The 70,746-nt window shown below is 52.5% G+C and overlaps 1 protein-coding gene and 1 non-coding gene across 3 annotated transcripts; one reads left to right on the forward strand and one right to left on the reverse strand.

The window, feature by feature from the left end:
* Window positions 1–29,049: 29,049 nt before the first annotated feature.
* SMAD7 (SMAD family member 7) lies at window positions 29,050–59,324 on the reverse strand. 2 transcript variants are annotated; one of them, XM_065932676.1, is made up of 4 exons: window positions 57,093–59,324; window positions 55,693–55,746; window positions 49,994–50,065; window positions 29,050–31,245 (listed from the first exon to the last, which is right to left on the reverse strand). In XM_065932676.1, the coding sequence occupies exons 1-4, from the start codon at window positions 57,706–57,708 to the stop codon at window positions 30,707–30,709; spliced, it is 1,281 nt and encodes a 426-aa protein (XP_065788748.1). In that variant the 5' UTR covers window positions 57,709–59,324; the 3' UTR covers window positions 29,050–30,706. The 2 variants fall into 2 exon arrangements, with proteins under 2 accessions (XP_065788748.1, XP_065788747.1); XM_065932675.1 differs by having other exon boundaries at window positions 49,994–50,068; window positions 57,093–59,322.
* An 8,253-nt stretch (window positions 59,325–67,577) lies between these two features.
* On the forward strand, window positions 67,578–67,650 carry TRNAG-UCC (transfer RNA glycine (anticodon UCC)). Its single transcript has one exon. It is a non-coding gene; the product is annotated as a tRNA-Gly (tRNA).
* The last annotated feature ends 3,096 nt before the right edge of the window (window positions 67,651–70,746 follow it).

The raw sequence follows: 70,746 nt of genomic DNA on the forward strand, positions 1-70,746 counted from the left end.
CATTGAAACATATATATTACCATATGTGAAACAGATGACCAGTCCAAGCTCGAGGCAGGGTGCTCAAAGCCAGTGCACTGGGACAACCCAGATGGATGGGATGGGGAGGGAGGTGGGGGGGTGGTTTGGAACAGGGGAACACATGTACACCTGTGGCTGATTCATGTCAATGGGCAAAAACCCACCACGATATTGTAAAGTAATTAGCCTCCAATTAAAATAAATAATTTTTAAAAAAAGAAGTGATAGTGTGAGTAAAAACGGTGTCCGCCCACTGCCGGTCCTTAGCTGGATGTGCAAGAGAGAAAAGCAGTCCCCGGTGGGAGGACTTGAGGAAAAGCAGAGTCTGTGGGGAGCTGGGGACATTGGAGGCAGAGGCTGAGGCTACAGGCGCACCTGCGGTCACACATCTGGAGGGGCAGAGTCCAGGGAGGGGCAGGAAGCTGCGATAGGTCAGGGGTGTGGGGAAGAGGTGAGAGTCCAGAACCGTCGTAGAAAGCTGGACTCCCTTCAGGATGGAGAGAAAGAGGGATGAGAGGGAATCAGATGGAATGAGCCCTCGTCAATCAGAATGAGTCTACGAAGTCCAACTGAGTTCAAGGTACAGGGCAGGGAAGGGACTCATGTGAGTGGTCTACCAGGGTGGGTGAGGAGGCTCAGTCATCACTGCTGGCTCTTTGGCATCTCCACCTGCAAACACGCACTGGGTGTTCCAATGAACACCCAGCACCAAGGAGGGGAACTGCAGCCCTCAGGGTCACCCAGCGCAGGGAGGAACTGGGGTCTGCGGAGACCTGGGAAGGTTCACCCCAGGGCAAGGAACCCAGGACTCTGGTCCACCCCCCCCCCCCACCACGGAGGAGACAGGGCACGTGGACCCTCCCCTCCTCTCTGCAGGAGGCGCTGCTGGCCTTGAGGAGGCTGAGGTCCTGATTCACAGGCCCTAGACTACGTCCCCCCCTTCCCAAGCATTCCATTGTGTTTTAATGCAGTGCCGGACTTGTTAAAGGAATAAATTTAGCTTTTATGGGGAGAAGCAGCCAGGTTTGGTCAGTGGAGTTGAGGTGAGGTCAGGGGTTCCTCGGCAACCCCCAGCCTCTCAGGATGAGCCTGGGAAGATGCTTCCCGCTCCTTCCTCACTGGCCCCCTCTCCTTCTCCCCTGAGAGCGGAGGGCAGAGGAAGGTGAGGGAGCAGGGACCAGTGAAGAGGGCCCTTCTTCGAGGTCCCACCAGTGCAACTGCAGGAGGGTAACCCACAGCTCCATCTGTAAAATGGGTGTAACGTGCTGCTGCCTGACAGGGTGTCTCCAGATGGGACTGGAGAGAAAACCTCAAGGGTCAGGTGCCCTGGCTTAGCTGTGTGTCAAGAGTCCTCAAATGCCCCCTCCTGAAATGGGGTGACGCATGAAAGAAAACGGGGGAGATGATGGGAAAGTGTGAAAGAGCCCTTCAAGCATCTGGGTGGAAGCACCTTGGACCACGGTCTAAGGAAGGCTCAGCAAGGCTGTCAGAAGTCCTGGAGCCACTGTGAGTTGCTCGCCTCCTGCCTCAGTGTCCCTCCCACCCCCACCACCTCCATCCCAGGGTGGGTGCAGCCTGAGAGCCACAGCAGGAGGATTCCAGTGTACAGGCCCTGGGGCCTGGGTTACTTCTGCTCCTACGGTTGGAGAGCTAGAGTCAGAGGTCCAAATCAACCCTGACTGCCCTCCCCACTCCCGTGGGGCCACAGGCAAACAGATCAGTCTCTCCATGCCTTGGTGTCCCTGGAATAAAACATGCATTTCCAGGGGAGTTAGTGAGGAGTCCATTATGACTAATGAAGCAGCTAGTCGGGGCCTAGCACGTTAGCACCTGGATGCCCCTCATCCAGAGACTGATTTGGAGGTTCTCAACTCGGGCAAGAGACCAGCACGCTGGGCCCACCTCTGCTAACAGGGGACTCACAGACCTCTCTCTCATCCTCTCCCATTGCTTCTTCTCCTTCTGTCCAACCCCTCCTCACTACTTCCTTTCAGAGCATCCCTAAGATCAGCAGCCACCGCCTGCGAGAAGTCTTCCTGGCTTTCACTCACACAGCCATCTCCCTCCTCCTTGGAATTTCATTGTCTCTTAGAATCCCACCAGCCAGGAAGGCACCTAAGTGGTTTAAATGTCTCATCCCCGCTTGGTATTGGGCTCCCAAGAGGCACGTCTTGCCTTCTGCCTCCCACAGCAGAGGCTGCGCACACAGGAGTCCCTGGATTCACAGGCAATTCCCCAGAATGCCAAACCAGCCCTTGGCACAGCCCGCCGCAGTGGAGGCAGGGAGAGACTATTTATATGTCCTGATTCTATTAATTAAGCTTATCGCCTGTCTGCTCTGCCTCCTGAGCCTGCGTCAGTGTTCCAGTCGGCTCTGCGAACGAGCATTAACACAGAGCAGGTGAGCAAGACTAGGCGGCCATCTGAGGCCTGGGCACCTCACCCGGCAGGCTGCATCGCCAGGAGGGTCAGCCTCGGGGACTCAGCCTGGCGAGCCCCAGGGGCAAGAGATCCGGGGCGGGGGGGTGGGCACCACCTCTCTAAAATGTCTGCTCCCACCTGAAGGAGAGGGAAACCTCGGGACCAGAGGGGCTGAGAACCCCAGCCCTACCTTCGCCATCCTGTGGGAACAGGGCCAGAGTCCAGGCATGAAGTTCTTGGTGGGGGTGAGACCCTCCCCCTCCCTCTGTGAGGGGCACCCAGCCTGGGCTCGTCCTCAACACATAAGCCCTGAGCAGGAAGAGAAGGACAGCACAGCTTTCCCCAGACTCCACGTGGGAAACAGATCCAGAGAAGGGAAATGTTTTGCCGAAAGTCACAAACAAACCTACACCCCAAATTCTGAATCCCAGTGCCCTTCTTCTGCCCCGGGGCCTCCTGGCAGGTGCCCTACATGAGAAGCAGGCGCCCCCTTCACCCCTGCGTGCATGCATGCTAAGTCGCTTCAGTCGTGTCTGACTCTTTGTGACCCCATGGACCATAGCCTGCCAGGCTCCTCTGTCCAGGCATGATACTGGAGTGGGTTGCCCTTTCCTTCTCCAGGGGATCTTCCCAACTCAGGGACTGAACCAGCATCTCTTATGCCTCCCGCATTGGCAGGCGCGGTCTTGACTGCTTTGGGACTGCCTGTGGGCTGTTTCCTCGCCCGTAAAGCACTGTTGGTGGCACCCGGGAGTGTGGTCAGGCTAGCACAGAGGAGGTACCTCTGGAGACGGACATCAGTCAGAGGTGATTTGTGCTCCCCAAGGCTTTCCAGCCCCAGATACCTGACCCCGGGCTGCCGGGAGGGAGGTACAACTATCATTCTGTCAACCCTGACACCAACCGCAGGGCTGGGAACACGGCGGAACAGATGGGGGCTCATTTGAGCTCACCGAGCTTGGTTCAGAGTCGATGAGCAGATGTAGCACAAGATCTGCCCTGTTCTAAGGAAAAGCAGGTGCACACACCACCCCCTGGCCTGCCAGTTCACCCTCCGGGACACTGGGAATCCCTGGTCTTGGGTGAGAGTGCAGGGCTCAGCCTTGCCCCACCCGACGGCCCATCGGCGAGGCTTGGCCATCAGTGTGGCCCCAGCCCTGCCGCAGTCACATGCGCCTCTAGGGAAACAGGGAAACAGAGCTCTGCTCCTGAGGGTGGCCTGGACCTGGAGGAAAGCTAATAGAGTCATCCCTCTGCCTCTCTCCGGCCGCTTAACCTTGAGCAAGTCACTTCCACTCTCGGTACCATGGGCCTAGTCCCTGCTCCTGTAAGGAGAAGCTGGGGTTTGCTTTGGGAGGCCTGGTGGGGGTTGGGAGGAGTTTCCTCTTCCTATAAAAGGAGGTGGGGAGGGGGCCGCTCTCCGAGGCCTTGAGGGTGCCGGCATCCCAGGCCTCCATCCAAGCCCTCAGTTCCCCGGGGCACCAGAGACGAGTCGCAGCGGCTCAGAGGACGAGAGAAGGGATGGGAGGAAAGCCAGGATCCTCCCCAGTCTGAGAACGATTCGGCTCGCCCTCTCCCCCCTCCCCCGCTCCCCTCTCCCGCGCCGGGGGGCTGGGCCTCCCGAGGGAGGGCCCCCCATCTGACCCCGGACCCCTCGGGCTGGCGCGGACGAGTCGCCGAGTCGGTTCCCAGGCGAGCCGGCGGGCCATCCGTCACCGCGGCCTCTGCTGCCGCGCGTCGTCCATCGGTAAAGGGTAGACGGAGCGGGCGGATCCCCACCTACCTGCCCGCCGCGCATCCGCACTCCGCACCACCCCCGACTCGGAGTCCTCCCGCCCCGGATCCCAGACCCGAGATCCCAGACCCGAGATCCTAGACCCGAGCTCGGCCCGCATTCCGCCGGCCCCACGCGGAGCCGCGGGACGCCGCTGCCTCTTCACCAGACCACCAGGTCCCTGAGAGCCCACACCCGCCCAGCCTGGGAAAGGTGAGCCTCAAACTGCCGCAGTAGTTTCACTTCTGGATCCTTGTGGCTCTCCCCCAGCCCCCAAAAAACATGTCCCCAAAGACGGCTTTGTTCGTTGCTAAGCATCTTCCCAGTCTGGCCGGCTCCTCCTGCCCTGCTCTGAACTGCTTCTGCAGCATCTACAGAGGTCTAATTAAGCCCAATTAAGGCTGGTTTCGGGTTTCCCTGGTAGCTCAGCTGGTAAAGAATCTGCCGGCAATGCGGGAGGCCAGGGTTCGATCCCTGGGTTGGGAAGATCCCCTGGAGGAGGGCATGGCAACCCACTCCAGTATTCTTGCCTGGAGAATCCCATGGACAGAGCTGCAGTCCATGGGGTCTCAGAGTCCGTCTGGACTAAGCACAGCACAAGGCTGCTTTCAGCGCAGACCCTCCCTCTCCTGCCCGTCTTCCGTCTTCCGTGCCCCGTGTCCCGCCCTGCCATCAGCTCTTGCTCCCAGATGCCCTGGCTCCTCTCAGTTTCCCTATTGTCTGCCCACTCACTGCCTGTTGATTGAAGGAATGAATGGGGACATTTACATCCGAACAGTCTTGGCACACGGCCTAGGCTCTCATACAAAGGTCCTACCTTAAGCCTTAAGTCAGTGTAATGAAACCCCAGGGAACAGGGTGGGCCAGGCCTGGCAGGTGATGGAGGTACTGTGGAACGTGGAGTGGGGCTCAGTGGCCTCTGGAGGAGGGGGTATCACAGTGTCCACGCACTTGTTTCCGGACCTAAGACCACCTTGGAGTTGAGGGTGGGACTTGTGCTGCTGAAGTTCTGACCTGCCTGGCATATCCCCTACGAAACACTCCAGGCCAGTACAGCTAGTCTCACAGGGGACACTAAACATAGGATCCATTTCAGTACTTCATATTATGTTATTTTATTTTCTCCCACCAGACCTTTGTAAGACAGGCCTTTTTATCCCCATTTTACAGATGAAGAAACAGGCTCAGAAAATGTATTCTACCCACGAATACTCAGTCAGAAGGTGGTTGAGTCAGGATTTGAACCCAGGTCCCATCTTCCCCCAGTGCCCCTCCTCTTTGCTCTGTACCTCCCTGCCCTTTACATCAAGTATAGTGCTTCTGGGCTTCCCAGGTGGGAACTAGTGGTAAAGAACCCGCCTGCCAATGCAGGAGATGTGGGTTGGACCCCTGGGTAGGGAAGATCTGCTGGAGAAGGGCATGGCAACGCACTCCAGTATTCTTGCCTGGAGAATCCCATGGACAGAGGAGCCTGGCGGGCTGCAGTCCATAGGGTCGTAAAGAGTCAGACACGACTGAAATGACTTAGCAGTCATGCACACACATAGTTCTTCTACCCTTGGTTCCTTCCCATGGAGGGCACTGTGAGGTGGCCGTGTGTGGACTCAGCGTCTGTGATCACCCTCTGGATGAGCTCTGAAAGGGCTAGCCTGTGGACATTGTCTCCACCACGTCAGGCCCTGGGCCTGGAATCCTCCCAGTCTAAAGCCTAGAAGACGCCTGGCTGGAAGTTAGGAACCCTGTGTTGTTATCTCATCTTCACCATCTGGCTCTGTGACCTTCCATCTCTGCTGTCTGTTGAAATAACGCCCACAAGTGTGTGGGTACAGTCGCACACACACACACCCCAGCAGGTCTCTCCTTTTAGGTGATTTAGGGTTGTCATTTCTTTTGCACACACTGGGATCCACTCGGTGGCAAAGAAGTGGTCTTTGGCACCAAAGAACCCCTCCTGAACCCAGAAATCTCAGCCCCATGTGCCTGCAGGTGGAGTGCCCCCAGAGAGTGCCAATGCCTGAGAGAAAGCTTGTATCTCTCAAGCCAATCCCGAATACCCCGTCCTGAACTTGAACCTTCACCTCCTTCCTTTCTTCATGGACAGTTTCCTGAGCTTCTACTACACCCAAGGTCACAGGCAGGCAGGGGTATAGCCGGAGTTCTGCCTCCGGAAGCTTGTGGGGAGGGTGTGAGCCACATCAGAGGAGTTTGGGGGGCAGAGGTGGGTAGCCAGATCACCCCTTTAAAGAGGTTTTAAAGCTCAGCTCTGCAGGATCTGGGAAGACCACCTAACTCCCCCAGGCTACAGTTTCCCCCTCTGTGAAACTCACACGAATATAAGGTTTACTCCTTTTTCGATTTAAATGATTTCAAAAGATGAAATGGGATAATGAACATAAAAATATTTCGCACCAGACCTGGTGCCTAGTAAGTAAGTGGTTAATACAAGTCGATCATTAGTAGGTGGTCACAGCTTAGGAGCAGGTCTTTGCCCAGCCCTGCCTCAGGGCCAGCAGAGGCTGGGACAGGGCTGGAAGGACCCTGGAGACTGTGAGGTGCCCTGAGTCAGGCCCACCCTGTGGGGTATGGAGGGAAAGGCAGAGCCTGGGCATCGGGCCTGGCAGCCCACATGCCCTGAAGCACATGTGGATGTTCGCGTCCCCCCGCTGGACTCCCAGGCTGGGACCCCAGAGTTCCCAGGGGTCATCTTGGGGGTGCTTCTTCCCTCGGGGTCACTCCTGGACCTCAGCTCGCCAGACTTGAGAGTAAGAGGCAGACGCGCGTGTGCACGCGCACACACACACACACACACACACACACACACGCAGCCCGCATCCTGTGGGGAGCTGGGCCCTGCGCTTGGCAGGTGTGCGCGTCCTCGTCCACGGCATGAGGCAGATGCCGGCATGGTCGTGGTGGAGGGTAAGAACACATTTCCAGACGGCGCTGCCAGTCCTCGCCATGTTCCGGCTTGTTGACACGGTGATGGCATAATTACAGTTTCAATCGTAGATTAATAATAAGTCATTTTTGCAAACAAGGAGGCAGGTCTGCACTGGAAAGAACCCCATAGGGCCTGTCGCCTGTGCTATCTGAGGCTGCTGGCCGCTGTTTGATGTTTTCTGCCGAGTTGAGACTTTTCTAAGGACGATCATAATAACAACAAGGTAATAATATCCCTGCCTGCCCGTTGGCCTCTGGATGGAAGGCCAAGATAATGGAATTTGCTTTGGAGGAGGCGTCTGCTTGTGTGTGGGTATGTGCATGTGTGTGTGTGTGTGTGTGTGTGTGTGTGTTGAGTCAAGATCTGGTGAATGCTCGTGGGCGGGTGCTGGTTTGTCTGTGTTGATGAGTCCGTGTCAGCACGTGTGTATGTATTTGGGAGTGCGTGTGTCCATGTGACCTCAGCAGTGCCCAGAGGGACCGGCCCACACACAGACAGTCTGAGGCCTCTCTCCCCCTCTCTTGTCCACCTCCAGCAGTGCTGTGCTGGGGAACTGGGAGGGACAGAGGAGGTTCTGGACCCCCAAGGTGCCCCCTGGAGAGAGCTCGGGTCTGGCAGGGCCCAGACCAGCCTGGCACCCGCTGGTGATCCCAGGTAGGGCTGAAAACCTGCCGGATGGCTCTGTTCCGAGAGGGGTTGGCGAGGAGCTAAGGATAACAACAAGGACAATAACAACCACTTACGTGTGTTCCGAGCTTTCTTCTTTTCTTTTCTTTTATCTTTGTGATCTCATTTGATCCTCACAATCACCCCGAAGGGAGGGAGGGCAAACCTCATGACTCCCACTGGCCCCAGTGGAAACGGGCTCAAGAAGAAGGCAGGCCCGCACGGGTGACATGGCTGCAGACGGTCCTGGACCCCGGGTTGGAATCCTGGCCCTCTGCGTGGACCTCACATGGGCCTCTGCCCGGCCTTCCACACTCTCCGGGACAAGCCGGAGCCAAGGGGCAGGCCAGGCGTTCAGAAAAGCCTGGTTCACATTTCCCAAGTTCTCTTTGGAGCCCAAGGGATGCGGCGCCCCAGGGGGTGACTCTGTTGGCGGGGTCTTGGGCCAGCCTCAGGTCAGCCTCCGGGAGCCTGGCTCTGCACCTGCTTTGTTTCCGACCAGTCCGGCAGCCACATCTGAACTTGGCCCCTCAGAGGACAGCGACCTGGAGCTTGTTCCCCAGGGCCAGACCAGGCCCAGGTGGTTTTCACAACCCTGTGGGTGTGGCCCCGCCCAGGTGGCTGCCCGCCGGCTGCCCTGGGCAGGACCGCAGCGCCCCAGAGGAGGTGAGAGGCCGAGACGGAGGCACTCACGCAGCCTTGGCTTTCGGCTGCCCAGCCCTGCCCAATCCCCAAGGGGCTCCTGCCTCTTTCTTGGGGCCCCTGAGTCTCCGTGTACCTCTGAAGGTCAGGCCCAGTGTTTTTGCTCCACTAGCAAATGTCTGACTGCCATGGGGTTCAAAGAGATTGGAGGCAATGTCCAATTATGCTCAAGTGGAGGGACGGCCTAGGGAGGCAGGCGGACGGTCCCATTGCTCAGCTGGGGAGATGGGCGGAGCTTCACAAGGGCCAGCGCCCAGGCTGGGCAACCTGATGGGGCCTGTGTTCAGAGCCTTCCCCTGGGGCAGGGGCAGGAGTGCGGACCCAAGCCCTGCCTGAAGGGCCCACCCCGGGGCCCCTGCCTGGGAAGACCTGTGGGGCTGGGACACAAACAAGGCCCCTGTCCCCCAGGAGCAGACTTGGGGTTCCCTAGACCTCTGGCAGAAGGAGAAGGGGATGACCCAGAGGACAAGATAGTTGGATGGCATCACCGACTCAATGGACATGAGTTTGAGTAAACTCTGGGAGCTGGCGATGGACAGGGAGGCCTGGCGTGCTGCAGTCCATGGGGTCACGAAGAATCGGACGTGACTGAGCGACTAAACTGAACTGAGACCTATGCTCAGAACCCTTCAAGGACTCCAGAATAAAAAGCGACTGTATCTCTACCCCGGTTCTCATCACTCCTCACAGGCTGACCTCATCCGCCCCTCGGACTGCACCACATTTCCAGAAAGTCACCTTCTCAGGGCCCCCTCTTGATCAGCTCCCAACCCCACCAGCACCACCCTGTTCATGGTCAGTGGCGTTCTTCCTCCTCGTCTCCTTCCATGGGAAGCTTGGCCAGCTTTCAAGCCACTGCTCCAATTCCTGCTTCCTGCTGATGTATCCAGCCCCCTGTCTGGCTCGTTGGGGCCTCAGTGAGCATTTCCCGAATGAACAGATGAGTGGGTGGCCCGAGAAGCGGGGCCTGCCCAGCGGGCCCTCGCCTTAGCCCATGGCTCTCTCCTCTGAACCCTTGGAGGGAAATGGAAAATATCTGGGCTTTTCTCTGAGAGGACTCGGGCCCCAGAAGCCAGGCGGGGCTGAGTCTCCTTTGTCCTGTGTCCCTGGAGGCCCCAGCACACCCCCAGGCACCCATGGGGAGCTCCAGACCCACGTTCTGGTGAACGTGGACCTGATACGGGGAGGAGGTGGTCAAGCCAATGGTGTTCTTTTTAAACTAATACATAGTCTGCAGGCTTCCCTCATGGTCCAGTGGCTAAGATGCCTCGCTCCCCTTGCAGGGGGCCTGGGTCTGATCCCTGGTCAGGGGACTATACCCCACATGCCTCAACCAAAGATCTCACATGCCACAACAATGATCAAAGATCCTGTGTGCTGCAACTAAGACCCAGGTTAGCCAAATACATGAATAAATAAAAATAAAATCTTTTTTTTCAAATAAATAAAACACGCAATCTCTCCCCCTCTTTACCCCGAGCCCTACTCTCCAGTCACTCGGGGTATTAGATATGTTCCTCTGTGCTTGGCTTCTGTTTTTTGTTTTACATTTTGTTTTTCCCCTCTGTTCCCTGCTTGTAATAATAATAGATAAGAATTATTGAGTGATTCCTCTGGGTCAGGCACTGTTGTAAGTACACTGCGTGTATTAACTCATTTGAGTCCTATATAAGACAGTAGTTATCAGTAGGGGCTCGGTTTTGCCCCCAAGGGACATTTGGCGATGACTAGAGACCTTTTGGATTGTCATGACGGCGGCGTGGGGGGCGAGGGGGACAGCAGATGCTACTGGGATCCAGCGAGTAGTGGGGTTACAGCACACACAAGACAGTCCCTCACAGCGCAGAGTCATCCTGTCCCCAGATATCGACAGGGTCGAGGCTGAGAACCCTTGCTCTAGGCCTTAGGGTCTGAGATGTCTATGATTATCATCTTATTGTCTCACTGAGAAAGCTGAGGCTTAGAGAGCTTAAGTAACTTTGCCAAGGTCACGGAGCTAGCCAGCAGGTTGTTTTAACCCAGGCAGTCTGGGGGCTCACTCTGGGGCACCTCCTGTCAGCCCTGTAGTCAGGATTCCCTTCCTCGTGGAGAGCCCTGTGTCCTCCGCTGATATCACCTGTCCGTCAGAGGGAGAAGGAGACCCGTCAGGGCCCAGCTGAGGGACCCAGAGTGATTAGCCACCGTCCACGCCCCCTGAGAACCCCGGACGTCCTGTGTCAGGCCTGCCGTGGCCCACGCCGACCTCACTTCTCTGAACTGTGGGTCACAGCCCCGTGTGTGAGGCCTGGCCGGCTTACGTGCAGATCTGTGTGGAGGGCAGAAAGGCGCTGGGAGCGGGGCCCACGCCCCCTCCTGCTCTCCCACCCTCCAGGCCCAAGGCCCTCGCCCACACTTGGGCCTCCCCTAGTCGTCTGCGATCGACCTCCGACACGAGGGTGTCGGTGTGGAGGTTCCGGCCCAGACTTAAGACGGGGATGACTGCAGAAGAGCCGTGACGCCAGGGCCGTCAGGCCACCTCCAGGCGCCATGGGTCCTGGCTGCAGAGGAAGCGGCCGTTGGAATGAGGAACCTGCCAGGGCCTTGCAGACGGCAGGGCAGGAGGAAGAGGCCCTGTGTGGAGGGAGGGAGAGGAGGCAGGCCCCTGCTTGGCCAGGCCTCCAATCCTCCCCCACTTGTGAGACAGCTGGCCAGGGTGAGGGGCCCCGGCGGGAGCCACACGCGGGAAGGAGCCAGCTGGTGCGGTGAGAAATCTCCCCGCTTGCCGGCCCGTTGCTTCTGGGGCAGGGGAGACGGTGAGGAAGGAGGCAACCTTCCTTCTCTCCACCCCACCTGAAGGGCAGGAGCTTCCATGATCCAAGCGTTCCCAAGAGATCCTGCCGCGTCCCCTGCCTGCTAGGGAGGCATGGTGAGGGAAGGAGGGGCAGGTGCCCGGAGGAGACACAGGCCGAAACCAAAGACAGATCCTTCAGGGGATGTGAGAATGAGGGGAAGCCGCAAGACGAACGATGAAAACCCACGGAGGAGGAAGCCCCGTCCGGGGGTGGGAGTGAGCTGCTTCCTGAGAAACCCCTGAGAGACAGTGCGTACAGGCCTCCACTGCGCCCTCCCTCCGGCCGCTCCCAGGCCTCCCAAGGATTCCCAATTCCCGAGAGCAGCACCCTTGGCCTCCTTGGGGTCTTGCTTTGGCCTCACAGCTGCCCAGAGGGAGCTGGTCTGCTCCCACTGTCCACGGTCACATCCTCCAGCTCCTTCCAGATACATCAACTCTTCTCAGAGTTCAATAGCTCCCCTCCTGCCTCTGCAGGAGCCGTCTGTTGACATACTTAGAGAAAAGGGAAGATACAGGAAAGCCATAATAAGGATCCGTTATTATACTTTATTATCTCGTTCATCCTCATAATATGCTCGTTGCTACATCCCCAGCATCTCTCACGGTGCTGAGCACAATAAGCATTTGTTTGAAAATCAATGAGCCGTCCAGAAGGGAAATGAAGAAAACAATTCCATTTACAAAAGCATCAAAAAGAATGAAATACTCAGAAGTAAATTTAACCAAAGAAGTACAACAACTTATACCCTGAAAATTAAAAAACTGTAAAAGAAATGAAAGAAGATCTAGATAATTGGAAACACGTTTATGGATCAGGAGACTCCACAATGTTAAGATGGCACTACTCAGCAAAGTGATCTACACAGATGCAGTGCGGTTCCAGTTGACATCTTTGTAGACACTGGAAAGCTGATTGTAAAATTCAGATGGAATTGCAAGAGACCCAGAACAGCCAAGATAATCCTGAAAAAGAAGAACAAAATAGCAGGACTCACATTTCCTGATTTATAAACTTAACTACAAGACAATGTGGTACTGGCACAAGGATAAACATATTAATCAATGGAACAGAATTGAGAATCCATAAATAAACTCAGACATCTATAGTCAACTGATTTTCAACAAGGCTGTCAAGACCATCCAATGGGAGGAAAACAGTTTTTTCAACTGGATTTCCACATGGCAAAGAGTAAAGCTGGATCTTTCCTTCATGCCATATATAAAAACTAACACAAAATAAGTCAAAGACCTAATATAAGAGTTAAAACTATGAAACGCTTAGGAGAAAAACAGGAGTGAGCCTTCATGACCTTGGATCTGGCAAAGGATTCTTATGTATGATACCAGAGGTATGAGTAACAAAAGAAAAAATAATTATGTTGGACTTCAAGAGAATAAAAAACCTTTTGTGCCTCATAGGACACCACCAAGAAAGTGAAAAGACAACTGACAGCATTAGAGAAAATGTTTGCAAAACATACAGCTGATAAGAGACTTGCATCCAGAATATATAAATAACCCTTACAACTCAACAAAAGGACAAATAATCTGATTTCAAAACAGCAAAGGAAATGAATGGACATTTCTCCAAGACACACAAATGGCTAATAAGCCCATGAAAAGATATTTAACATCATTAGTCATCAGAGAAATGTAGACCAAAACCACAATGAGATACCACTTCATACCCACTAGGATGTCTAGACTCAAAAGGTCTGATAATAACAACAATTGGCAAGAATGTGGAGAAATCAGAACCCTTGTACATTGCTGGTGGGAATGTTAAATGGTGCAGCCACTTTGTAAATTAGTCTGACAACTCTTCAAAATACAAAACATAGAGTTACTATATGTCTGGGCAATTCCACTACTCTGTGTATGCACAGGCATAGCTTGTCTTGTTACACTCTGCCTCACTGGGCTTCACAGATACTTCATTTCTTACAAGTCAAAGTTTTTTGGCAACCCTGCATCAAGCAAGTCTATTAGCACTGTTTTTCCAATCTTTGCTCATTTTGTGTCTTCCCTGTGTCACATTTTGGTAATTCCCAAAACATTTCGAACTTTTTCAACATTTTTGTATTTGTTATGGTGATCTGTGATCAATGATCAGAGATTACGACTCACTGAAGACTCAGGTGACGGTTTAGCCTTTTTTTTTTTAGCAATAAAGTGTTTTTTGATTAAGGTCTGCACTTTGTTTTTAGACATCAGGCTATTAAACAATTAATAGACACATCATAACATAAAATATTTTTAATAACAATTGTGATTTTTTTTTTTGCCCTAGGTCTTCATTGCTGTGAGTGGGTATTCTCTAGTTGCAACAAGCAGAGGCTTCTCACTGGGGTGGGTACTCTTGTTGCAGAGAACAGGCTCCAGGCACGTGGGTTTCAGTAGCTATGGCTCGTAGGCTGTAGAGGGTGGGCTCAGAAGTTGTGGTACCAAGGCTTAGCTGCTCTGCAGTTTGTGCAGTCTTCCTGGACAAAGGATCGAACCTCTGTCCCCTGCATTGGCAGGCGGATTCTTATTTACTGTGCCACCAGGGAAATCAAAACATAAATTTGGCATGCCCTGGGAAACAAAAAAATTGTGTGATTTGTTTTATTTCAATATTCATTTGAATGATCTAGAACTGAGCCCTCAATATCTTCGAGACAAGCCTATACCCAAGAGTAATGAATATATATGGTCACACAGAATCTACATGCATGTTTATAGCAGCATTATTCACAAGCAGGAAAAGGTGTGGTATATGAACTACTATTAAGAAAAAAACATTTTCAGAAAATTGAAACTAAATATAGACCATGGATTAGAAAATTGTTCAATATTAAAGATTTCAGACTTTGATAACTGAAAAAAAAAATTGATGGACAACTCTGTAAAGTAGGCACGATCATTATTTCACTTCACAGATTCAGAAGGTGAGGCCTGAAAACATCAAGTTACTTGCCAAGGATCTCACAGCAGTTTAACAGCCACAGCCTTTACCTCCTCCCTGTTTCTCCTGGAACCCTGGTCTTTCCCTTTACAGCACTTGTCACAATTTCTAATGTTATATTTTTTGTTTTACAAGACAGTAAACTCCTTGAGGACAGAGCTAGGTTTCTTTCGATCATCACTTCTCCATCTGTTTAAACAAACACTTATGGAGCCTATTTACCTAAGCCATAGAGTCAGTGAAAATATTTACTATGGGCCTTGGCTCATTGTGGGTGTTCAATAGGTATTTGTAGTTTGAATGGAAGAATGGATGGATGAATGAATAGATCGATGGATAGATGGATGGATGGATGGTTGGGTGGGTAGTTGAGTGTGTGGATGGGCAAATGGATGGGTGGATAGATGGATGGTGTGATGGATGAATGTCTAGATGGGTGGACAGGTTGGTTCTGGACAAAGGAGCTGACTGGTCCTGCTCAGGACCACTGGTACCTGGCCTCATCCTCCTCACCTAGCAATCCTTCTCCTCCTACCCCCACCCTCTATCTTCAGACCCATCACATCCAGAGACCTACACCCACCATATAACCTCTTCTGTTTTCCTCCATCAAGGTTATGCAAAGTTTCCCCATTTCTCATGGCCTTGTCAGGCTCTCCTTCCTCCGGGAAGTCTTCCTAGCCTGACCCTTCCCTACACTTGAATGTACAATATTTGATGGGCTATTCATCCCTGATCATTCCCTGTAGATGTCCCTGTCCTGAGATGCAGACCTGGGACTCAAGAAGGGTAAACGTCTTGGCTTATTCCTCCTCTGCTGTCCCAGGGCCTGGTCAATGGCAGGCCCTGGGTTAAGCCTCCGCATTGGCCATACAGGTAGGAGTCAGCGTCTCCCTTGGCAGAGAAGGAGGATCCAGACACTGGAGGGAGAAGGGCCCTCAGCAGCACCAGCTCCAGAGGGACAGCCAGCCCCAACCCTGGGGGGAAGGGGGGTACTCAAAGCCTGACCCCTGGACCAGGCTGGGGCTGGGCTTGCTGCGGGACACAAGCGGGCTGGCCAGAGCAGGGGCCAGGCGTGGGCGCCTCCCTCCCCGCCCAAGCCAGAGCCAACCAGCCCCCGGGCAGGCTGGAGGCCTTGTTTGCCTTGGCCCTGGGCCAGGGCCGCCCCGCCAGTGAGTAATGCGTGAGGACCGCCTGGCTCCAGTTCAAGGGAAACGGGGCTGGAGACGGGGCCTCCTCAGCCTTCGCAAGGCTAGGTTCTGGGGGCGGCTTCCCAGAAAGCGCCTGCGGAGGCTGCCTTGGGGCCTGCTGCCGAGGCTGCCACTCACCCCTTCCTCCTCCCTCTCCGCCTCCACAAAGACCCAGGAGAGGCCGAGCTTGAGTTCCCAGGAAGAGATCCTTGAGTGTCACCACAGACCCCGCTGCCACACACCCACACCCCTAACAGAGCCAGCCTGTCCCTGGTGATGTCAGCTCACACTTCTTGAGTGCCTACTATGTGTATGGCTGGGGTTTGCTATCAGGGAGCTCACAGGAGTTCAGGGGGTGAGGCAGGGGGAGGGGTGGGGGTGAGGAGGCCCCAGAGGCTCCCGGTGCTCATTCTGGAGGCACTAGTCCTCGAGGGGACCTCTCAGTTATCTGTCCCCCTCCCAGGCTTCCCGGTGAGGACACGGACACTGAGGCTCAGAGAACAGGAGTGCCTGACCCAAGCCTCACAGGGCGTTACCTGCAGCCAGATAAGAACCCAGGCCTCCGGACAGGGGGAGGCCAGCCCCCGGCTGTTCTGAAGGGTGGCCTGGGCTCTAACGCTGCGCGGCTCTCATGATGAAGGGATACTGCCTAGGACATTTCCATTCTGAGCCTGGGTCCTCCTGGGGTGTCCCTAACGGCTTCTGTAACCTTACTACCCTGCCCGTGCTGAGCGGCCTCTGCTCGCTTGGGGATCTGAGTGACTACCCAGGCCGGGAGCATGCCATGGCCATCATCACTGTCAGGAGGGGCAGAGATTCCCAGGTCTCCTGTCCCAGTGGGATGGCTTGGGAGCCAGCCATGCATTATGCCCTTCCTGGCCTCTATCTGCGGTCAGTCTTTGCAGCTGCAACCTACAAAAAATTGTTCTAGCTGTGTGGACTCATGCTTAGTCGTGTCCGACTCTTTGAGACCCCGTGGACTGTCGCCCACCCACCAGGCTCCTCTGTACATGGGATTTTCCGGGCAAGAATACTGAAGTGGGTTGCCATTTCCTACTCCAGGGGATCTTCCTATCCCAGGGATTGAACCCGCTGTCTCTTGGGGCTCCTGAATTGGCAGGCGAATTCTTTACCACTGTGCCACCTGGGAAGCCAGTCTAGCTGAGTTAAGCACGAAAGAGAAGTTCTAACAGGACCCTGGGTAGGTCGGAGAATCAACAGTGGGCTGGAGAACTCCATCGTGGGGAAGGCTGCCAAACCCACACCCCAGAGCTGCTTCTTGAGAACCCATGGGCCCCCTGGAACCCTAGATGACTCTCTTCTCCCCACTGACGTCTGCACTGGACACCAGACACTGGACCGTGCTATTGGCCCCCCAGAGGCGGCTGTGCCCCAGAAACAGGGTGTGGCCACTGTCCATCCCTAGAATTGTTCTCCTTCCCCCATCCCGACTCCAAGACCAGAGCAGAGGTGTCTGATTGGTCGATCCCAGGTCACGTGCCTATACTTGGCCGCTAGGGAAGCTGAGGAAGCAAGTGTCTTACTCTTTAATCGCTCGACAGCCTCAGGGGAAGAGAATTTCCCAAGCCAGGTAAAGAGCCCAGGGGACCTACGGGCAAATCAATAACAGATGCCCTCTCGCTCACCTTCCCCCATCTCCTCCAGGTCGCTGCTCACCCCACTCCCTACCCAGACTGTCAAAAGCGCATGCAGCACAGAGGCGTGTTGCTGAAGGACTGACAGCCCAGTGTATAATTGTATTGTGTACGGAAAATTCTCAGCAGAGGGCACGCCGCACAGTTGGTGTGGAGCACAGCTTCTCCCCAGGGAGTGTGCAGATGCAGGAGCTGAGGGAAGGTGACCTGGGACTCAGCTAGTTGATGTCAGCATCTGGCCCAAGGCAGATAGGAACGGGGGTTATAAGAAAGCATCATATAAACTGCTGCAAAATCTACTTCATGCCAACAGGACAGACCAGGAGGCTTCTTGGAGGAGTAGATACTTGAGCCAGACATTGAAATAAGAGAGTTCATCAGCTAGAGGAAGGGGGAAAGGCATTCAGGCCAAGAGTCTGTATGACAGCGTAGAGACGTGAAAATGCATGGCTTTTACACACAAAACCACTCAGATCTGGGTTTACAGAGTGCCTTCTGCCATGCCCAGGAGGACTGGTCAGCAGGGGGACAAGCGTGGGTACAGGGACAATGGCTCAGAGGCCAGGAGTGCCTAAGCTGAGGGAGTGGCAGAGAAAGGAGAACTATTTGAGATCCAGAAACTCCCAGGGAATTCCCTGGAGGTCCAGTAGTTAGGATTCTGCACTTTCACTGATGAGGGGTGGGTTCAATCCCTGGTCAGGGAACAAAGGCCCCAAAAGCCATATGGTAGGGCCAAAAGCAAACAAACAAAACCCAGAAACTAGCAGTCCAGGGCAAGAGAGAAACAGATGGGGAGGAACAGAGGGGAAGGCGAAGGTGACCCTGCTTTCTGGCAGGTGAATCTGAGGACTAAACTCCACATTCAGGGCCCCTTTGTAGGATCCGCTTGAGACAAAGGAGAGAAGGCTGAGGTTGTCACGGAGCCCTTCGCTGGCCTTCTGCCATATAGTCCTCAGGCAGGAGGAGAAGGAGAAGAAGAGGAAAGAGAGGGGGGAGGAGGGAGGGAGAAAGGGAAGGAAGGAAAGAATGAAAACATGATACAGTTTTCAAATATAACTGGCATCAAAATGAGGGACTCAATCAAGGGAGGTGCCCTCATGGGATCCGGGGAACAGGAGACTCAAGCCAACACGGAGGTGGAGGGTGATTCGGGGTGACTGCTATGCATCCATCAGGTCCATAAGGCAACCTGTCCAGACAGAGCAGAAGGATGGAGACTTGAGGGGAAAAAACATTGTGCTGGCAAATTCTGATACGTTTGGCCTTGAGGAAAATTCTAGAAGGGCTCGAAGTACACTGAGAAGTGCCTGAAGAGCGTGGAAAGCAACGGCAAAAACCACAGTGACCCCCAAGCCAATGAAAAGAATCTCGGCAAAGCTTAACTCCAAGAATACCAGAGGTGTGTAAGGAAAGAAATGCAACCAGAGCACCCTCCGTCCATCAGCAGTGAACAAGACTGGCATAGCTCCAGTAGTCTAAGTATTGACTATTGATGAGAAGACAAGTAGTATGAAGATTCAAGACAGTGGTGTCTACCTAGAAAGTTAGTATAAAGTTAACAAATAATATTCAAAATTAATGCATCAAGACATATCAATATTATTTAGAAATGTGGTGATATAATCATAGCGGTAATGTAATTTACCCCTGAAAAGTAGCACTGAAGATGTTGAAAAGGGCTTTAGCATTTTTCTTAACATACTTTTGTAGCTTTTGAACATTTGATAATGAATATAAAGTATTTTTACATGTTAAACAAATAAAATACTTTTATATACTAAAACAAAAAAGAGAGATGGTGATAAACACCGAAAGAAACAGCTGGAAGAGTTGAAAGGGTTATTTCTGGGAAACTCAGGGGAAGAAAGAAAGGATGAGGGACTGCTACATTTCATTATAAAACTTTCAATTATCTTTGACTTTAAAAATTTTGTGCATAAACTTGAAAAAAGTTTTTAATTCCTTAAAAAATAAATGACTGCAAAGAATAACAAACCAAAGAAAAACAAGCCAAAAATACAAATAAGAAGTTCACAGAAGAAATGCAAAATATATGGAAAAAAATTGACAGCATCACACCCCCTCACCCTCTAATGACGAAAAAGAAATCAGAAGTAGATGTGCATTCATGGACCTGGAACACGATCTCATTAGATTGTCAAATGTATGAAGGATGGTACAGTTTACAAAACAATAGAGTCTCATTTTATAACAATTTAACTTTTCTTTGAGTACCTACTTCTGTGGTGGGCACATGTGAATGGATTCTTTAAAAAGTCTGAAAGGGGTGTGCTCAGTTGTCAACAGGTTCAATGTAATCGTGGAGTCAAAGATAATTTTTAAAGTTCTTTTCCCTTTTTGTTAATTTAGTCTAAATTTTAGTGAACCTAACTTGCTAAGTTTTGCTGAACATCAAAACAGATGACATTTTATTTACACATTGACCTATTTGGAGCACCTTAAAATAGGACATAGAACAATGAACATTGGTTTGAAGAAGCACGCTATTACTAACCTGCTGAGACAGTGCAGAGAACATACCACACCAGTTTGTATCCTTCAGGGTCCAACAGAGCCTGGCACCCAGCAAGCCCTCAAATGAACGACTAGAGAACCAAAATTAAGCAGAGGTTGGTGGAATATTGTAGTCAGGAGCCTAACCACATATGGGAGCCTCTCACATGTAAATGAGGTACATATAACTCTACTCTGAAAGGATGAAAAGGGGGACTTTCTTGGTGGTCCAGGGGTTAAGACGCCATGCTTCCACTGCAGAGAGCATGAGTTTGACCCCGGTTGGGGAACTAAGGCTTCACATGCCACATGGCCTGGGGAAAAAAAAAAAAGGATTGAAAGGAGAGATGTATATAAAGCACTCCCACAGCACCTGGCACTTTGTAAGTGCTCAAGAAACATCAGCTACTATTTGTAATGATAATTGTACTAGAAGTAGTTACCTTGTTGTGACCATACCTTGGACCCCAGAAATTCCAGCGCTCAGGACGCTGCCACGCCACAAGGCTCTTTGTCAGACCTCAAAACAGTCACAAGGACAGTCACCCCTTTTCCTCCTCCCACAGCTATCCCTCCTCCGCTTCCTCCTCCCCCTGCTACCCACTGACCATCCGGGCAAGCCTGGGGGGCGGTGCAGCCTGAGTGCTCCCCCACGCCCTGGGTCCCAGCAGGGCTTCCAGGACCTGAAGGTCGACTTTCCCCCTCTGGGCTGATTTCGGGGGAAGGGATTGAATGCCACTGAGCCTCTCTTTAGAAAATAGACTCTAACTGAAGTATGACACATGGCAAATACACAAATCTTCAGTGTAAGTGGGCAGCTCAGAATTCTGACAGATGGAACGTCCCATGTAAATAGCCAGCAGAGCAAGATTAACCCCAGAAGTTTAGCCCCCAGAAGTTCCTCTCATGCCCCTTCCTGACATCTAAAACCATAGACTCACTTGGCCTGACGTGGAGCTTTATACAAATGGAATCATACCGTATGGGTTTTGTGTGTCTGGCTTCTTTAGCTGAGCACCACACCTGTGAGATTTGCTCTTGTGTGCAGTTATGTTTCTCTCCTTTCCACCACTATATGACATCCACTGTATAAATAAATCGCATTTTAAAAAATTCACTTTATTTTTGATGGACTTTTGATGGACAGCTATTTACATAGTGCTGCTGGGAATATTCTTGCCCCGGCCTTTTGGCGAATGTATGCATGCATTTCTGATGCGGGTATGATTAGCTTTAGTAGACAGTGGCAAGCAGTTTTCCAAAAATGGTTAAACCAATTGTCTGTTATCCCCACCATCCTCAGAAGAGAGTTCCAGTTGCTCCATACCTTCACTCTGGTGTCAAGTGGTATTCACCTTTTAAATGAATACTAGCATCCTCTAAGTTGAGCTCCAATACTAGTCAAGCAAGAAATATCTGATGCACCATTAAGTGACAAAAGCAGTTTGCAGGCCAATATGCAAAACTTGACTCCGTTCATGAAAATCGTCTATATGCATATGTAGAAGCAGAGGCCAACTTCAGAATGAGATGAATCAAAGCCTCCTGTAATAGTCATCATTTCTAGGGAGTGACATTTAAAGGCATAATTTTAAATGATAAGACTGAATATCATTTTTACTTTTGATTTTGCATTTTTCAGTATTTTTAAAATTTAGGGAAAAATCTGTTTTAGAAAATAAAATAAAATTTTCCATCCCCCATGCTCCATGGCCACAACAGACCATTCCATTACCTCAGGTTGGCAGCCTGACTGTTTTTCTTGTTATTCCCAGCATTCTCTCCTGCTCTGGAATTACCCTGAGCAGGGCCTCTGGGACAAGTCTCCTGGGCACTGTAATTTCCCAGGCTGCAGTGTGTCATTAGAAGATCTGGTGCTGATGACATGGGGCCTTGACGCAGCAAAGATTCCAGACCCTGATGGGATGGGACAGCCTGACTACATAGCAAGTCTCCTGGGAGAGATACCCCTGGACTCCAGTTGCAGAACCTTGGCCTCAGGATGTGTCTTAACCTCAAGGAAAGAAATCAGAAAAACAGCTCTTTCAAAGCTGCAGCCTCCCATGGGGGCTCAGGACTCAGAACAAGAACTGTGGAGTTAAGCAGACAGGGATTCCTGCCTTATTCCTCCCTGGGTCTCCATCTCCTCACCTGTAGAACGGTTTAATGACAACCCTTACCTTAGAGACAACACCAAGTGATCTGCTCAGCTGCCTGGCACAAAAAAACTCTATATACAGGCTGCCGTTATTATTATGATTATGGTGGCAGCTATTACCATTACCCCAAGAGGCAGGGTTTTTATTTATTTATTTATGACTGCACTGGGTCTTCATTGCTGCTCATGGGCTTTCTCTAGTTGTGGTCCCTGGACTTCTCATTATGGTGGCTTTTCTTGTTGCAGAGCACGGGCTCTAGGGCATAAGGGCTTCAGTAGTTGGGGTGCCTGGGTTTAGTTGCCCCATGGCATGTGGAATCTTCCCAGACTGGAGACAGAATGGGTGTATCCTGCATTGGCAGGCAGATTCTTAACCACTGGACCACCAGGGAAGTCCCCAAGAGGCAAAAGTTTGCATATACCTTTTGGGGAAAAAATATAAGAATGTACTCTTTCTTTCCACAAATATTATGAAGCAAGTACAGTACAAGCCTACTTTTCTTGGGGGAAAACTGAATTCATCTGAAACTTGAATGTATTTCATTTGGAAAGTTGACTAATCATTCCACATTGATTCATCCAAGGAACATTTGTGAAGTGCCTACTATGTCCAGGGCACTGTATTGGACATTGGGGATGTGGCAGGACAGAGCTTACAGTCTGCTAAGGGAGTCAGACAATAACCAAACTAGCAGATAGATAACAAAATGTTAAATATGTAAATGAAAAGTGAAATTGAAAGCGTTAGTCACTCAGTCATGTCCAATTCTTTGGGATCCCGTGGACTGTAGCTCGCCAGGCTCCTCTGTCCATGGGATTCTCCAGGCAAGAATACTGGAGTGGGTAGTCATTTCCTTCCCCAGGGGATCTTCCTGACCCCGGGATCAAACCTGTGTCTCCTGCATTGCAGGCAGATCTTTTACCATCTGGGCTACCAAGGAAGTCCCAGACGTGTAATTCACACAGCACAAATAATGCAGACCAGGGCTGAAGAACTGTGTGCTGGGAATGCTCTCTGACGCATTCAGCTGAGCTCTGGAAATTTCTCTCTCCTTGGCTGAGTGAGGGAGCCCAGGAGGCTCTGGCCTTGGCAGGATTTACACTGACACTGGCCTGAGCTAGAACTGTTTCTTGCTCCTGTAGAGATGAGTGGTTTGAGGAGGAGGGTGGGCAGGGGCTTCCAGTGGGTTTTAGGAGGTTAAGCGTGAGCAAGGGGGAATTTCCATGCAGCTTAGGACAGCCTGGGGAGACTGCGCCCTTGGAGGGCAACCAGCAGCCCCTCCAGGGACACGAGTGGGGAAAGCCCCTCCGTTCACATCAGTCATAGCAGGTAATTGCCAAGCACCTAATGTGAGCCCAGAGCTGGGCTTGGGGCGAAAGAAAATGTGATTCAAGCAAGAATGTAAGCTGCTGCCTGACCTCAAGGAACTCCAGCGCTGTTAGAGACACAGGATGAATCTCCATGAAAAGAGGAAAGCAAGACAGGTTGGGTGCAGTGTCTGTGTGGGTGGAATGGGCCATGGGTTCCTTTGGATGGCAAGCCACTCCATCTCCAGTCAGTGACACAAAAAAGTACCTTCACACAGCCTGCTGCAGGCCCAGCAGCTTCCAGGGCAGAGATTCAGGGGTCCAGTGATTTCATCTCATGCCTCCCTCTTCCAGGTGACAGAGAGAGAGAGAGAGAGAGAGAGAGACGCTGGATCACCACTCACTAGTTCTTCAGGGCTTTAGCCCAGAGCGGGCAGAGGTACCTCCCCGTGAGGCCCATTGGCCAGAACTAGTCTCATGACCGCAGACAAACTGCAAGGGAGGCTGGGAAATGGGGGCCACAGGGGTACGGAGAAAATGTCTGAGAATGAAATGTCTCTGCCACAGCCATTTATTGATACCAGGACCCCGAAGGCTGATGGAGGGAAAGGAATTTTAAAGGGGTGTTGCAAAGAGCAGGCAAGTGGCATGCTCTGGGGGGGGGGGAAAAGCCCCGGGAGAGACTTCAGGAGATCTGCAGGTATGCTACCTCTTGGCTGGGCGTCTCAAGTCACTGATCTCCTCCAACCTCTGCTCCTTCTTCTAAAAGGTCCCATCTGGAATCTCTTAAGAGAATGTGTGTGAAAGGGATCTCTGCATTGTTGAGAACAAATGTAATATCCCTATCTACAGATCAGCCATATTTTCTCTGAGGTTCAATGCAGCCCTAAGAGACACATTCTACCTCCAGGGGCTCTGTGTCCCACCTGTAAATCCAGGGCATATATTCCTATCTCATCCTTCTCCACTGAAGTGCCCACATGGGCCTGGGCCCGTGCTAAAAGCAACACTGGGAACAAAGACACATCCTCGGAGTGTCTTGTCGTTTGCATTGTTCTAGTAACACACCCGGGCTTGTCTTAGGATAAGACAGTCACATTCTTTCTCCCCCAAAGCTCCCTAAAAAGGCAGCTCCTACTGGAAAATAATATTTTTTAAAGGATGTGTATATGTGTATAACTTAATCACTTTGCTGGACAGCAGAAATGAACACAATATTATAAATCAACTGTGTGTGTGTATGAAAGTTGCTCGCTCAGTCATGTCTGACTCTTTGCAATACTTCAACTTAAATGTTTTTTTTTTTTTTAAAGGCAGTTCCAGACAAGTGCCCCAGGTTTATTTATCAACTTCGTCTGGCTGGCCCGGGGCATGTGTGTCTATGGGATGACCTCGGAGCCTGGGACTGAGATCCTTCCACTCTGAAATCCCGAGGAGGTCTCCTCACACAGTCTCCCTAGAAAGAGACCCGCAGCTCTTATCTCTGTGGCTCCAAAGGACATGAAACAGGCCCTGCGGTGAGCCCAGTCTCACCCAGGACATGTGCCCTCACCCATCGCTCATCCCTAGCCGTGCATCGGTCCTGAATCAAAGCGCTTGCACTGGTCTGAACTCACCGAGGGCCTCCTCCAGCGGCTACTTCACATTCACTGGATTAATTGCAGCTGGGGGGAGGGGAGGGAATCCATTTTTAGAAAATCATTACTTTCAGAAAGAGAGAGGGGGGCGCTTCTGGTTGGGAAAACTGCTGAGCTGGCAACTCAAGCCTGCTGCTCCAGCGCCAGCAAACCCGGGGCCATGCAGGCTGCGCAGCTCGATGGGCGCTGCCCGGAGCCCACGCCCCCTTCTCCGGAGCCTGGGGCACCCTAGGCCCCCTCCCCGGTTTCCCTCGGGCCCTCGCTGCCTGCTCTGACCTGGATTTGGCGGTTCACTGGCACTCTGAGGAGCAGGGAATGGCCTCAGTATTGATCACCCCTGCTGCCTTTTCTCAGCCCTCTGGTTGCACAGCCCCTGCCTGTAGCTCCTAGGGAAAAAGAAGGTTGGGGACCCCTTACTGCCACTGCTTTGAATTGAGCATCCAGTAAATTAAATGATATGAAATTGCCATTTTGGGGAGGTCTAAACTGTCAGATAGTAGCAACCCCGCCTGGTTCAGCCTAACCACCCTATACCTGGCCCTTCAATGCATTTCCTTACTAATTCCCCCGCAGCCCCATGAGGCAGGTATAATGCCCATTTGATGTTTCAGGAACTGGGGTTCAGAGAGGTTAAGTGACTTACCCAAGTGAGCACCCCCGCCACGGTCTCTCTGACTCCAACACCCAGGACCCTGAGTCACATCCCATGAGTCAGACCCCACACCCACCTGCCCCGGCGCTTGTGCGGTCACTGTCTAGAGCCGTGCTTCCAGGGCAGCTGCCCTGACAACACACAGGCGGACGGAAAGATCCTCTGGAGGCTGAGGGTGGGGGCCTCACCATTAGGAAGTCTGCCTGTTGTGGGCCTGGGTGCAGTTCCATCCTTCCCCGCCCCCAGGCTATATGTGTGGGTGTCCTGGGCAATTCACTCACCTCTGGGAGGGCCGCCTCTTCCAGAGCTGGCCAAGGTCTGCCTCTGTGTTGCCACAGTGGGGCCCCGGCAGGGCGTGCACTGGGAAGACCCTCGGTGAACACAGATCTGTACACACCTCAGGTGCTCAGCAATCAGATCAGCCTGGTCCTTTCGACTGGACCTTGTTTTAGAAAAAAAAAATATCAGCCCTATTCTACCACTCTTGACCCAAGTCTGCCCATGGAGATGAGATAGCATAGAAGTGATGAAAGCTGACACCATCACTTACCACCTAGGGGACCTGGGCAGCTCTCTAACCTCCATTTCTTCATGTCGAACAGGGCCTCATGATAATGTAGCTACTTTTAGGATGGTTGTAAGGATTATACGGAACGATACCAATGTAAAATGCCTGGGACACCACTTACCACATAATCAGAACACAATCAGTGCTGGGTATTATTATTATTATTATTATTATATTTCCATTCCAAACTAAGCCCACAATTCTGCTTCTCCCTCCCTTGTTGGGACAAGCCCTGTCTGAACACCATCCCAGAAATTTTTAGGGCACTGGATCCTAAGAGGGGCCCCAACTGAGATCCCAGAGTGACAAAAACTTGCTGTTCAGTAGGGGAGAGAGGCTCCTATACCACTGATGTCTCTTTAGAGCAGAAATTCTTAAGGGAGAGGTTTCCTGAAGGAGGTTTAGTCTGAATTGCATCTTGAAGGATAAGAAGTCAATTGAAGAAGGAGCTGGAAAGCTCCTGCTTAGAAACACGTAAGTAAGGTGTGTTTGAGGAACTGCAAGTCACCCTGAATGCGGGTACCAAGACCGAGGGTGTGTGTGTGTGTGTGTGTGTGTTGAGGGGCTAAAGCATGAGATTGGTGGGGGCAGACGCTGAAGGGGAACCTGGAGCAGAGGAAGGAAGGCCAAGGAGGCTCTAGACAGCCCCAAACTAAATCATACTAGGGGGGACAGGGCAAGGGAACATACATGAGAAAGGTTTACATCTTCTAACCATGGACGGACTGAGGCAGGGAGGACAGGATCTGGTTTGTGTCTTCATGATGGGGGTGGGCAGCTGCAGCCTCACGGGAGGGGGGAGATGAAGGTACCTGAGTGGTGGTGTCACCTGGGGATGGGATGTGGCCTGTGAAGAGAGCAGAGGGCAGAACCTGTGATGCACCTCAAATCTGACTGGTGAGCTGAGAGAGGAAGGAGAATCAGGTGGCAGGAAAACTTCCTTTCTAGGGAGCGTCTGGTCTGGTCCTTCCCTCCACGAATCTGAACTCCATCTGGGCTGGAGGTCCTAGTTCCTCACTCAACACATTCCGCCCGTGCTGCTGGCCACCCTCGGGTGCAGGCATCTTGTCCTCCAGCACCATCAAGGCCACGTGCCCTCTGCACACCCTGGCACACGGCAGGTTGCCCAGGGGCTGGCTCTGGTGACGGCCGCTCAGTGCTGTGTACTGAAAACATGGGGTCTCCCGTAAGTACGCCTCTTTCCCTGACTCAGAGTCAGCAATCGCACCGGGGCCCGCTTGCCAGCAGCCCAGTTCCAGCCTGATGGGCTGAGAGTCAAGTCCAGGTGACAGAGCAGGGCGTGAAGGTGATGCCACAGTTCTTTCCTCTGGACCCAGAGGCCTTGCCCATGCAGCTCGCCCGGCCCACAGCAAGGGGCCACCTCCGCCTGCTTTGAGGCACCCCAAATAACATCTCTACAGAGTATGGACTAAAAAGTAGGGCCAGAATTGGGCCCTGCCCCCCACCCCAAGCACTTCCTCACCAGGTGAACTTGGACAAGTCCTTTAACCTCTCAGAGCCTTCAGTTTTGCAGGGGGTCCTAGTGAGGATTAAATAATTCTCTTAAACGCTTAACATCATGCCTGGCAACCAGCTAAGCATTCAATAAATGGTAGCTATTATTATTATTAAAGAGCTTCCTGGCATGCTGATGCAAGTTAAGAGCAAACAAAAATGCCTTTGACAGCTCCCTAATGTAACACCTTCCACCCCACCCCTCCTCCACCACTACCACCCGGGAGTTAATTAGAGCCCTCTTTGGGTGTTTTCCAGACATGGGATTTTACACTTATTCCAGGTTGCAGAACAAGAATAAACGGAGGCAGGTTTCAGTTCAACTGATAAAGAGCTGCCTTGAGTGGTGGTGAGTTCCCCATCACCTCATGGAACAAGCTGGCCCGGATGACCATCTGGCTTCCCTGGTGGCTCACACAATAAAAAATCTGCCTGCAATGCTGGAGACCTGGGTTCGATCCTTGGATCGGAAAGATCCCGTGGAGAAGGGCCTGGCTACCCACTCCAGTATCCTTGCCTGGAGAATCCCACGGACAGAGAAACCTGGTGGGTTACAGTCCATGAGGCCGCAAAGAATCTGACACGTCTGAGCTACTAAGAACGCACACACACATTTCTCATTGCACAATTGTAAATTCCCTTGAATTAAAGTAGCAGTGCCAGTAGGCTGTAACGCTTTGCATCATTTGGCAAAATGAAAAATTGGCCATCCTACTTTGGGCCTCCAAAAACTTTTTTCTGAGATTGTATCAGTTTGTGATATCCAAAATCTTGAGGTTCAAGACTCTCAGAGACACGAAAACAGCTTTGTTTGCTGCCTGATTTGGAACTATTTCTTGTGCCGAGAGGCCTTGACTCTAACATGTAGCAGATCAAGCAGTGGAAATCCCAGGGGCAGTCCTGGAGGGGCAGTTTACCAGCAGATGCCACTACGGCTAAGCTGGGCCGGGCTGAGGGATTAGAGATCTGGAAGAGTGTTGGCAGAGGCACTCCTTCCAGCCAACTCCAGCTCCCCAAGTGCCCAGTAAACTTGGCAGACCTTGGAGAGACCTCCGCCCACCACCGACACTCAGCCCCCGCTTCATCTCTACCCCAGGGCCTCAGCCCTCAGGGAATGTCCTGGAACCCAGGGTGGCAGTGACCTTCCTCTGGGAAAGTTGCAGTATTCTCAGGATTTAAGGTAAATCGAGGAGTTAACAAGCCCAAGTGCTTGGGACTTTACCTCCCCGTCTCTCAGGGCAAGCTCATCCCCATCATGAGATGCCATCCCCTTTTCTCAGCTCTTCAGGCTTTGAAAAAATCAGCTGCCTTTGCAACTCAGGGCTCCCCAAGGTTGACCCATTACGAACTGAGGACACCCACCAGCTATACCCTAGGGTGACTGCCTAAGGATCTGAGGAAGACCAAGCAGTTTCAGATGTCTCTCCCTTCTCTGGCTCCCCCGACCAAGCTTCCTCCCCCACCAAGCTCTGGGAGACCCCCAAGTGTCCTGGATTCTGATGGCTTCATCCTACCCTCCTCCCGTCAGAAGAAAAAGGAGCTGGAGGACAACATGGAATCAAGTATACATTTTAAAAATTGTTTAATGGAACATAAACTCCTTTAGAAAAACATTCAGCCAGGTGATAACACCCATAGAAAAAAACACCAATCTTGTGTTTATCTTTTTTAATTTGGCATTTGTTATTTGCATTTATATTAAAGCAAAGTGCATCTTTTCTTTATTTTGTTTATACACATTGCACAATACATAAATAATGATGCTTATAAAACGTCTTTATATTTACAAGTAATAATATATTTATATATAACATAAAATACATTTTTTCTTTAATAAATCTCAGGTTTTGTTTTTTTTTTTTCAGGAGTCCTTTCTCTCTCCAAGCACTACAATGCTAAATTTCCAATGAGAATGCTTCTCTTGTTCATTTAAACCTTTGTAGTTAGAAAAATAGCTTATGTTAAAGTCTAAACATGCTCATTGAGCTAAGAGCAGTGTCAACGTATCATACGAGTGTATGAGTTGTAGAAGAAATGAAAAGGGTTAGGTGTCAGCTCAGGATGGTACCTTGGGTTAAGATGGACCGAATCCTTCTTGGTGGGAAGGGGTGGGGGGTGGGGGGCTGCTCCCCTCGCTGGTCTAACAGCAGAGCTCAACACACAGGCTGCGGAGGGGAGGAAAGTGCTGAGCTGGCTTTGTGAGTCCAGGAAAAACCTGATGTAACCAGGGCAGGGGAGAGGCGGAGGGGCCTGAGAGGGCGCTTGGGTGAGCAATACTGTGACGGGGCTGCCCCGGCAGCCCTTGGGAAGCCCATCTCAGAGATGTCCAGGAGCAATCGGCCAAGACAGACAGCTATGACGAGGGCAGCGGGGTGGCCAGAGGGGAGCGGGGCAGCAGGGGGAAACGGGTTCTGGTCCAGCCTCTGGCGGGGCGACTTCGGAGAAGCCTGCGGACAGGCCAACGTCTGAGAAGGGGCGAGACGGGGTTGGGGCTTCCCCAGACTCTGGGGACAGAGCCTTCTGCTGGGGCACCCGCTGCCCCACTGAGTGTGTCCAAAGGGCAAAGGAGACACAAACTTCTCAGCGGGAAACACGGCACACCACTTCCCCTTGTCTACATACATGCACGCATGCACTCACGCACACGTGTGCGCACACACACACACACACACACACAAGGGCAGTGATGACCCCAAAGGTGGGGCCTGCTCCCCATTTACATGGTGTTCGGTTCAAAGGAGACACAAACTTCTCAGCGGGAAACACGGCACACCACTTCCCCTTGTCTACATACACGCACGCATGCACTCACGCACACGTGTGCCCGCACGCGCGCGCGCGCACACACACACACACACACACACACACACACACACACGGGCAGTGATGACCCCAAAGGTGGGGCCTGCTCCCCATTTACATGGTGTTCGGTGGTACTGATTTTTTGCTTCCCCTTTTTCGCATCGCAGTGTTCTGCCAACCATACCACTCTCCCCCACCTCCAAACCCCAACAATTCTTTTCATAAGCTATTTCTCAAAGAACAAAACAGAACATAAACAAGGACGACGAGGAGGAGGAGGGTGGGGGGAGGTGGGAAATAATGACCAAAGAGTTTGCATGAAAAGCAAGCACTCAGGAGGGAAATATTAGCAGCAAAGTAGTTTGGACTGGGCCCCCTCGGCTCCCGCTCTGTCCTCTCCCCACGTGGCTACCGGCTGTTGAAGATGACCTCCAGCCAGCACGGGCAGCTGCTAATGAACTGGCGAGTGTAGCACTGGCCCCAGCCCTTCACGAAGCTGATCTGCACGGTGAAGCCAGTCCACGGCTGCTGCATGAACTCGTGGTCGTTGGGCCGCTGCAGGCTGTACGCCTTCTCGTAGTCAAAAGCCTTGATGGAGAAACCGGGGAACACTTTGTGTACCAACAGCGTCCTGGAGTCCGGATTGTCCAGTGTGGCCGACTTGATGAAGATGGGGTAACTGCTGCGGTTGTACACCCACACGCCGTCCACTTCCCGCGTGAGCTGGATGCCACAGCCGATTTTGCTCCGTACTTTCTGCACCAGCTGACTCTTGTTGTCCGAATTGAGCTGTCCGAGGCAAAAGCCATTCCCCTGAGGTAGATCATAGAAGATGTCCAGGGAGGGCTCCTGGACACAGTAGAGCCTCCCCACTCTCGTCTTCTCCTCCCAGTATGCCACCACGCACCAGTGTGACCGATCCCCAGGCTCCAGAAGAAGTTGGGAATCTGGAAGACAAAAGGCACACATGGTCAGTGGTGATGGAGACCGGCCTTTTCCTCTTCCTCCCGAAACCAAGACACATACACGTACCCCCACAATTGGTCTGTCTCTTGGTGCAAGACAGAAGGAGGTATGAGGTGGCTGGCTGTGATGCAGGCTGGACACTCCTCCTACGGGGAGTCTGGATAGCTCAACCCAGTGATGGAAAAGCCTTGCCTCTAAGCATGGGGCTCGGCTGGGGAGTCTCTTCCCTCCATTCCCCCCGACTCCACCAAGAACACAGGACATGTGCCCACCTGACCAAAGGCAAAGCCCCATCCTTGCAGAGCTCAGAAGCCAAGACCACTCAGTAGCTCGGCTGGCCCTGGTTTTAGGGCCAGAGAAGGTGTTACACACGGATGGTCCAGAATTTCAGTTCTTTTAAACGGGATGGAACCTTGAAGGCCAGTGGCTCCAGCCTCAAGTCATCCTCATGAGAAAACCTAGACTCAGAAAGCTTTTTTTTCCCTCAGGCTCCAGAGACGAAAGAGCCAGACCTGGACCCCAGGACCACCTGCTAGACAGTCTCTGGGCTTGTCACCCAGTTCCAGATCAGTGCTTTGGTCATAAAGGATCACTGTCCAGAAAAACCTTAATGGAGGTGGTTTGGGGTAAAAAAACAAAACTAAATAAAAAAACCTGTCTTCTTAATAGAAAAGCAACTCTCAGCGTGCCCATCAGCAGCAGATCTGTATACAAAGGGTGGGTTCACGTCTCAGCGCCAAATCACCGCATGCACCCTGGTGTCAGAGCCCAGACAGAAGACAGCACGTCTACAGTGGGTTCGGCCACGCTTGCAGGCCCTTCTCTTCCCCCTCCCCCTCTTTCCCCCTCCCTCCCAGAAGCAACCCAACCCTGTGCCCTGCCCCCTCCCCTCGCCCTCCTCCCCTGGAGGCCCCACCCCTGCCTTCCTACAGGCAGCAGGGGAGACTGGGGTGATTCTGCTAAGGTGATTTTTCCTGAACAGGCGCTGGGGGTGGGGGTGGGGGTCTTTAAAAGGGGGATCCATGGAAGGGAAGGGGGGCCTCCAGCGGCTGGCATTCCAACTCCTCCTTCCTCCTTAAGCTGGAGCCGGCGGGGCAGGCCTCAGACTGAGAGCCATAAATCTCCCCCAGCCCGGCCAGGCTGCAGGAACGCTGTGGTTTGTGGTGGCAGGGCGGAGACCGGAAGTCTTGTATTTGTTAACAAAAACGGGGAAAGGCTGGGCAGGCGGCCTCCTCCTCCAGCCCTCCCTGCAGTCCTTGCCCCTCATTTGCTGGGGTGGGGGGCTTGGGACACCGCGGTTGGGGGTGGTGTGAGACATCTCTGGTTGGTTTGGGCCTCTCTGACTGTGGAGCCCCTGGGTTTTAGCGCCTGGGTGATGCCGGGGTATCAGTACAGAGGCCAGGGCTGGAGCAGGGATGGGGCCTGGTGTCCTGCTGCCCCGGCAGGCTGGGTAACCAGCGCAGCGCAGTACACCAACTCCTTCCAACGCTCACAGGCATGTCAGGACCTGGGAACCAGTCAGCTCCATTAACTTCTTTTTTTTTTTAAAGCAGCAGCCTGCCTTGCATGTTGTCCCGTGAATAAGCCTGTACAAATGTGTTTGGTGACCCCCTGGGACAGCCTGAGCAGTGGTCCCCAAGACACCCCACCTGGCCTTCTCAAAGGCCTGCCCCACCAGCTACAAAAAATGGGGAGACTAAGGGTCCAGCCTCCCCGCAACCCCCACCCCTAAAATCAACACCAGAAACCTGGCCTGTCCACCCCCACCCTCACAGGCCTTTCTGAACTACAAGCACGAGAGAGGCTGTGTGCCTGAATGTGAACGCGCTTCAACTGTGTGTTGTGAGCGTGTGATTGCGTGCACACACACGGGAACATATGGAAAAACAAGAGAGGGACAAGGGCTCCGAGCAGAAGGTGAGTCATCAGGCATTAACTTGTTTCTGCAAAGTATCCATCAACTGCTAATAAATTCGTGAGCGCTGGCAATCTTTGAACCCTCTTGCCGAGGGAGTTGGGCTCTGACGGCTGCTACACCAAAGACCCAGAACAGCCACGTAAATAAAAACGCTCTGGCGTCCAAGTTTGCTGGGGAGGAGAAGGCACTCCTCTGCAAGGCAAGGGGCGCCTGCCCTCCCCTCCTGCTTGTCGGAGCGGGGAGAGTGTTTCAAACTTAAGAAGTGCTATTATCCCAACTCGGGACAACAAACTGGCCTGGAAAGGAAGGAGTTGCTGGGAGGGAGGCTGAGGAGACCCCTGGCGTGGTTCTCCTGAAACCTGGCATCCTCTAGCAGAGGGCATGTTGGGCGGTGGGAGGGAGGAGGAAGAGGACAGGGGGCTGAAGATCAAGTGGCCCCTGTACCAGGCCCCCCGGTCTGCCTGCTGGGCCTCAGGGGGGCAGGGGAAGCTGGGTGGGTGGGGACTGGGGCCTGATGTCCGGACAGTAGAGGGGAGGGGGAGAGAGGCAGGGCATTCTGGTGGGTTTCTCTTTCATCTGTGCAGCCTGCCAGTCCACCCAGCAATTTGCTTCCAGACATCCCCTGCAAAGGTCTCCTTCTGTGGAGGTGAATGGGCCAGCCCAGATAAACGGCAGCGTGCGGGTGTCCCTGGATGTGAACAAGGCCTCCTGAAAGTGCCCTAAGTGGGGGGTAGGAGGACCCCCACACAACCCTCCCTTGTCACCCTGCAGTCCCCTAGCACCCTGATACCTCTTCTCCTTGCTGCTCCTGAACTATAGCCCTGAGCACAAAAACAAGCTCTCACGCAAACCCTTCACCAGAGGGTACACAGCACACGTCTTAGGGGCGCAGTGCAATGCCCCAAATTGCCACTTCGGATTCCCTTCCTTAGCCCTGGACTCCCGGCATCTGGGCTCATTTCTGGGAAGTCTTCAGCAGCATCTTCAGAGAAAAACAGTTCCCTGAACCAGGCCCGCAGCCCACAAGCATCTCCCCACAAAGGTCTCTGCAGACGCTCAGCTCCTGGGGCTTCCCAGGTCTCGAGGTGAAGAGTCAGGAGGGCCGTGCACAGAAAAACAAGTCCCCCCACCTCGTCAAAAGGACCGAGGAAAGGTCTTTGTATCCTGGGGGCTGATACTTAACCTCCAAAAGCACAACTCAATGTCCCTTGTTAATTTCCCTCAGCTTTTATAACCTTTTCCGGTATTTTCAACAACTTCTCCCTCCTCAGAAAACTGTACAGGGGCTTGTCTTAAAACCGTATTTGTGCATTTTAAAGCATCCAAAAGAAAAGCTGTGTTGTAAAAAGCGAACTAATCAGATGCCTGCTCACAATTTTTTCTTTTTATTACAGTGCAGGGAATTTCTGGAGCAACCCCAGAAAAGTGCTGAATCGGCCTAAAATTCCTTTAAGGTTGTCCCCACCCCCCTTCCCAATTTCCCTTTAAGCATAAAAATCTACCCTTTAAGAGGAAAAGGGGGGAGGCGGTGTAGAGAAGGGGAAGGACTTTACCTCGTGTTTGCACTTGCATTAGGGAAGACCACTTAACAAGGAGCTCCCTGCCTCGCACAAAGAGTTATTTAATTACCCTGGTCATGAATGAACAGACCAGACCCTTCTAGAAGACCAGAGGCTCATGAATGAATCTCACGCCTGGAATGGCAACGGCAAAGGGTGACCAGACCTCAAGGCCACACGGTAGGTAAGAGAGGAATTTTTTATTTGAAGATGTGAGGAGATGATGAAGAAAAGAAAAAACCGGAGGGGCAGAGAAAAGGCCAAGTTCAATGGTACCATGTCCAGTCTCCAGCTTAGGAAGGTGACCATAATGCCAGAGAGGCAGAGCTGTTCCAAAACACCCAGCGGGATTCTGCGAGCATCTGAAGTGAGGCCACCGCCCCCGAGCTGGGTCCACACACAGAAGGGGTGCTGATGGGGGGGCAGGGCGGAGCAGGGTCTGAATTTTCACGACACGGATGCTCTTGGGAAACTGAGACAGCAGAGTCACAGCAGGAGGCACCCACTGAGCCCGACGTGCCCACTGCCAGGGGCTGCAGGGGGCTGGAACGCTCCTCTCTGAGAGGCACTTGGGTTATAAAGAAATTAACCTCTCTTATCCAACATTCTCGTTCCCAACAGTGGGATGGGTCTGCAAGCCACCACTGCCCCGCCCCGTCCCGCCCCTGCAGTGGTCCAGCGGAGCAGGCAGCTGGGGATGGAACCCAGGCCGCGGAGGGCAACCCTGGGACGCAAACATGGCCACGCCTCGCCCTCAGGTCCAGGGTCCTCCCTCCTCGGGACTCCCGGCGCCACCGAGGGTTGCCTCATCCTGTCCTCCCCCTAAGCAGTCATCCCAAAGGTTAACAGCTCCCGTCAGCCTGGGTCCCCACCCTGGGCAGGAAACTGGCTGTTCTGAGAGCAGCCAGCCCACTCCAGGGACAAGGACTGAGATAATAGTGCCAACCCATCCCATCCAATCTCACCCCCAACCAATTAACGAAAAGTTTCTCACTGGTTTTCCATTTTCGGGAAGCAAATGGCTCAAAAACTAAAGCAAACACATAAACGCTTGCTGCGCAGTCTGAGCTCAGTCTGGGTTCTGGGGTCAGCTCTAATCAGCCACGTTTACAACCTCATCCGGAACTCGAAAGATGATGTCAGAGCCGCTCCCCTAGACTCTGGGGGCAGCAAAGACAGCTCTGGGGGTTAGCAAGCTCCCCATGAAAGTTGAAACGAATTCAAAATGTTTCAGGTTAACTCTCGGGTACCCGGCAAATACTGAGTCCAGACCCATCACCACCACCCCAAGCTCTTGCATCAAGGGATCAAGAATGAATTCTGGCTGGAAGAAGGCAGAAGGAAAAAGTTGGATTTTTTTTTTTTCTTCCCAGAGCTTGGCAATGAGGTTCTCCACTGAGGTGGCTGGACTTGGGGATGGGCAGGGGGTCCCAACGGCTCTCCTTCAAAGGGTCAGGGCGCTTCTTCAGATCCCTGGGCCCAACCTCCCAGCTATGGAGTCAGACATCTCCCTTCAAATCTGCCTCCCAAGCTTCCTTAAAACGGAGCTCCCAGTAGTGGCCTCACTGGTGTTATGACAATTTGCTAGGAGTCAGGAGAGGTCAGCCTGGCCAGCAGCCACACTAGAGGTGCTCAACTCTTAGGGGGCGTATCATCTCGGAGGTTTTCCAAGTGCTCAGAAAATGCGGACCACACCTCAACCCACCCCCACCTCACCCCAAATGGGAAAAGGGTTCTGGGGTGACAGTTTACACCTAGTGAGTAGTTACTATGTAGAGCCCTGCTGGAAAGGGGCTCACAGAGAGGGGACCCCGCGAGGCTGCATGGTGTTAGCATCCCGATGTTAAGGGAGGGGCAAGGAGGCAGGTGGAGGCACCCATCACCTGGGTTCAAGGCCAGAACACAGCCTTGTGTGAGCTGTGGCTGGGCAGCCACCTCAGGCCTCTAAAGCCACACCAGTCCTCTCCAAACGCCAGAGGGAAAAACAAGTGTCCTTCAGAGCCCACTCTGTTAACGCTATGCCTACTCTGTCCCCAAGTGTGGGGTCCAGCTCCCTCACACCAAGAAGCCAGGAGTGAAAAGACTTCTTTGCCTACAAGCTGTTGCTCTGTGACCTTGGTCAAGTGGCTTTGCCCTGTCAAGAGTCGCAGTCTGACCTGCCCACAACTAACAAGAAGGTGGGTGAGGGCCCCCCTGTTGGCTCTGCTAGGCTCCGGCTCCACTCGGGGAGATTCAGTATTAAACAACACCGGTTCCATTTATTTTTACTACCTTCCGGAGAGTTAAGAAAATCACTTTGAGGAGTGGGGGACATTTTTGCATTTCATTTGCAACAATAAAACAAAAACAAAACAAAATCGGAAGGAAAAAGAGATGGGAGTCAGATTTGGCCTTGTCCATCTCTAACCAAATTTTTTTTTCCCTAAGAGTTACAAACTTGAGTTCTTCCTGTCTCTCATCACTCATGGCCCCCAGGAAGAAGTGAGTCCTCAGGGGAGGGTGGCCTGTATCACTATTTTATTTTCAATGCCCATCGGGCTTGGTGCCCTTAAGTTTCTCACTCATCGTCACCCTCCTTCCTCCTGCAAACTCCCTGAGCTTACACACTTGGCAGATCCTGCTAGTCTCGAAGATTCGTGACTGTGCCTTAAAAATTGTGATGAGTAATCAGTTACTAGAGCTAAAACGTACTTCCTTGCTCCCCCACGATGGGCCCCAACCCCACCCCCCCAGAGCCCCTCAGATGGCCCAAGTCAGAGGCCCCCAGCCCAGGGGTCCCTCCTAAGAGCAGTGTTTTGCCATCAGAGGATATAATTGAGGGTAGCGCAGGGCAGGGGCGGGAAGCCACACATATCAAAAGCTCCCATCTGTCTCGCCAGCTGGCTGACTCGGCTTCCTGTGCCCCAGCCTTCAGCCATGCAAATTATAGCGTGTACCCGGCTGCCTGCCTTCTGAGGAGGCCAGCTCTGCTGGGCTCCCAGAGGCCTCAGAGGAAGGGTGTGGACTCCCAGCCCGGCCAACTCCATTCATAATATTTACAGTAAATGGGCCTCCCTGGCTGTTGGTTAGTGTGCACCCAGCCTCATCCTGCAAGTCTGAATTTCAAGTCTCTTCCACCCCACGGTGCAACGCCCAAGTCCCCACCATCACCCCTCTCCCCACATAACTCAGCAGCTCCCTTCAGAAAGGGTGTTCACACACTTGCACACACACAGCCCCCCAGACCTGCACAATTGTCACCGGCTCACTGACCTGCTCCCCTGGGGGGAGGATCCTGGCCACTTCCAGGAAGACACAAAAAGGAGGGGAATATCCCACAACTCTTACCCAGCCCCACCCCCACCTGCAGCGGGTCCTGAAATCACCCCCAAATTCAACAGGAAGATTCTCAACTGGGGGTGCACAGCCACTCGCAAATGTGAATCCAACAAGAAAAGAACCTCCTATTAAACCACCAGAAAGCCCTGCATTTTCTTCTTGTTACACACCACTTCTAAGTTTGCCGGCTAACACGTTCAAGAATCTTAACAAACACAGATGCAGAATAAGCCAATTTTCTGAAAGGACGCAACCCCCAGAGGTGTAGGGCAGTTTTTGGTCTGATTCTGCATGTCTGGAGGCTCTGCTGGAGTTGCTTTTGCTGTGGTCCTCAATTTAATAAAGCCCGGGGAGCCCGCAGTGACCCTCCAGGCTCCCTGCAAGGTATTCCAACCCCAGATGCTGGCCCTGCCCCCACCCTGTCCCCCACCCTGCTCCAGCTCAACTCTCAATTTTTTTTTTTCTACAGGGTAGAGAAACCGTCCGAAGATGTGGAAAAATCCAGCGAGAAACAAAAGTCCTTTTCATCCCTCCCCTCCCCCAGCTCCCCTTGTTCCATAACAATTATGAAAACTGTTGGACGGGATGGCATTTTGAACATTTACTGCATTCCGGCCAATAAATTCCAACGCTGGATCTGATGGAAAAGCCTTCCTCTCCGGCCAGCTCCCTGGCTCCCCGCCCCCTGCTCACTCCCAGCACTCATTCCTTCTTTCTTTACAACCCAACAGCAGGGCCAGGCCAGGGCCGCACTGTACTTGCAGGGAAAAACAACAGTTCGACAGAGAGGAGACAGTGTGCAGACAGGAAAAGTTAATCATTACTTCTGTCTGCCTCCGTAATCTAATCTCCCTGGCTTTGACACACTCACTGCTCAGCGATCTCAGCCCTTTCACCCCCAAAGCACCCAGGACACCTCCCAGGCCTGAGCCCCCCACCCCCCACCCCTAGAAGGCCCTCCCACCTTTAGTCTCCAGTCCCCCAACCCTGGACCACTCTTCTCAAGGCCCCCCACAGCTCTGTGTTGTGGGTTCCACATTTTAGAGGACTCCGGGCTTCGCATAAATGTAGGTCCCAGTCTGGCTTGGATGACTGCAGAGCCAGGCCACCACCCCTCCTCCTCGACTGCACCCCTCACTCCACCCCCCACCATCCCTGCCCCAGAACTCAGCCTCAAGCCCACCTGGTGATCTGTGATCCATCTATGCAGACACACAAGTCAGGACAACCCTGCCTCCAAAAACCCAACACAGAAAGACCACGTGCCCAGCAATTCCACTTCTTGGGGAAAAGGCCCAGCTTCTCCTAATCCTCTCTGGGTTTGCCCAGCCTTCTTGAATACACGGGATTCCACAGTGGGGGTGCTGGGGGGAAGGACCCCAGGAAATGCCTGCAAATACTGGTATGCATATGCATTTGTCTGGGGAAGATGATCCTTCTGCTTCCACTCATTCTTGAAAGAGTCTGCAAGCCAAAAAAACCTGAAGAACGGCAATCTTTTTCTTCACCAAAGGAAGAGGCCATTAGCTACCCACCACCTCAGCAACAGGGGTCTCATTCTCACACACCTTCCAATCCAAGAACCAAAAATCACAGATCACAGGATGCAACTCGGTGCTGCAAGGGGCGTGGGGACCAGGTCCACCGGCTTATTTTGTAGAGGAAAAAACTATGGTCCAGGACAAAAATGGCTGCGCAAAGGCCATGCAGCCAGCTGGTGGCTGTGCCTCCAACCTCAGCCCAGAGGATGGAAACCTGGAGGGTGGGCACTTTTTTCCCTCCCACTGTAATCTCTCCAAACCCCATCCCGGGCATCTGACAAATACTGGGGTGGGGGATGGGGGGCTTCTGAATCTCTGCAAGACCCCCAGTGCCAGGTCTCTTCCCCAGGAAACACCCCCAGCGGGGCTTTGACTCTGATCCCACTGAGCTGGAGTTGGGGCCCATCTAGTTTTAAGAACTGTACTGTGCACCCAGATCACAGGAAGAACGCATCTCTTGCTTTTCCCTCTGGGTTACTGATTAATGAGGGGGAGGGGCCGCGCTGGCTGGGAGGCTGCCCTGGGGCTGGCAAGGTCCCCACGCACTTTCTGAGCAGAGCAGCTCTTCCTGGCTCTCGAGCCCCAGAAGCTCGCTGAGCCTACTGGAGGAGGAGACCTGCCAACTTCAGAGACCGACCGCAAGGTGGGAAAGGGTGATGAAGATTTAAACTCCAGGTGGCAAGGCACAGTCCTTTCTAGGCTTAGTACTTTTCTGTTCCTGTTAACCCCAAGTTAAAAAGTAAAAAAACGGCAACACAGAAATGAGTAAACAGGAGAGCCACCAGTCCAGGCGTGGTGATCTGAGTCTAAAAGATAGAAACTCCCCATTTTGCAAGAGGGAAACTGGAGTTGAAATCCACCCTTCCCTTGCTGTCCGGGATCAAACCCCAGACCAAAACAGCTCTTCTGACTTGACACAAGAACGAATGAATGAGACCAGTGAACTCCCAAGAAGCCGTCAGTCGGCCTCAGGGGAACAGCCAGAGCAGGATGCATGCGAACATGAAACCCCTTGGTAACTAGGTGTTAGATTACCCCGTGGAAACCCACCCGCAGGCGGGCCCCAGAGCCTCTCAAACCATCTGGGAACTCAAAAATGGACTTGACCATCAGATTTTAAATTAAAAACCAAGTGTTGCATCCCCAGATGGTCTTCATGAGAGTCAAGCCCACCAGAGTTAGAAAAGTCAGACTCCTGGGCTTTGGAAACGTCCCACCTCCCCTGTGGCTGTAAAGACATAAATGCTACCATTCCAGATGTCCCCTGCCCCCACTGCATGCTCAGCTGTGCTCCCAGGTAAAGCCAGGGTCTGGACTACAGTCCTACCTCCTGCTATTACAGGCTGTTATCTCACCATCAACAAGATGAGCGGGCAGCTGGGACAGACCCAGGAACAGGGGAGACAGACCTCTGTTTATCAACAAGCTTTACTTTATCTCGGCTCTCAACAGACTACACAACCAAAGCACAGCCCCAGGCCCGCCCCTGCACCTCAGCTGTGTCTTACAACACCACCTCACCCCACAGCTCGGAAGCTGCCAAATTCTGTTCCAAGGACCCTCCACCTCACTGACCCCCTAACACCTTCAGACGAACCGTCACCCTCTGCAGAGAGTCCAAGAACGACATCCTTTGTGCCCGGCAGAGCCTGGCACACAGTAGGTGCTCAATAAATCACCGCTCACTGGATCCTGTCTGGAGTCACCTGAATCCTGTCTGGAGTCACAACTGAACTGGAAGATTTTAAGTCTTAGCACTTACTAGTATGTGTATAGTTAATACCAAAGTCATTAAATTTAAACTTGACCTTCGGTTTGACAATTAAAAAAAAAAAAAATCACCGCTGAGTGATTGGACCACAGGGACATGCTGACTTCTCCCAAAGCAGTTGGTCCCCAACCGACCACCCCCACCACCACCCCAGCTTACGACTGGCAGGAAGCGGCCCGTGTGAACCCACCTATTTGGGACGGTGCCTTCCAGGCAGGGGTCAGCCAGAAAGGCTGAGGCAGGAAGAGAGCCCCTGTCCTCAGCTCCTTCCCAGCCAGCTGCAGCTGATCCTGAGAGGTGTTTCCAAGCCAGGCGCCGGCCAGGCAACCTCCGTGGGCTCACCACCTGCCCACAGCCTTCTGCCTTGGCGTCCTGCTCCATCTGGACACGCGACCCTCACCAAGTGTCCCACAGGGCTTTTACACACCCCCAGGGCCCTTGTTGTGTTATGAAAACAAAACAAAGCCCACTAAGGGGGAAAAAAAAAGCTGAGGGGGGAAAGGAGCAAGCCAGCCACACACAAACCTCTTTCTTCCTGGTCTCCATCCTAAAGATGGCTCCTTGGCAGCCCGGGTCAGGGTCCTGTCCCATGTCCCGCCCCCGTCAGAGAACAATGACTGTCAAAGCGGGGGCTTAGAAACCCAGAGATGAGTAAAATGACAACTGTTTTCACACTCGGCACAACCCCACCTTCTCCACCGCGGGGCTGCACAAGCCCTCTTTCTGGGGGAAGCTACTGGGTGACTCGGGCCACAATACCCCACGCCCCAGGGCAAAGCGCAGCTCCCGGGCACAGCTGCACCAGGGGAGCTGTCGTCTGCCACCTCTTCTCACCAGAACCCCGGCACTAGACACTCAGGAAGCTAAGGCAGGGGCTCCCTGAGCAAAATGAGGCTCCGAGCTTGTAAATAAAGACAGCCCCAGTCTTCCAGGTGTCAGGCACCATGGTCAAGGGGAGCCCACGCTGGGGTGAAAAGGTTATGGGCATCAGTAGATTCCTACCTATCCCCTGCCCCCCAAAATATGTTTATTTGTGTGTGTGTGTGTGTTTCTATTTTTCTTTTTGCAAGTTAAAACTGAGCTAATGACACCGGGTGGGGCTCAGCATCGAAGAAGACTGTGCAGCCAAACCAAAATTCGCTTCCAGCCAAGAGCTGCTCAGCCTCACCACTTGGGGAAGGAAGCTGAAAAAGTCATGAAAGATTCTTTAGTAAACCGGGAAATAAGGCTGCAGTTAACATTTCAACTGAAGGCGACCCTTCTAGTAAAAAAAAAAATTTTTTTTTAAATAATAAAAATCACATAAAGTTCTCAAACAGTCTCTTTCTTAAATGAAAATGGCCTAAAGGTTCTCTGGAGAGTGGAAGGAAAAGAAGGGGCTAGGAAAGAAACAAAACAAAACAGAACCCGGCTGGCCTCCTTGCAGTCACTACCTTCCATGAACCACTTTTCTCTGGAGTTCTTCTCATAAAAGGAATGATGCAATTTCCTGTCTTGTCCCAATATTTCCTGTTCACTTCCAAGGTGAAAGTTATCACCCTGGTTTAAACAACTGCCCTAAGCTCCATAGAAAGTTCCTATTTCCGTACAGTGCCCCATCCCAGTCACAAAGATCTCCCCATCTTAGAATATAAACCATGATCACTGTCTACACCTCTGAGCCGGCTTTAAGAGAAAGCCTCGTTTCTCTCTATGGCAGCTGCTGAATCTACAGGCCCAGCTGCCCCAGAAAGTGGGCTAGGGGTGCAGATCCCCACGGGGAGAAGCGGAAGGGGGCTGGGGGCAGCACCCCGCCATGAGCCAACATGTTTAGGTAGAGCAGACGCCACCAAGGGAATGTTGCTTTCTTGGTGTGTTAGCCACTAAATTGAGAACTGTGCCTCAGCAGTTAATAATATCTTCCCGCTGAAAATAGCCCGGAGAGGAAGCCTGTCTGTGACAGTAGGCACACAGCCAGACTGGGCTAGCCATTCAGTACTGCGCGAGGAGCGATGGCTGGGCCAGTGGTGACCTCCCAGTGGTCACACTGTACAGTATCCTTTCACAGGGCTCCTGCAAAGCAGGGCTCCCGCGAGCCACTAGCCTCCCCTGCAGCCCTACGGCCTCGGCGAAGGCATCACATGGACCAGAGGCTCGGGCAGCAGGCCCAGAGGAGGGGTCCAGATTGCCCAGCGGGGGTCAGGAGCACCCCAGGCTTTGGGAGATAGCCCCTGCAGGGCTGCTGACCAGACCCTGGGCCGCCCAGAGGGAAAGAGTGTCTGGGCAGAGAAAAAAGAAGGGGACTTCCTTCCCCTGCTGAAAGGTCAGCCGTGGAAAATGAGCCACAGGGAACTTTCCTGTCTCTCCTTTCTGCCACCAGCATGGAACAGGAAAGGTTGAAAAATCACAGAGACAGACCCTTGATCAATCTCCCCTACTCCCTGCACCCCACACCCCCACCTTGCGAGACCTCAGAGATGCGTTGGAAATAAGTATCTACCTCCATTAGCTCCCAGTGTTTTATCCTCCAGAGCCAGTGTTTCTTAGGCACTAAATACCTGCATGTATATAAAGCTACCGCAGGTCACTATTTTTTATGATTGTGGCAAGATTCACATCACATAACATTTACCATTAATGACAATGACAGCACCCACAGAGCTGAGCATCATCACTACCGAGTTCCTGAACACCTTCATCATCCTGAAAGGAAACCCTGTCTCAGGGTCACTTTTACAATGTCCTTCACTACAGTAAAGCCACCAGGAGGAAGGGGCAGAGTTAATACATCTTGTCAAATTTCTTGCGGTTGTTTAGTTGCTAAATCAGGACCGACTCTTTGTGACCCCATGGACTGCAGCCCGCCAGACTCCTCTGTCCATGGGATTTTCCAGGCAAGAGTACTAGAGTGGTTGCCATTTCCTTCTTCAGGGGTTCTTCCTGACCCAGCGATTGAGCCCACGTCTCCTGCATTGGCAGGCAGATCCTGTACCGCTGAGCCACCAGGGAAACCCCCTACCACCGAGCAAATGTCTTAGCTGAGAAGAGGCTCAACAAGCAAGATACTCGAATTCTTCACCATCGGAGCACAGACAGAATCTGTGCACAGCCACCCAGAGAGGCCACCAGGGAGAGTCCCCATGGGAACAGAGATCCCTTTACCCCCTACATCAGAGGCTCCCCAACTTGTCTGCACCTTGAAATCACCCGGGAAGCTTCAAAAACCACTTGATGCTGGGATTGTGCCAGCAGCCTGTGAGGTGAAAGATCCCAGGGGTCCTAACGTGCAGGCAGTTCTGGAGACCCCTGCCTGTGCCTTTTTTTCTCCCACTGGGTTAAGACACCGGCTGTGAAGGGAGCGTCAATGCGAGCACTGGATGCAGTAGCAGCGTCGCGGGACAGTAACAGCAGCAAGGAAGAAGCCCAGGGAGCCAAACTGGGTCATGAATCCTTTGACATTTCTTGAGGTCCAGAGGCCGACAGCTGGGCTCTGCTAAGGCAAAGCCTACCTGGCGAGGGGGGGTTAGTGTCCCAGACTGTGGCCAAGAGATACACCGGAACCTGACCCTCACCTGACCCCCTCTCCCTCCATGGGCTGGCCAGGTTCTGTCTGGGTGACAGGATGCATGAGGCAGCGGCCCATCTCGTCTGGCCGGCAGGACAGCCCCAATTTGCTCCAGAGACTTTAAACGCTGTCACCCTGCATTTAACTCCTGCCTGACTGCCTCATTCTTTCCAGGACAAAGGGAGTTTAACAGTGAGCCCTCCCCCAGGGTTGAGTGCATGACCTCAAGCCTTGCAGAAGAGGCCAAGAGTCTGAGCTGCTGTCTGTGACTGGTCTTCACTGGGTGTGCACCAGGTGAGCTGGCCTGGGCCTGAGTCATCAGGTTGCACTAGGGGACATGTGGGTCCCCAGAGATCCAGACTGTCACTCCTCACAGTGGCGTGAAGGAAAGGGAGTGGGTAGATAAGGGGCTTGCTCATGGTCACATGGGCTGCTCCATCTGACAACCCTAAAGTCCATGCTCTTGGCCACTTGGATGAACTCAACCCACCCCCACCTCACTCCCCAAGGCATTAGGGACACCAGAGAAACCACAAGTTGCCTGTTCCCAGGCACACGAAGGAGACACTGAAACACACACACATAGGCACCCAGACCTAATTCCCAGTTTGCCATCACTGTTCCCAACCAGACAACAAATGTAGCTGAATAACGTTCCTTAAAAACAGGATGGAACAGTTTTGCCTGAGCTTCTTGGTTTGGGCCCAAGTTGACGGTGGGTGGAGCCAGGACCACGTTTCCATATTATACAGGTGTTCTTGAAGACTCTCCTCTGTGGCTCTCAGAGACGCCAGCAGCCATCAAAGAAGAGGAAAGAACGGTTCCTGGAATGGATGCTGGCCTAAGGGCACTCCCATCACCCAGAACTAGAAGCGATACATGGATCTGAAGATCTTGGCAAAGGAGTGGGCCTCCCCTGGGCTGGTAGAACCCTGTCTCCAGTGAGTGTGGGCTTTGCCCAGGCAAGAGAGGGCTCGCTCAGCCACCTCCCCCAGACACATCTGCACAAGGCCTCCACTGCCTCCCTCCTCCAAGTCAAAGTTGCTCAGTCGTGTCAGACTTTTTGCAACCCCATGGACTATACAGTCCATGGAATTCTCCAGGCCAGAATACTGGAGTGGGTAGCCTTTCCCTTCTCCAGGGGAATCTTTCCAACCCAGGGATTGAACCCTGGTCTCCCACATTGCAGGCAGATTCTTTACCAGCTGAGCCACAAGGGAAGCCCAAGATTACTGGAGTGGGTAGCCTATCCCTTCTCCAGCGGATCTTCCTGACCCAGGAATCGAACCAGGAGTTTTCTGCATTGCAGGCAGATTCTTTACCAACTAAGCTATCAGGGAAGCCCTCCTCGAAAGTGGCACCATTTTTGAAATTTTGCTTGCTTGCTGTTTCAGTCATGTCCAACTCTCTGTGACCCCATGGGCTGTAGCCTGTCAGGTTCCTCTGTCCATGGGATTCTCCAAGCAAGAATACTGGAGTGGGTTGCCATTTCCTCTTCCAGGAATCAAACCAGCATCTCTTACACCTCTTGCATTGGCAGGTGGGTTCTTTTACCACGAGTGCCACCTGGGAAGCCCCATTTTGAAGTTTAAATGATGATGAATGACACTGGCCTCCAATCCCTGCCCTTCACCAGGGAGGCCCAACCTGCTTCAGACATCAATATATCAAAGGTCTTCAGCTGAACAACCTAGAACTCAGAAGTGAGGCAGTATTCCTTCAACACCCCCACCTCCCCGCCCCAAATCAGGACAGCAGACAAGCTGAATGAAAGCTCCCCCGCCCCTCCCAAACTGCAGATGGAGGCTGCAAAGATGACAGTTTCAAACGCATGCTTTCAATTACCAGTGACAGAGAAAGCTCTGCAAGTAAATCCTCTCCATTTCCACCACCAAGCTGAACCCAGAAGCTTCCCATCGATGTCAGACCTCTCCGAGGTGGGGACACCTGGTCCAGGATGCATGCCAACAACAGGGTTTGTTCTACACGTCTTTCAAGAAGTACCACACCTACGATCACGATTCAGAACCAGTCCATAAACACTCCCCAGGCCCCAAGCACACATCCTCAAGGAGAAGCTGTCGTTCACCGACGCCCATGTGAGAGGGACCCAGGCCTACCCCGAGCCTGCCCACGGGCATCTGCCCGCTCATGTGTGTGTGCACGGGATCGTCTATCTGTACGTCTGCAGCCCGCACACACACATGCATGCGCGCACACGCACACACACACACACACACACACAGACAACCAGGCACCGAGCAATCCATCTGTCTCGAAGAGCCGGCTGTCAGAAATGAAAGTACAATCTCCTGGAACCGAGTCACAGCCTTCTAAAAATGTGTGCCGTTTTCCCAGACTGAGGAAACTTGCAGGGGTGGGGTCTGTTTCGCCGAGTCCCAGAGGCCCGGGCCTGTGTCTCACCGGCCAGCCCTGCGCTGCGCGGCTGGAATTCCAACCTGCAGCCAGCGGGCCGGCTCCCAGCACTCCTGCCCGCCCACTCCCCTTCCTCGCAGGAAAGGGAAGGGCCAGCCTTGGAGTCACCCCGGCATCTCAGGAGGGGCGTGCCTTCGAGCATACCCCCACCCCCACCTCCGAGGCACCACGTTTTCACACCACTGTTTTTCCTTTCCCTTCTTCCCCTGCCAAGAGAATCAAGCCCTGGCTCCCGCTGCCGACCTTCCTCCCGCCCTAAACTGAGCCCCATTCATTAAGCCCGCTCTCAGCCAGGGCAGGACAGGAAGGAAAACAGCACACGGGGGCCTGTGAAGGAGACACTCAGAGAGGTGATTTCCAGGGGGAGGTGGGGGCAGGGGCGTGTGGGCACTTTTCCTGCGCCCCACCTTGATGCCCACTTGGCCTGGCCCTCAGCACGGCAGGCACGCCCCCTCCAGCCTTCTTCCCCTGCCTCATTCAGCCAACACACCCTCTCACCCCGCAACTGGCCTCATCCTGGCCACCCCCACCCCTACCACCCCCCCATGGAAAGATCAACTTCTTGGAAAGGAGGTTTGGGCATTCTCCATTTGCAAAACCCTCCACCTTGGACCTGGGCCACTACAATCATCTTTTGCAGGGGGGAGTGGGGGGCGGGAGAGGGCATTCTCACTGCAGAGATGGGAGCCCTGGGTTTTCTCAGCACCCACTGCCTCCCCTCCAGATACCCCCAAATCACTGGCAACAACCCAAGAAACAGTTTCTTCAATTTCCCCCCACAGCACATTATTAATAAACCGCTCCAACTCTGAACGGAAAGAAGAAAGAGCTCAAACTTTGAAGCCTTGGGAATTAGTAAATCAAGAGCTAAAATTCAAAACAAATGCTCTTTCATGTGGAGCCCCCCCCACCACTTTTTTTTCTTTTTGCAGTTCCCTTGAACCATGCTAGCCCTTCAGAGACAAGCACTCCTTCCTAGCAGCTCCTCATTCATCGAAATGGCTGCAGTTACTATGGGGGCTGGGGGTTCATCATTGTTTTACCCCCAGTTTCTTCCCAAGACTAGAAAAATTCTCGGAAGCCCACCCATCTCAGAAGGGGCTGCACTGTGACACTGTTTGGCTCTGGGGCCGGGAAAGGAGGCTGGTGGCCCAGGCTGGTGTCGTCACTTCCTCCAGCAGAGGAGACAGACAAGATGTTATCAAGAAGACAAACCTCCTGAAAAGACCCCTTTCAAAAGCTACCACTTCCCTTGCTTATTTCATGTGGTTCGGAGGGGCTGGGACTCCTCCTGCACGTTCAGGATTTAAATATTAAAACCGTCTAACAACATCCTGAGTGCGCAATTTTGCCCAGACCCTTTCCTCCTCCTTGGCCTTCTTTCCGGAACCCTCTCAGCCTTAGAAAGCAGAAGAGATGCAACTCATACATCCCTGTATGTTCTTCCCTCCTCCACCCCCACGGTCCACGCTCATCCTCATGCTCCCTAGCCCCCTGCCCTCTCTGGGTTCCTCTTTTTTCCTGCTCAGCTCTCATTAGGAGCTTTGAATAAACAATACCCTCTGTCTCAGATAACAACCAGAGTATATACTGCACTGAAATCAAAACAAACAAGGATCTCCCTGAAGACATTCTCGGCAAGATCAATTCCTGCAGCGGGAACTGGCTGGGAGGAACCGAGACTGACACCTGACCAGTGAGAAGTCCCCTCTCAGAAGCGTCTTACAACTTCCATCTGGGCTGCCACGATCCTGCCTACGCGGACGTCCCAAAGGCAAATGCCCAGAACCCTACTGGATTTTCTTTTCTCCCCCAGGTTACTTTCCCTCTTGTTCTAGCTAGTTGTTAGAAAATCCTATGATGGCATGCATACTCGGGTGGGAAAAGCAGGTGGAAACAGGACATCTTTAGAACAAAATGGAAATGTCTCCCACTTACATTGCTAATGAGCATCTCCAAGTTTATCACTCTCTTCTCCTGTCTCTCAGGGATAAGGATGCTCAGGCTATCCAGTGCCCCTCACCCAATTCCATAATCCTCCAACCGGGGCAAATTCCAGGCCCCTTGCTCTCACACCCGTGGGTCCTGAGGGACACCTTCCCTGCTGGCTCACAGTGTCAGCGCCTACTGTCTGCAGTGACTCATCCATCCACCCCCAACAGGCACTGCAGACGCCGGCCGGAAGCTCGACCGGGAGGCAGGACGGGCAGGGAAGCCCCGAGGTCGTCTTCTCTAAACGGTCATCCTACACCCGGGATCTGTCCTCTACAAGTTTCCAAACGATGGATCCCCTCCTTTCAAGGCACCTGATGCACTGAGAGCAAGAGAAGAGCTTAAACCCAAGAACTAAGAACACCAGAGTCACCAAGCGGAAGCCCCTCCAGCCGGGAGCTGCTTAACAACAACCAAGAAACACAGCCCACACCCTTGAGGCCCCCACTTCCACATCTATGGAGCGGCCCAGGACCTCGAGCTGAAGGGCGACGGGAGTCAGCGAAGATACATCCAGTTTAATGCACATAAAAGCGTGGATTAACTCCAGACCAGCTGTGGTGGCAGAAGGCCACCTCCGGTCCTCCAAAATCTCCAATCATTTCAGGAGGCCTTGGAATCCCCGGGAAAATGAGAGAAAAGCGTCTCACCTGAAAGCCCCCCAGGGGCCAGATAATTCGTTCCCCCTGTTTCAGCGGAGGAAGGCACAGCATCTGGACAGTCTGCTGTGGATTTGAGAAGGAGAGAGAAATAAATACACAAATAAATAAATAAGTACACCAAGATTAATTTTTAAGCACATTCTAAGCAGCATTAAAGAGAAACCACACATTCCAAACGGCTGACTCCCAGCCACGACGCTGATTATTAATGCACTGCTCAGGCTTTGCTACCCATCATGAGACAGACCACAGCACCTTGTCACCCGTCTGGGCTCCAGGCAGCCAGTTAATCATTCGTCAAGTCAGACTCGATCACAGACTGGCTGGAATTTTTTCTTTTATTGCAAGTCCCCCATTGAGGAAACCAGGTAGTCCCCAAGGTCAAACAAAGGAGGCCCGGGTTCCCTCCCAGCCACCTTTCTCGGAGAAAGGTCAAGGGCATGGCCTCTTTGCTTGGATCCAGTGGCCCTCGCCACCACTCTCACCTGTTTACAGACTTCCCAGTTCCTTAAGAAAGGGGTGTTGGGCTGAAGGGACTGCTTTTCCCTTTCTAATAGCGGTAGGGTAAGTGCAAGAGAAATCTCAAGTACAACTCAAAGAATCTTATTCATGTACACACCTGGGTGAAGCCCCCTCAAGTCAAGAGAACAGAGAACATTCTCAGCAAGACTCCCAGCTCCTTCCAGACCTAATCCAAAAACTTCCCGTGTGTGGAAACCTTCCCAGGCAACCCCAGACCTGCAAGGTCCCCTGCCCTCCGTCCCTATAAAAATCTTTCTGGCACCCAGCACTTGCGGAGTTGCCTTCCACTGTCTCTCCTGATCTTTCACCTTCAGATCCTGTCTGCCTGAACTAGTCTATAACCTTCTCTTCAATGTCTCTGTCACCCTCCGGTGCTCAGCATAGTGACCTAAATGTTAATGAGGATAATGATGATTCCAGCTGAGAAATAGACTCCACAACCTCCCTCCAAGCAATTAAAACAAAAAAATAATGGCTACGAACCACAACTAATTAGTCCCATGAAACAAAAATACACAAGACCCCATAAGTGTATCGGGCATCACTGCCAATGCCAAACTTAGGAAATCCACAGAGAAAAGGCCAGTCAGGAAAGGAGCGTCCTGGCTCCAAAGCAGTCACACCGCGTCAGATGGTGCAAATCCCAGACCCTCCTTCTCCAGGTCACTAGCAGGACGTGCATGGAGTGTGCATTACCAGCTTCCCACTGGAACCGCTTAGCCAAGATGGCAAATAGGAAGCCAAGGGAAAGAGGAGCCCAGAGGCAAGTAGCCATGGAGCTCTCCAGGGACCTAGCAGCTGTCTCCGTTCTCTGGGTAAAATGGGGATGGGGCTGGGCCTGCCCCCCTCCCACCCCATCCCAAGTCTCAGGTTCTCTGATACCGCTCTTGCATTCTCTCTCAGGATGGAAGAACAACTTTCCAAGAATTCTTCTCCACAGGGGAAGGGTGGGCTGAGGAGTGGCAGCATCAGGCAGGGGAGACAGAAACGACCATGTGGGTAATCTCATTGTATCAGGGTAAAGTTTAATTCCTAACAGGAATATACAGTGTTACAGGATACACTTAATCAAATGGAAAACAATAGGGGCAGGCAGGAAATGGAGTTGCTGGTTAAAGAGTGTATACCCTGCACTTTCCAAACTACTCCGATGGCCTTCATCCTGATGGAGAGACAGGCTCCCCCCGAAACAGAAGACACCCCCACACATTTAAACATGATGACTTCTCTGCGGCCAGCCCCCGCTGCCCCCAGCTCTGGCTGGCTGAATCCCAGGGGCAAGGTGTGTTTCAAAGGAAGAGCCCGGCATCTCGGGGTAGAGCTGCGACCGCGATGAGGGCTGTCGTCAGCCGGCCTCAGATCAAAGGTAAGCCAGCTCCACACCGGCAACCACAAGCGTTTCTATGAAATGGTGCTCTGCCCTTTGTGCAGCGCCTTTGATCTCAGGAGGGATTTACAAACATTAATTAGGTCTCCTTACCACCTCAGTGAAGGAGCAAGGTATACCTGTTTGACATGCACCCAGGTAAACTGAGGCCCAAGGGGCCACCCAGTGAGCTGGGCCCTACCCAAGGGTTCAGCCCTCTCCTCCCCAGTAGGCCTCACTCTCTTCCCTCCAGGTAGTGGGGCTGAGACAGTCTTCAGCATCATCTAGGTCCTGCCAGGCTAGTGAAGGGCCAAGAGGCCACACCTCCGTCTCTCACCCACAAAAAAAAAGAGCTTCACTGCGATAGCTCTCCCAAGTCAGGGTGTCAGCTTCTGCTGCTCCCCAGAAGTGCTGGGTTCTGTGGGAGACTCATTTCCCTCTCTCAGAAGCAAGGGAACCTTTGAAGACGTGTGCCTGGAATGAGCTGCGCAAGGGATACAAGGTGACAAAGCTGGGGACCCCCTCTTCTCTCAAAGAATGGTTTCCCGACAGCCAGCACTGTCTTGTCAACTTAGTTCTGAGCTTCCTAAGTATCATCTGGCACAGAGGAGTCCCTCCACCACCACTATACCCTAAGCTCTGCCCCAACCCACAGCCCTGGTTACAGGACAAACCAGTGCATCGGAATCATCAATGCATTTTAGGCAGGCACATCATCAGGCCTGTAGAGTGACTGAATGAATGAACAAACCAATAAACGAGTGAATGAATGCATCATCTAATTGCTTCGATCATTTCTAGATTTAAAAACAGGCCTGGAAAACAGTGGCCTGAGTTAAAAAGTAGGTGTAGGACAAGGTCTCAGACTAGGCTTTGGAGGCCTGGCCTGCCAAGAGGCACTGGTCACCTGAGTCCCTTGCCTAAGCAAGGAGCGTATACCCAGCAACATCACCCCCGCTCCCACCCCAAGACATTCTTCAAATAGTTCAGACCTTCAGATACAGAGGAAACAGGAAACAGAGCCCACACAGCATCACCACTCCATAAACTGGGATCTCATCCTAAAAGCCTGCTCTCACCCCTGGTGTGATAACGGTGGAGAGGTGCCATGATTTCTGAAAGCCTCATGTCACAGACACCCTGCTCCTTCATTCAGCCATGGCGACCACCCCTTCCCAGAAGATCCTGCTGACTTCGGACCACGTAGCACTCAGGTCTACCAACGCCAGGCCATCCCAGAGGCTGCAGTGGAACAACTTGAACCATAGCAAACTGCAACTCCCAACTTTTAGCCCTGGCATTCCTCCAAAGGCTTCCCTGGTGGCTCACTCCGTAAAGAGTTCGCCTGCAATGTAGGAGACCGGGGTTCGATCCCTGGGTCAGGAAGATCCCCTGGAGAAGGAACTGGCAACCCACGCCAGTATGCTTGCCTGGGAAATCCCATGGACAGAAGAGCCTGGCGGGCTACAGTTCATTGGATCGCCAAGAGTTGGACACGACTTAATGACTAAACCACCACCACCAGTTCCTCCAAAGGCCGCAGAGGGACCAGGCCCCAACCCCTCCCCACCGCCTCTGGTCATGCTGGAGACTTTGCAGAAGAGATTCCCTTAGTTGTGCAGCTGGTTAAGATTTTAATAACGTTCCATTGTAAACCTTATGGCTGGTTCTCACCTAGTAACCCAAGGCCAAATATTCAACCTGGACTCAGAAACTTTACAATGTGAGCAGCTGATCTAAATTCCGCAGCCAAATACTCTCCGCAATGTACAAGGCAAAGAGAAAGCTGGGGCAGCATCTCATCTGTGTGGCTGACCTCGGTGCCCCTGGCCACTGCAGCCAGCAAAGCCAGCCCTGGCTGTCCTCCAATGTGCCAGGAGATTCCCATGGGGGCTTTCATTGGCTCCCTCGTGTCCTTATAGCAGGATGGTACTTTTCATTACTCTTTTTTTTTTAATTTCAGGGTTTGCTGGGTTGGGGGGGGGGGCTACTTTTCTGTTTTTTTGTTGTTGTTTTTTTACACAAACGTTTTGGGTGAGTAACCAGCTGTCTGAGTTTCCGATTGGCAGGTTAATCACTTCCTATTGGCTGATCCCGACAACTTTTCTCCCCCTTGGAAATGGCGCATTCCTGTCTTTGTGGCTTCTCTGTTTACACACATTTTGCTACCTAATGTCAACACTTGCTAATGAATAAATATATCACTCCACTCACTGAAAATGAGGTCCTGGCCTAAGACGGTGAGTGCTTGAATCCGGTGGACAGAGCTATCCACTATCTCTGCAGGAAACCCAACAGAACGCGGGCCTTCTTTCCTATGGTTTTAGAAGTTTCTCTCAGAACAGTTCCCCCAGTCATCTTTAAGCCTGGGGCCAAGACGACTGGCCTCTCTCTCTCTTTTAAGGAAAACCTCCACATTTGAAGACTACGGAAGGAAAAACAAAAAGCAGGAGAGAGAGGGCCCCTTGGAGAACTAAGCTCATAAAAGAATTCTTGAGTCTTGATGCCAAAAACCCAGTCAAGTTACATTCTTGGAGAAAACAGACCTTGGTAATCTCAGTTAACGTTTGTTACAAATACAGAGCTGGTTTATCTCCTCATTAATGACCATTTATCTGGTGTTTTGTAAATCGAAAGCAAAATATCATATGCTTTGCAGGCCACTTATTAGACAGGCAGCAGGCAGGCAGCAACGCCTTCCGACTGGAGGGAGTGTGGAGTCAGGGAGGGCTGGCTGGAGACCATGGGCTTCGCTTACACCATTCATTAAAGTATTTAATTTAGGACAACGCCCCAGCAAAACTTTTAATTAGTGGGGGGAAAGGCCCAACAGCCAAAACTCATGAGGCGGAAGGACCTGTAGAATTCCAAGAGGAAAATGGGGCCCAACCCTCGATTTCTCCTTCTCCCAGAACCATGGCAAAATAAGACTGTCACAAGCACTGCATTTCTCGGGCGCCGGCAGAGACCACAGTTACAACTCAGACTTGCAGGCACAGCAACCTCCCCGCTGCAAGAAGGGGCTCCAGGAAACAAGGACCCATCGGATCTGCCCCCAGCTTTGCGGTCCCTCCTCCCTCCTCCCCTGCACCGCCAGCCAGAAGCTGAATGCAGACAAACGCAACAGGGCTGGTGCCAGCCTCAAGTGGGGCTTTTGCCCTGGCTGAATGCCATCCAGTGACAAAGCGACAGGCAGGCAGAGCTATGCTAAACACTTTTATGGCCCCCAATAGGAATTCTGAGAAAACTGGGGGGGGGGAGGGAGCTGTTGCCTTTACTCCTTAAATTTTCTATTCTCTTGCCCCAAACCGAGGTCATCTCTGCACTTTTCTAAACACAGTCTTCCTTCCCATCGGGCTCTCCAATCTCCCCACTGATACTTCTGGCACTCAAGAGTCTCCCACGTTTTCCATCACCCTGTCCCATTTGGCTCCCCAGACACTTCTGCATGGACCAGAGTCCACGCGTTGAGTTGAGCCAGCTTGGGTTCTGGGACGCAAATACAAGAAAAAAAGGAACAAAATGGAAAGCATACCTAAGAAACATCTTTGCAAAAAGAAAAATATATATGTATACACACACACACACACACACACACACACATTACCTCCAGCTCCAGTCACAACAAAAAAAGAAAAAGAAAAAAAAATCCACCAAACTGCCAACAGAGGAAACCTATAACCACCTCAGGGCAAGTCCAGCGTCTCCCCAAGTCGCTGCCTAGACACACAAATCCGCGTTCTACAGCCTCCATTTCTAACTTAAGACAGGAAGGATATTTTTAAAATCAGCTACTCACCAGTTGGTTTGAGAAAATCCATCGGGTATCTGGAGTAAGGAGGAGGGGGAGACTCTGGAATTAAAAAAGAAAGAGAAAATAAAGGCCGAGCCCTGAGAGAGAGAGATAGAAACTTATGATAACAGAGGCATTCTTTTAGCCCAACTGTTTGTCTTAGCTGTGGGGGTTGGAGGCAGGGCCGCGAGGCGGTGATTGCCTTGATATTTAGCTGTCAGATAAACAAAAGAGGCCGCCTGGCGCCAGCCTCGGCGCGGCGCTCCTCCACGTCTGCGGCCGCCGCCGCCGCGCTCGGCCGGCCCGGCTGCAAACCGCCGCCTCGGCCGCCGCTCGGCCGGGGCCGCCGCACGTCGCAGTTCACGGGGCGGGGGGCGACGAAACCCCCCTCCCCCTTCGCGTCCCAGAACTTCAGACACTGCTCCCTCCGCCCCTCCGGCCCCCGCCCCGACCCGTCCCCCCGGGGCGCAGTTCCTCTCCGCCACCGCCGCTGCGCCCCGCACCCGCGCGGGGAACACGGGCTTCCCCCTTGCCCAGCTCCCCCGGAAGGTGCACCCCAAGGGCTCTGGGGAACTTGGATCGGTGGGCGCCCGAGGGGCACTCCGCCCCCGCACAAAGAGGCAGAGAAAAGGGATGCAATGGAGAAGCCTGGAAGCATACAGGAGGACCCCAACTGAGGAGCCCAGGGCCCAGCTCAGTAGCCTGGGGGCAAACCATCCGACGGTTGGTTACAGTGATCTCTCTCCTGCGCTGATAGAAAGTAGGGGGCACCCAACTTCCCCCGATTGCCGGTTCTCTCTCACACCGGGCTGGCGGAGCTGGGAGCAGGTACCCAGCTCGGCCTCCTATCCTGCTCTCTCTGCCTCAAAACACAAAGCTGCGCCGGCCAGGGCAGGCTCCTGGCCCCTTGCGCCCGACGTGACGCTCCCCCTCCCTTCCTAAAGGGTTCCTCTCCAGCCTTTACTACCGCTTCTCCGAGCCCTCCTTGGCGGGCTTGGACCGAATCCAAATCGGCCACACACCTCAACGCAGTTCTCCTTGCGGGAGAGGCGTGACCCCCCCCCCACCACTTCTCTCTGCACCCCCTTGGCTGATCCGGAAATAACCCCATGTCTGCAGAATGTGGGCATGAACAAGTAGGGCCCTGAGCACCACCCCCCACCCCCCGCCCTTGGGGCCACCGAGGAGAGAAAACTGGAAGGGAACCCAGAGGGAATGCCTTTCCAGTTTCTCCAGGTCCCCTCTCCACCTCTGTCCCCCAAATCTCCTCCCAGGAGGAAATGTACACACACCCCTCCGGCGAGGTGGCTGCACTAACCCACAGCCCAATCGGGCTTTTCTTCCCCCCACCTGAGTGCCGGGGGGAGGGTGGGGCACGCGCGGGTGGGCGCGGATCAACTTCTTACCTAGTTCGCAGAGTCGGCTAAGGTGATGGGGGTTGCAGCACACCAGCTCGGGGTTGATCTTCCCGTAAGATTCACAGCAACACAGCCTCTTGACTTCCGAGGAATGCCTGAGATCCGGCCACCTGAACACTTTGCACAGCAGGAGGGGGAGCGAGTAGGTGGAGGGCGGCTGCGCCGGCTGCGAGCCGGCGGGAGCCCCCAGGCCCAGCCTGCAGTCCAAGCGGCCGGGCAACAAGAGGCACGCGGTGCGCGTACCGCCGCGGGACTCCACGGCCTGGAGCAGTAGCTCCAGCTGCCGTTCCTTCAGTTTCTTGAGCACCGAGTGCGTGAGCGCTTTCAGATCCGCCTCGCCTCCCACGGCCGCGCCGGCGCCCGCGGCTGGGGGGTGGGGATGGTGGTGACCTTTGGCACCTCGCACCGCCTTGCCCAGGCAGCAGACAGCTCTGCCTGCGCCGCCGCCGCCGCCGGCCCCATGCGCCCGGCCGTCCGTCGCCCCTTCTCCCCGCAGCTCGCCTCCTCCTCCGCCTCCCCCCGCGCCCTCCTCCTCGTCCTCGCCGCCGGGCGCACGGCTCCTCCAGAGACGCCGGACGAGCGCAGATCGTTTGGTCCTGAACATGCGGGGCGAGGAGGCGAGGAGAAAAGTCGTTGGCCGGCTAAGGAGCGAACATGACCTCCGCACACCATGAAGAAGTCGGGCGCCGAGTTGGGGCAGCAGGCGCAGGCGACAGCAGCAGCAGCAGGGGCCCTGGCAAGAGCGGCGGCGGCCCGAGGGGCGCTCCGTGGCATGCGCCAGTCTCCCGGAGGCCGGAGCGCGCGCGGGGGCCCGGGGGCGCCCGCGGGGGCTCGGGGGCCTGCGCTCCGGCTGCCCCACCCCGCGCGGCCGGCGCCGTGCGCCGCTCTCGGGCCCCGGCGCACCCCGGAGGAACGCGGCCGCCGCTTCCCTGGGGGCGGCGAAGCCTACCCGGGTCGGCGCCTCCCCAAAAAGAGGCCCCCCCGCAGCGGCTCCCGAGTGTCGGGCTCGCCAGCCTCGGCTGCCTACATGGAAGATCCGCGGCGGCAAAAAACGAAAGGCGTTCGGCAGGGCTGCTGGAGGGAGGAAAAAGCCTCTTTCCCCCTTGCTAAGCAACTTAATTTGGGGGTGGGGAGAAGCAGGCAATTAAAAAAAAAAAGCAGGCACGCGATTTATTTTTTTCTTCTATATCCTTAGTAACCGGATCTCCTTGAATTCCGTGCACACGAAGACTCGGGGGAGGGGGCTGAGTGGACTTCACCCCACATGAGATGTCTGGCGAAATAAGGAGGCTCTCTCAAAATCTAAGAACCAAACATGCAAAGCCCCAAATGAAAAACACCACCTCCTCGCACCCCGGAGGTCTGGGGGCGTCCAGCTGGAGCTGGGGTTTAAAAAAAGAAAATGTTTACAAAGTAGAACGAGACGTTTGAGGGGTGGAAGAAAAAAAAAAGAAACGTATCCACGAGTTACATCCCCCCTTTTTCCTTGCAGAGCCCCGCTGGTCTTCCTCTCCTTTTCTTCTGCCAAGAAAAAAAAAAATCCTATATATATATTTTTAATCCACAGAAAGCTTTGGCTAGGCTGCTTCAATCCTTCGCATCTGGGTGGTTTAGGGGAGTCTCTGGCCTTTCCACTTGCGCTCCCGGGGGCCCCGGTCGTCGGCGGGGACTTCCTTGGGGCTGGCGGGGGCGCAGGGGCAGAAGATGCTGCGGCGGCGGCGGCTGCGCCCCGCGGGGCTGACAGCGCGGGGGAGGGCGGCGCGGCGGCCGCGGCGGGCCCCTGGCGGGCGGCGCGCTCTCGCCCTCTGCTCTCTAGCGCGGGGGCCGCCGGCGCCCCCTCCCCGGGTTGCGGCTGGCCGCCGGGGCTCCCCGTAAAAGGCTGCTCGCCCCGACTCGGCTGCGGCGGCTGGAGGCCCCGGTTGTCCCTCACGCCGCCTTCTCCGAGAGACTCTTCTCGTCGCGGCCGGGAGCCTCCTCGTCCCCCCGTCCGCCCTCTCCTGGCACTCGGGTCCTTCTGCCGCCGCCGGGGCTCGCCGCGCCGCACTCAGGGGCTCCTGGGCCGGGCGCTCGGCAGCTCGGCGCCGGCGGGCTGGCTCTCGTCTCGGGCAGCTCTCTCCGGCGCGGCGAGCGGACCGAGCACGGCGCCCGGCTGGCTCGGCTGGCGCGGCTCGGGGACAGGCTCCTCCGTGCGCCGAGCAGGCGAGCGAGTGTGCCCGGGGCTCGCCGCCTCCCGCAAGGCCTCCCGCCCCCGCCCCCTTCCCTCCCCCTTCCTCCCCTTCCCTCCCCCGCCCCCCAGCCGCCACCGCCTCCTCCCCGCCCCCCCCCGGGCCCTCTGCTCTGCTGGTTCCACTGCGCAGTGGCGCGCCCGGCTCCGGCCTCGTCACGTGGCCGTCTAGACACCCTGTCGCTTTAAAAAAAAAAAAAAGCGATTGTGTTTCGCAAACAACAGATCGGGTTTCTAAAAGCTATTTCTCCCCCAACCCCCGCTCACCACCCCCCCCCCCCCCGGCACCGCCACCCCGCCACCCGCCCGGGTCTGCAGAGGGGGGACCGATATGGGGCGGGGGCGGGGGTGGGGGTAGATAAAGGTGGGGAGCAGAGAAGCTCCCGGGATCGACGGAGAGCTGGCGGAATCAGAGGAGAAATGGGAAGACCCAAGAGCACCGATCGGGCACCGCCGGCGAGTTTTGGAGCTAAGCGAGCGGGCCAGTGGCCGGATTTAGACCCAGCCCGCGGAGCCTCGCGGGGGCTGTCCCGCGCGCGCTCGCCCTAACGCTTCATTCATTCGTTTTGTTTTAAGGGCCCTGGCGACGGATCCTCTGGCCGCCGCTCGGGAGGGAAGGAGGGGGAGAGCGCTGTCTCCGCGTAAAAGACATTTACACCGGACTGGACCGAGGCCCTGGGAAGTGCGCGCTGAAGGGAACAGCCGGCCCGCGAGGGCCGGGAGGCGGCGCGAATGTGACCTCAGCGGCGGCCGCGCGCTCCCTCCCGCCCTCTCCCGCTCGGGGCTCGGGTTTCTAGGACTGCCTAGAGAAGTGTGTCTTGTGCAAAGCTCTGGAATGCATTTGGCTGCCTGACGAGTTGCGAGGGGCAGCATCTTGCCGGGAGGTGGCGGGGGGGTGTGGGGGGGGCGGTGCTCGCCCGCCCGCCGCAGGCAGGTTTCCTCCGGAGCCCGGAAGACCTCCGCCACTCCGCCTCCCGGCGCGGGAAGGTTACCTTCCGAGCAGACCTGCATGCATATGCATGCGGGGCCTGTGTCTTCGCCTTCCTCGGCCCCGTAGCTTTCTGCGGTGCTTAGAGTCAGCGAGTTTATCCCCTTACCCCGGCTTTAGAGAAAGCGTAGACCCACCTGGCCGACTGGTGCATAGACACTGTAAGGCGTTGATGGGGCAAAGCACCAGATAGAGTTTACTTCGTGAAAGCTGTTGGTGCTGAGAAGCGTCATGATTTAAATGTATAAGCGTCAGTATCGAGGAGGCCACTAGTTGGCACGGTGGTCTAACCTCACATCTTTTTCAGTGAAATATTTTGTTTTTTAAGTCATTTAGAATTGTGAGGTCAGGATGACACTCAAACTCACTGGGGATTTTAATGAATTTTTTTTTAATGAATCTTTAAAAAAAGGTGAACTATTTTCATTTTCTCAGCTAAATTATGCTCATTTAAAAGGAAAAGGCACGAAAAAAAGGAAAAAAGTAATAAAAGGAAAAGGCACTGATGAACCTCAACTCAGCCCCTTCCCTTCCAGCAATTTAAAAGCTGACTGCATGCTATAGATGCTTAACAGCTATTTAGGAACCAACAGAGTTGGATAGATAGGTATTTGGACCTTCTCTCCCTACCCCAACCCACCAAGAGCACCTTTGGAGATATATGATAATATAATATTATATATTATATAATATATAAGGGAGAAAATCATTATCATTTCTAAGCAAGGGGCCCTGAAGCTCATTGACCTAGAAGAGCCAGAAATGCCAAGCAGGGCAGAAAGGTGTGGAACAGGGCAGCAGCTGGGATTCTAAACATTTACTCTGTAAGCCACATAGGCTGCAATTGTATAAGATCATAGTTTTGTTACAATTAAAAATAGTGCTGGGCTTCCCTGGTGGTCCAGTGGCTAAGACTCCATGCCCCAATGCAGGGGGCCTACAATTGATCCCTAGCCAGGGAACTGGATCCAACATGCCTCAACTAAGAGTTTGCCTGCCAGGACTGAACGATCCCACACGCTGCATCTAAGACCCAGTGCATAAATATTTTTTTAAAATACATAAATTTAAAAAACGTATATATTGCTTACTGAAAAGGGCATTGAGACCTGTGTGTGTGTGTGTGTGTGTGTGTGTGTGTGTGTGTGTGTGTGTGAAACTTTCTGAAAAAGCAACCTACAAAGATAGCAGCAGAGAAAGCCCAGGAGAAAATGGGTTACCCACTATCATAGGCAAAAGAAGTAGAAATGGGATTTTGGAGGTATCTGAGAAATGATACACTCACCTCAGAAAGGCTTAGAAAGAATGCCAAACTAGAAGTCAGAAAACCTGATTCCTGCCTGGGACTCTGCCATGCATGCATGCTCAGTCGTGCCCGACTCTTTGTGACCCCATGGATTGTAGCCCGCCAGGTTCCTCTGTCCATGGGATTTCCCAAGCAAGTGGCTTGCCATTTCCTTCTCCAGGGTATCTTCCTGACCCAGGGATCGAACCCACATCTCCTGCATCTCCTGCATGGCAGGTGGATTCTTTACCACTGAGCTCCCTGGGAAGCCCCTGGGTCTCTGCCATTCACTGATTAAATAACTTGCACTAGAGGTGATCCTCACATTAGAAGAGCACTTGGCAAGATTTAAAAAGGGTTCTGGGTAAGTTTCCGAATCTTTCAGGGCCCCATTCCCACTCTCTGCTCTGGGCATCGCTAGAAGATGTTCACTTTCCTAGCGAGGCTACGCCAGGCTGCAGAGTGACAAGGAGGACTTAAATAAGCAGTGAAAGCAAAAGGCATAATTCTGCTTAAGCTTCTTGGCTACATAGAGAACCTGACAATTCTGGGAGATATGGCCAGTGGTGCTCACACTCTGGGATGCGAGGCTGGAGCACACACAGGGCAGATAGATTTAGTGGGTGTTTCAGGAGTCAAATCTGACGTCACAACTTGTCTGGGAGGAACATGCATATACTTGCAAAGATATGTTCCCATATAGTGTAATTGTGGGTGCTTTAATTCAGGCGTCACTCCTGTCTTACCCTCTCTGCATGGCTTTCCTCCTCCATTTTACTGCCCTAGGTAGACAGTGGGTGGGTTGCTGGGCAAGTACCTACAGTGGCTGGTGCTGCTTTATAGCTCCTTGGCATCCCCTGAATCAGTTAACATCCCAAGCTTTCCTGAGAGCCAGCCCCACCCCGTTCACATTCTTATTCTTTTCCTTTCCAAGAAAGAAGCTGGACTGTAGAGGAACTCCTGGCTGGCTAGTGTGCCTGAAAGGGAGTTCCTTTCCTTTCCTTTCCATGGCCACAAATGAAACCAACAAGCACCCAGTTTCAAACTATTCTAATCCTTAAAAAAAAAAAAAGTTTAGGAGTTCACCAAACTATTGTGAATGAGTTTGATTCTAATCATTTGCTGGCAGGGAATATGGAATAAAATATCTCATTTGCAGTTGTTTATTTCCTGTTGTGGCTTCTATTTTCATCTTTTAGTCACTTTGGTGATAGTAATCAAACCCTAATCATGGTGCGGCCACAAGTCACAGAGACCAAAATAACTTGCAGTGGAGTTAGGACAAACAAGGATGGAGTCAGCTAAAGACCTGGCTACTTAATCACTGGCCCCTGGCACCCGAAGGACTGCGGGGGCCGCATTTGACCGACCGCTGGCTAAGCATCTAGAGGAGAGAGGAAGCTGGAGGGAAATTGCTCCAAGGTCCGTGGTCTTCAGCAGTCAGGGCCCAGGTGTGAGAGGAAGGAGAGCAGCAGAGTATATACAGGAAGTGGAGGAGAAACAGGTGAACTGTCCACAACTGCCGGGGAGAAACTGACACGAAAGAGAAAGAGGAGAACAGAAAAAGAGAACTGGCAAACCCTCTACAGCCACAAGCAACTAAGCAAACACTGAAATAAACAAATAAACACCTCGGGGAAGGCAGGATTCCTCCTTTCAGAACTTTTCTCATGTTCAGTGGTTCCTGGAAAAGAAAGGTCAAGAGAGACCCCAACGGGCAGGTGGGTGTGTTGGTGTTGGGGCCAAGGACCAAGGCAGGGATGAGGATTTTTCCTTGCAGAAACCAAAGAAGAAACAATTGAAGAGGCAAAAAAAAAAGTGTTGAAAATTATCGACATTTCTTGTGCAACCGTCCCCTGAAAAATGTGTGCGCCCTCAACCATCCTGAACTGGCAGCAATACAACTGGAAGTGATGGCTCATGAAAGAAAGATGGCTTGAGTGAGGCTGATGTGACAATCAGCACTTCTTGGCTTATCTTAGGAGAACGAGAAGGTAAGTGAATGAAATGCATCTAATTCACAATCAAATAAAGATGCTATAAGTCCTGACTCATCAAATATGCTTGTGTTAAAGGCATGCTGTCAACTGATCCATAACATTTGCCAGGTGACTCTCCAGGGCTCTTGGCTAGGTCCTGGGGGCCAGAGGGGGAGGGGCAGGGCGAAATGAATGTTCTTATGAAGGAGTCAAGAGAAACGTCCAGGAGAAGCAAAGACCTAGGACAACAGAGACATTCAAATATGCAGTCACAGATTCCTCCAGGGATGGCCATTGGATGGTTGAAGAAAACGGCTGGGAGGGAAACTTAACTGCATGTAACTTTCTGTACCTTTTTAACTTTGTACCTTGTGAATGTGCCACTTATTCAAAAATATACTAATTTGAAGGTTTGCTTTTTTTTTAATCTGGGTCTGCTTTTCTCATTTCCTGAAATTCACTGTTCTGATGTCCTTGTAGAGAAGGACAAGTTGGCAGGGTCCCATGTGGAAGTGAGGCTGCAGACAGCGTCTCTCTCTGTGGGGCAGTTCCTACAGGAAGGCTGATGACAACAGAGGCCAATGTGTCATCCCAGACGGCAAGGGCGGAGGCTGCCTTGTCATGACCCTGGCAAGAGTCTGTGAGGAAATACACCAGTCCTAATCAAAAGTCATTCTAGATATCAGTGAGGTGCAAGTCCTAACCCAGGAGAATAGCCTCACAAACACTGGCGTCCTGACCACAGAGCTCTGCACAGGAAGGAGCCTGCCCCACCTGAGGAGAGGAGAGCGGCACCTTTTGGAAACAGAAAGGGGTTCTCGTGATTCTCGATCCATTTCACCAGCACTCATTCAAGAGGTGGTGCCAGGTACTAGGCGTGACCTCTGAGACATTGAAAGGTGTATTAAACAGCCTCTGCCCTCAAGAAGTGTGTAATTTAGGAGAGGGCTAGAAATAGGAAAATAGTCAGCCTTCAAGAATGGAGCAAGAAAAAAAAAAAAGAATGCAGCAAGAACAGTGCGAGCAAGAATTGAAGCCCTGGGCTTCGCTGCTGGCTCAGTGGTAAAGAATCCACCAGCCAATGCAGGAGACATGGGTCTGATCTCTGATTCGGGAAGATCCCACATGTTGTGGAGCAACTAATCCTGTGCGCAGCAACCATGGAGCCTGTGCTCTGGAGCCGGGGACCCCAACTACTGAAGCCCTTGCGCCTAGACCCTGCAATAAGAGAAGCCGCAGCAATGAGAAGCCCACAACTAGAGAAAGCAGCCCCTACTCGCTGCAACTGGAGAAAGCCTGTGTACAGTAATGGCAGACCCAGCACAGTCAAAAAGAAAAAGAATGAAAAAAAAAGAAAAAGAATGGAGGCCCCTGCTCGGGAGAACAGAAAATCAAGGGATTTATTCTTTCTGGGGGTGCGGGTGTGGGGGGTGGTGTCTCAGAAATTTTCCTAAAGGTACAAATATTTGGAACTAGATTGGGTGAGTTGACAGTCAGGCAGAGGTGCGTGTGAGATGAATGACTCTATTCAAGAGGAAAGCATGATACAGAAACAACTGGTTGTTTTGTGTCCACTTTGAGTTAAGTCTTTAAAACTCAAGCTGTGCTTGTCACTTTGAGTCTATCACTTCATTTATAAACACCCCTAAGCCTCGAGGGGCTTCCCTGGTGGTTCAGATGGTAAAGCGTCTGCCTGAAACGCGGGAGACCCAGGTTCTATCCCTGGGTCAGGAAGATCCCCTGGAGAAGGAAATGGCAATCCACTCCAGCGCTCTTGCCTGGAAAATCCCATGGACAGAGGAGCCTGATAGGCTATAGTCCATGGGGTCGCAAAGAGTCACGACTGAGCGACTTCACTCACTGAAGCCTCAAGGGGGTCAGGGATGGAGGTGTGGCCCCTGCGAGGGATTTTCAGGGAGTTCACCTTCCTCAGAGTGAAGTTTTTCCTTGTAGAAAGAATTTGCAGGCACAACACGACATCATCTATAACTACAGAAGTTTCTTCTCAAATAACTGGGGAAATCTCCATCATCTCCACTCCTCAAATCAACAGTCAGGCCTCACTTGAAGCAAACTGCTTCATGTCAGGAGACAATGCCAGTTTTTAACACAAGGAGAAGGGAAGTGCCTGCAGCGTGAAACTGGCCTGTGATGGCTCAGTAATGGACCTGCTTAGATAATGGCCTCAAATGCCAACAATGAAAAATTAGGATTCGCCATTGCAGTATAGACAGAGAGACATAAAATTTGGCTGATTTCCACAGGCAGTAAAAAAATTGATTTTAAAGACAGTAAAACAAGAAAATAAATGTTGAGCTTTGCTCAGAGGCACCCCAGGAGCCCTGCTGATATTCCTCATTATCCAGGCTGCATTTGAACTTTAAGACACCAACAAATGGACTTCAAGCTCCCAGTCATATTGGGCTACCAAATTAGCCTTCACTCTTTTCTGATTTCCCCCCCTATTTTTATCTTTCCCATTCCCCTAAGTCATTAAAGGATGACTTTGGAACTAAATTTTGCGTAGTAAGTGCCAGATAGCTTCATAGCGACGAGACATCCTGTTAATGGTGAATCAGAACTGGGCAGCGTGCAGAAGGAGTGATGTTTTGTCTGTAGTAGAGCGGAGAGTCATAGGTGACCACACACGCTGCTCCTGGCACATCTTGGGACCCACCAAAGAAGCCCAGCCCCGTGAGTGATGGCCAAGGTATTTCCACTCTGAGGACCCAGGGGAACAGACAGGACCCTCAGCCCAGTTTTCGGATCAAATAGATTCTTCTGCCATTACTAGACTCAAGGCTTTAGGAAAGCTGTTTCCGTTGTCTGTCTGCCTTCCTTATACAACAAACACTGAATTAACAACGTCTTGTGTGTGCCAGACCCGGTGAGAGGCTCCAGGAACAAAGCCTTCACCCCGGGGGTTGCTGGGACGTGGAGCGGGCACCCGGACACGCCGCCAGCACAAGTGCTATGTAAACTAGCTGGCATACAGATGCTAATCATCACGATTATCATGGATTTGGCGGCAGGAGCCACCCAATAAGCTAATTTTGCCTAAACTTCCAAGCCTAGGAAATGAATTTTTGTTGGGATAAATGTCCGAGTGATAGGGTAATGAAGAAGGAAGCCACTCTAGTGTCTGGGACTTTCTGTGGGTTTTACCAGGACCAGTTTAGATACCGTCAAAGGAACATGGCCAGCATCAGAGTTTAAAAGCAAAGTAATAAGGCTGGGACATCTTTTTCTTAGAATGAAAAGAGGGGTACATGAGAACACGATCTAGTGTTCCTAGTTCTTTGCTAGTATTACTCTGAGTCATAGTTTCTTAAGTCCTAGAAATAATTTTGCTGCTGCTGCTGACAAGCAAGGAGGAAGGTGACGGGGGAAGGAGCTGCCCAGTGAAGTCCCCATCCCACCTTTCTCCGTAAACATTGATTTTGAAGGCTTTCAAAGTCTGTGGAATAGGATGTTATTCAGCATTGCTCACATCTAGTAGACCCATAAAGAAAAACTGCAGTAACACGCAGTGAGAGCTAGAAGGGATTTTAAAATTGTCCTCAGCAGTTCAGGCCTCAAAACCTGTGATCCGTGGTCAAGTTTCCATAACGCAATATATTTTCTCAAATGCTAAATTATTAGATAATTTTGTTTCTTAAATTTTATTGATTTTTGAATATGTAGTACATGCACGGTGCTACACAGCTTAAAGAGGACAAAAAGACATGCAGAGAGAAGTAAGGCTTTCACTCAGGCCACCGACTTCTCTTTCCAGAGACGGCCCCATCATAGCCAAACAGAGAGAAGGTGAGTCAAGTGAAAAGACTGGCCTCTGCTTTGAACTCCAGCCCACAGCCATCTGCCTTTTTGACACCTCCCCTTGGATGGCTCAAAGGCACCTTGAACTCATTATGTTCCAAACAGGGCATTTCTCAGGATCTTCCTCCCAGACCCTACTTCTCCACATCTCTACCCTCAGAAAGCTTGCCCAGGGACGTCCCTGGTGGTCCAGTGGTTAAGACTCTGCACTTCCAATGCAGGGGGCGTGGGTTCAATTCCTAGTTGGGGAACTGAGATCCCATATGCTGCACAATGTGGCCAAAAAATAAATAAAAAGAAAGCTTGCCTATCTCCATCCAGTGGTGAGAATCAGAAGACCAGCCCAGACAGCAACCTCCTTCTTCTTCATCCCGCTTCAAACCTTCAGACCAGGCTCAACGTCCTGTCAGTTTTACCTTTGAGTAAAGTTCTTCAGTCTGTCCGTTCTTCTGCAGGTCCCCTCGCCACAGCCAGCAGGACACGCGCCACCAGCATCTCCCCGGGGACCACTGCCCATAGTACTTTCTTCACTGGTGCATCTGGCTCACTGAGACCCACCAGTCCCCTTCTGCTGAGGCTGACTGCACCACCACCCAGCAGTCTTCCTACAGCCCTCGGAACAAGGTCAGCCCTTCCTTGACCTGTAAGCCCTGAGTGGTCACCTTGGGACCTTCCTTCCACCCCCAGGGATGCTCCTCTCTTTGAGTTAGGTCACCCTACCCCCATTATTATGCACTCTCACAACCTCAGGCATCTCCTTGACTTAGCATTTACTACACTGGAAATTTTGCCTTTAATTCCAAGTCCTTGCTTCATGTTTGTCCCCCCACCTACCCAGGGCTTTCCAGGCGACACTAGGGGTAAAGAACCTGCCTGCCAATGCAGGTTAGACAGAAGAGACACAGATTCCATCCCTGAGTCAGGAAGATCCCTGGAGCAGGGCCCGGCAACCTGCTCCAGTATTCTTGGCTGGAGAATCCCGTGGACAGAGGAGCTTGGCAGGCTACAGTCCATAGGGTCACACAGAGTTGGACATGACTGAAGCAACATAGCAGGCATGCCCACCTACCCAGATGACTGCTCGAGGGCAGAAGCCCCGTATTATAGCACATCAAACACTGGCATAGAGCAGGCACTCAACTAATACTGGCTGAACAGAAGACTGACCGGTAAGGAAAGAGTAAATCACTTCATTTTTAAAATTTCTGGTTGCATTGAGTCTTCCTTGCTTTGCATGGGCTAGTTGCGGGGAACAGGGTCTACTCTCCAGTTGCAGTGAGCTGGCTTCTCTTGTTGTGGAGCATAGGCTCTAGATGAGCAGGCTCTGCAGTCGGGGCTCACGGGCTTAGTTGCCCCACAGAAGGTGGAATCTTCTCGGACCAGGGATGGAATTTGTGTCCCCTGCATAAACAGGCAGATTTTTAACCACCTTCCCACCAGGGAAGTCCATAAACCATTTCTTTTGAGATACTGTCCTTCCTAGTTCCAGGAATCAACATGCCCTATCTTTTTATAAAAGGCGATGATAATAGTGTTTACTTAAAGACTTATTTTAAAAAATTAAATGTTGACAATTGAAGGGAGGGTCTCTCGATGCAAAACCCTAAAGCTGACAAACTACTGCTTAAAGCCCAAGGATAGAATCTCAGATCCAGAAATCCTGGAGGAGTGTAAATACCTTCCTGAGGAATAAGTTGCCCTAAAGTCAAGGGGAGCATAGTTAAAACTCTCAGTTACTTCCAATTCTGTGTCCCTCCTTCCCTCCCTTTCCTGTCTGAGGCTCATTACATGCATTCTAAGCCGGAGTTCCATGAAGATGGAGAGAAGATCCCCTAAGATTGTGCATCTGGTTAGTAACACCTCCAGGTCCAGAACTCACCTATCCGTCCATCAACGTGTCTCTACACCCAGCAGTGTGTAGCATCCCAGCTGTCTAAAAGACAACATAGCAAATGCACAGTTAAGAAAACAAACAGAAAGAAGCAGTCCGGCTCTTCTTGGCTGGCTGACCCTGGCTGTTTGCACAAAGTCAGTGCTCTATGAGTGAATGAGTGAATGAATGAATGCATGAATGACTGGTCACTCTGACTTTCTTCTGGGACTCATCGTCTGAATCTACAGTCACAGGATCATGTTTCCCAGTCCCCCAGAGCCCTGTCCCCAGCTACACCATGGGCTGGGTGAACAGGGACCACTCTTGGTGGTCCTTCATACCAACTATGGGCCAAGCATCGCTCAGGTACATGGTCTCTCCCATGGGGAGTTTGCGCTCTAGGAGGAGACAGAGAAGAAGTACACATACACACACAAAAATATGATTTTACATAGTTACCAGAGCTTTGGAAAACATAGAGTGAGGGACTAGGGCTGGTGTGGGCTGAGGATGGCTGTTTCAGCTCTGTGATCAGGGAAGGCCTGGCTGGATAGGAGCAAAGATCAGGTAAGACCCTTCCAGGAAAGGGAGGGAGCCAGGACCTGGAACCGAGACAGGTGAGCTGGCAAGTTACAGGAACAGCTGGGAGGCCAGCCTGGCCGGCATGGTGACAGCATGGGCAGAGTGACCAGAATTGTGGAAAAGAGAGCTACTGGACGGGGTCAGGGGGCGGGATTGATCATGCAGGGCCCCCGAGGTGTTCATGCTTATTAAGTGAATATGCCAGCAAACACAGGATAATGGAGACAATTATAGTTTCAGGGGAAGCACACAGCACCCAGCACAGGAGCCAGAACTGCCATGTTCAAATATCAACTCTATTACCATTAGCAGTGTTACCTAAGACCTTGATTTCCCTATGGATAAATGGGGATAATAATGATACTCACCAGTGCAGAGCTGTCTTGAGATTAAATGAGATGATAAAATATTCAGTGGAATATTGTGCTGCGCTGTGCTTAGTCACTCAGTCATGTCCGACTCTTTGTGACCCCATGGACTGAAGCCTGCCAGGCTCCTCTGTCCATGGGAACTCTCTAGGCAAGAATACTGGAGTGGGATGTCATGCCCTCTGCCAGGGGATCTTGCCAACCCAGGGATCAAAGTCATGTCTCCCGCATCGCATCGCAGGCAGATTCTTCACCAGCTGAGTCACCACGGAAGCCCACAGTGGAATATTACTCAATCATTAAAAAAAAGAATGAAATAATGCCATTTGTAGCAACATGAATGGACTCGGAGGACATTTTACCAAATGAAGTGATTCAGACAAAGACAAACATGATATTATTTATATATGTACTCTAAAAATGATACAAATGAACTTATTTACAAAACAGAAGCACTCACAGACTTAGAGAATAGACTTGTGGCTACAAAAGGGGTAAGGGGAATAAATTATGAGGTTGGGATT

Source organism: Muntiacus reevesi, chromosome 4 (assembly GCF_963930625.1).
Source record: "Muntiacus reevesi chromosome 4, mMunRee1.1, whole genome shotgun sequence".
In the NCBI taxonomy this organism is placed as follows: Eukaryota; Metazoa; Chordata; class Mammalia; order Artiodactyla; family Cervidae; genus Muntiacus; species Muntiacus reevesi.

Bases quoted from the DNA above. Each gene is read 5' to 3' on its own strand.
- SMAD7 (XM_065932675.1), bottom strand. From the start codon at position 57,708: ATGTTCAGGACCAAACGATCTGCGCTCGTCCGGCGTCTCTGGAGGAGC. The intron at 55,747-57,092 runs GTAAGAAGTTGA...TTTTAATTCCAG, and splicing joins TAGCCGACTCTGCGAACTAG to AGTCTCCCCCTCCTCCTTAC. The intron at 50,069-55,692 runs GTGAGTAGCTGA...TCAAATCCACAG, and splicing joins GGATTTTCTCAAACCAACTG to CAGACTGTCCAGATGCTGTG.